The sequence below is a fragment of the Panthera uncia genome, assembly GCF_023721935.1.
Source record: "Panthera uncia isolate 11264 chromosome A3 unlocalized genomic scaffold, Puncia_PCG_1.0 HiC_scaffold_11, whole genome shotgun sequence".
Lineage (NCBI taxonomy): Eukaryota > Metazoa > Chordata > Mammalia > Carnivora > Felidae > Panthera > Panthera uncia.
Window position 1 is genome coordinate 3,429,450 of NW_026057578.1, and position 70,467 is coordinate 3,499,916.

The window sequence follows — 70,467 nt, forward strand, 5'->3', positions numbered from 1 at the left end:
GACGGGCCGTCTCGGTCTCTCCGGCTGCTCTAACAAAATACCGCAGACGGGGTGGCTTATAAACAACAGAGATTTATTTCCACAGTTTTTTTTTTTTAATGTTTATATATTTTTGAGTGAGAGAGACAGAGAGAGAGAAACAGAGCATGAGCAGGGGAGGGGCAGAGAGAGAGGGAGACACAGAATCCGAAGCAGCTCCAGGCTCTGAGCTGTCAGCACAGAGCCCGAGGCGGGGCTCGAACTCACGGACTGCGAGATCATGACCTGAGCTGAAGTTGGATGCTTAACCGACTGAGACACCCAGGCGCCCCTATTTCTACGGTTCTGGAGGCCGGGAAGTCCAGCATCAAAGCACCAGCAGAGTCAGTGTCTGATAAAAGTCCCTTCCTGGTTCGGAGTTGGCCACCCTCTCACTCGTCCTCGAATGGTGGAAGGGGCCGGGGGTTCTCTGGGGCCTCTTTTATAAGGGAAGTAATCCCATCCATGAGCCACCACTCTTGCGACCTAATTGCCTCTCAAAGGCCCCCAAGTGCAGCTACTATCACACCGGGAATTAGGATTCAACATGTGAATTTGGGAGGAACACAGACATTCAGTCTATAGCGTGGAACATCAATCACTGGCATGCGGCCAGTCGGGGTGATGTGTTCTGAGACCAAGTTCCGTTTGCTCAAGGGCAGGCAGCTGGAGAGGTTTCTCCTCATCCCCTTTTGTCCCCACTCAGAAATCAATGTCCTCCTAAAGCCATAAAGGAAAAGACTGATATATTTGGCCACATGATGTTTTAAATTTCCATGTGGAAAAAGATATCAACGAATGACACCTTGGGAAAATATTTGTCACACTTGTGACTGACAGAGATGGGAACCTCACATATAAAGAGCTCTTACAAATAAACAAAAAGGACCGCCAACTCGTTAGAACGAGGGGTAAAGAGAAAAAAGCAGGCAGTTCATAGGAAAATCAGTGGCTCATAAGCATTTTCATATGCTCAACTCACTGCATTTGTAATGAAAGACATGGAAATGAAAAGTGCAATTACAAACATTTAAAAAAAATTTACTTAGACTCGTAAAGATTAAAAATTGATGAGAAACACTATTGGTGGAGTGTTGGAGGACAATTTGCCAATAGGTATTAAAATTTAAACTGTATATTCCCCTTGGTGTAGGCATCTCACTTTGAGGATTTTACCTGAACGATACATCTGTACATGTGTGTAAGGAAACGTGAATCGGAATGCTCTCGGCGGTATTGTTTGTTGTAGCGGGAGGCTGGAAATCACCTGAATATTCTCAGCAGGAAGGCACTTATGTAAATTCCAATATAATCGCACAAAGGAGTGGTGTGAAACTTCTAAAAAGTTGGATAAAGATGCCCATGTTGATAAGACACAATCCTTGAGGTGGACGTTTAGGTGAATAAATGGAGGTGTGGTACAGTTGGCACATAATGAAAATATGAAAAAAATCTATCTACACACCTATTCACAAAGACAATGAGTCATAATCACTTCTGGGAAGAAGGACCAAGGGACTGGGATGTTGGACGGGAAGGAAGTCACCTTTTCACAGATTCTTCTTTCAAACTGTTCAAGTTTGGTCACGTCCTGATTATACCTCCTCTTAGTTGCTGGCGTTCCTCTCTGTCTTGAGTCTTTACCGTGACGCTCAGGACCCCCATCAGCCTTTCATACAACTTCCAAACCCACCAGACTTTACTCTCAGCACCCGTGACTTAGAAATACTGCTGAAAAATCTATTTCACACTAAAGTGTTAATGGCTCCTGCAAAGATGCTACACTGTGGCAAGAATAACGGCAGCATTTTAGGCACTGGGACCGTGTCAGAGAGAACTGTCGGGGGGTAGAAGGAATCGGTCTACAGTTCCCAAACCTTGCTACCTTCCTAGTTCCTCTACGAGGTAGGACAGCCAGGCAGGTGTTGAGAGCTCTAGGAGACCCATCTATCGGCACTGTTGGGGGCACCCCAGGGAATGGAGGGTGCCCTGGTCGTCTAGAATGGAGTGACTGGAGGTCAGAAGTAGCTGAGCATCTTCCTCAAGAGTCACTTCCTGGCATATGGCTTGGTCGCACACACAGGGACCTGACCCGGGGCCCCAGCCCCACCCTTCCCATGAGGAATGACTCAGCCCTCGCTGACCCCCGCTTCGACCCTGACTGTGGGAACAGCCATTCTCAGGGGCAGCGGGAAAGGACACGAGGGGGACCTGTCATCTCCCTGGGCCAGGGTTCTCAGCTTCCCGAGCATCCAGACCCTCAGGGGAGCTTCCTAAGACGGAGTGCTGGTCTCCACCCCCAGCCTCTGATTCTGCAGATCTGGGGCTGCGCCCGAGAACGTGCCCTCCCACAAGCTTCCAGGGGATGCTGAGGCTGCCGGTCCAGTGCACCCCACTTTGAGAACTGCTGCTCCAATTGGTGAGTGCGGTTTCTGCTCCAGGACAAAGGGCACCAGGAGCCCTGGATGGCACCCCACGGGGATCCAAGTGCAGCTGCTATTTCAGCCACAGGATCCTGGCCAAGTCCTACCCTCAAAAATAACCCATCCCAGGATCATGACCCGGCCTTTTTAATCATGGCCCAGAGAACCGTGGACACTCAGTCTACTGAACAAGGGCTACCTCTGTGCACAGCCCCGGGGGGTGAGCCCAGCAGGTGAGTGGAGTGGCCGAGGAATCCGGGATCAAATCCCTGCTCTCCCCTGACCCGCTGGGTTAGCCTAAGCACCCCACCTAGCCCTGCACCCCTGTGTCCTCGTGAGCAGAACAGGGGCCGTGGCGGCCCTGACGGGTGCACTTGCCGTAAAGACTACACGAGACGGTGCACGGTGCACGGTGCCTGGCGCATGCTAAGTGCTCAGTGACGGCAGCGGCCGTGAATAGCACTGTTCAAGAGATGCTTGACCCAGTCCTGGCCCCCACAACTGACAGGCCCTTGAGGACACAGGACCCTGCGGGTGGACCGGTCCACAGGACAGGCGCAACTGTCTGTGTGGTTTCTCAGAGTCAGGTGCCTTCCTTGCTCATCGCTTTGGCATGGATCAGCCCCCCCCCGCCCCCGCCAGTGCCAGGCTGCCGAGGAGGAAGTTGGGCACGACCTCCGCCCACAGTCCCCTTCCCCAAAGAAGTGATCCGTGTCCCGTCCATACCCGTCCCTCCTCGGAACCCACGCAGGAGAGCCTGATGGCACCGGCTTCTGCGGTGATTTGAAGCAGAGCGGGCCCAGAGGCGCTGCGGGAACATTTCTCAAGTGCTGGCGGGTTCGAGCCCTGCCTCCGTTCCTGCACACCCAGCCCACGCTTGCGGTTAAGGTGGTAAAGGCAGGGAGGTCTCCAGCTCTGAAGACCTCGTAAGCGAAGGAGCCAAAAGTGGTATTTCACTGGAGCCCGAGCCCTAAGAACCACCTGGCTGAGGCTCAGATCCGCAGGCCTCCGAAGGGCTGGCTGACCTTTGCGGCTGGGCGGCCTGCCTGGGGCCCGTGTTACCCTCGGCTCTTCCCCGAGGCTGCCTTTGGAAAGCAATTTTCTAAAAGTAATTTTCTAGGCCCGTAACCAAGGTATTTTTAGCCACTCTCTGTGGCGGCCACGGCTCTGAGGCTGTGAGCAGGGACTCCGAGGGCAGGGCCAGAGAACATTCCTGAACCGCGGGCCCCTGCTCTGGGCTGGACCGGTTCCCAAGGCTAATTTAGAACTTGCATGACCCTTCCCCCAGAGAGCACAGCTCTTCCCGAGCGGCCCGAGGACAGAATCTGGCCCTGTGGTTGCTAGTATCTGTAGTGCATTATCTTTCCCGGCTCAAAGCGGCAGAGGGCCACGGTTGCCCCCCTGGGAACAGCGCCGCCTTCTGGACACGCGCAGACAGACTTGAAGAGTGGGGCTCCTAGGCTGGGACAGACGGACACGCTCTGGCCCAGGGTTCCCCAATCTCCAGCTCCCCTGGGCTTGCGGTCTTCACCGTGTTTGCAATTCCTCTCGTGCTCTGTGATGTCGTTTACACGGATTCATTTTCTCGACCCGCATCCTAAGAAATACCGTGATTTTCTCCACCCGCATCCTAAGAAATACCGTGAGTGCGACCTCATGAGTTTGACATACCACTTACTGTCTCTCTAACATGCCTTAAAGGAAGTTCTATTAAAATTTGTAGAAGACGGAGAAAAACTCTTCTGTGGGACTTTGATAAGCAGTGACGAAACCGGCAGAGAGAACGTCACACTTCAGGAGTGTCAGGACACGGCAGGCCCCAGCTTGCAGAGGAGATGCTGTTTATTGCCAGGCCTCTGCACGTGTCCTTTCTTCTGCCATGCTCTCTCCCTCCCTCTCTCCTTCTCCCTCCTCCCCCCGCCCCCGTCTCTCAAGCACACACACACACACACACACACACACGCACACACACACACCTCTTGTCTTCCTAGATAACTGACTTGACCTCCAGGGAGACCTTTCCCAGCCCCTCACCACCCAGCCTCCAAGAATGGACACACGCCCGTCCACACATCCTCTATCCGCTGTGACTCCTGCCTATTGTCCTCCGTCAGCTCTGGGAAAAGACCCCTTTTTGCAAAGGGATGTGAAGAGTGTGACCTCTGGACCCGCTTCCCAGCTGTAGCCTGGGGCAGGTCACTCGTGTGCTATCCCCAAGCTCCATGGTCCTCAGGTACAGGATGGGGTGGTGACAGAATGGGAGAATCAGACACAGCGGCCAAAATACCCAACATGGTGCAGCACGCGGTTAAGTGCTCAATAAATACTTGATGCGTGCATGCACGAATGCAGTCTGTATACAAGGCTGAGCTTAAACAATAATGCGTAGCTCATTTAAGAGTCACTGAAAATCTTATTAAAAATATAGGTTTTCAGACCGCAGCCCAATGTCCCAAGCCAAGCCCAGAAACCGTACTGGGACAAGCTCTCCATGTGGTTGTTTGGAAGCCCCACAGCCGACCTCTTTCCCAGGGACAGTGCTCCGCCGCAGAATGGCCATAGAGAACCTACAGATGGCTCCACAGAGTCCCCAGGCCCGGGCACAGTATCCCGCTCCCCCCACTCCTCAAGCACCGCTGCTTAAACGTGGAGTCGGCCTCTCTCGGGAGCCCGGGCCGTGCAGGTGGCGCCTAGCAGAGACCATTCCACGGACCGTGATGCGCAGATGACGGTTAATCGGTTTAGGACACGACAGAGCCAAGTGTGTTGACATTGCTGCTGCTGACCCTGGTGGCCTTGGTGACGATGGTGACGGTGAGGGGGACCGCAGTGCTGACGACTTCTCGGAAACCCTGTAAGAGACGCGTCGATGTTTTCCTCCTTTCACAGACAAAGCCGCGGAGGCTCCAAGTGTGGACTAGACTTAATGAAGGGCACCCAGGAGGGAAATGATGGAGCGGACGCCCACGTGCATCTTCATAGCTGTGTTTTGATAATCTGTGGAACCCCGGGGCTGAGGCACGGTTCTTGGGTTAGGGCCACATTCAGTTCTCCACAATTCTACCCTCGAAATCAGAATCTCTGCTTGCACTTCTAACAGGCACAACGGCAGAAATCCATCTAGGGCTTTATTACCCACGTGCCCCTCTCCACCTGCCAGCCTCCCATGAAAGCAGATTGTGGCCGTGGGGCCAGTTCTGATCAGCAGAATTTAAGAGTCACCGTGCCCTCTTCATCTATTCCCGGCCACAGCGAACTCGGGGTCCGCTTCGCGCAGTTACCGGACTATCTCTGCACGAGGAACAAACCCTTTTAGTTAAGAGAATTAGTGGATTTCTTGGTGGAAGCTTCTCACGTTACCTTCCTTGACTAATATTAATTCAGGGCTAATTTCTCCAACTTCCGTCATCCATTGCAAAGCCCAGGCCTTCATGGTGGCATTTGAATAATTATAGGTATTGAATCATAATACGGTTATATTATTATTATTTTTTTTTTCTTACGATTCTTAGCCTGCTTGGCCCCTGGAGGAACAACTCAGTTTTGTTCCATATTAAAAACTGACTTTCGGAAGGAGGCAGGTCTCACACTCAGGGTCACCAAGGCTATTAAAGCTAAGAAAGCAGACAGCTCCTATTGGGGTCTTGATTTGCAAATCACACAATACATTAAGTCAAGAGGCTTCCAAAATAGGAGGATAAAGGCTTCAAACATCAAATCAGAAAGTGAAAATACAAAGACAGTGGTCACCACGTGGTTCCTGAGAAACAGCGGGCAAAGCCCAAAGTGAGGGCAGCCCTCTCCCGGCATCCTTTGCCCACTCTTTCCGCCTTTCCCACAAAGAACCTTCCATGCCCCATAAAGCTGCTCAAAAAAATGCAGCTGAATCATATCAACTACGGGAAATTACAAACAGAATTTCATGAATATTACACTCCTTTCATGCAAAGAACCTGAAGAAGTTTTTACAAATAATTTAATTCAATTAATCCTTGAGTATTGAATTTCAGATGCTTGAATCTATAATTGAATCTTTTTAAGGAGGAGAAATCTATTACATGCACAAATACACTGACTCAAACCTTTATGGTCATAAAGAACCTTCTGGAAAAGGGGTGCTTGGCTGGAAGCTAGGTCACTCTTGACTTCACCTTCTCCTCATCAGTATCCTGCCGCAGCCCCTGCCCTTCGCTCATCTCAGCAACCCTCCACGCTGCCCATAACTGGTGCCCCCACAGTCCCTGCAAAGCAGCTTCCACAGTCCCTGCGTTTAAGACACGGCCGGCTTCAAACTCCTGGACCTGACCCTCATTGGCTCAGACCCAGTGATGTACTCATCTCTGAGCCAATCATGGTGGGCAAGGGGAGGGGCTAGCCGAGGGGCTTAGACCATTCCGGATCCACGCCTGGAGTGCGCATGGGCTTTCCCAGAAGTCGGTGCAGTCACAGACGGACAGAGAGCTAGAGACCTGCCGTGCCAACCCGCCAACGTTCCTCTGCCGCAGTCGATTCTGGATCATCCTGATGTCCCTGGAAACTGAGGCTCTTGAATCTATGACACTTTACAACTAGACTCTGAGGCCCTGACCTGGGACGTCCCCAGCAAGGGAGAGCCCCGCAGGTTCGTGAGCTGGGCCCCCGCTTTGGGCCACGGGTCTGCTTGTGGCCTTGGGCCTGGCACTGGGCTCTGCTAACACGGAAGTTTCCAGGCCCACCTCCTGCTAAACGGAGCGCTGAGTGCTAGGAGTTGATTACGCTGGGCTGAAAGCATTCCACCTGTGAGTTCGTCTGCTCCGGGTTTGTCTGGATCAGGGGCGAGCCGCTCCCGTCTAATTATCTTTGTTCTACTCCCAGCCCGCTGGGAGCTCAAGAGTGCTTCCATAAGGGGACACTGTCAACCCAGAGGAACTGGTTGACAGGCCAGGCCAGGGGGGAGAGCGGCGGCCTGGCCCAGGGTGAGTGCCCTGGGCGCAGGGTTCAGTCTGCTGCTGGATGTTTCCTCCCCCCACCCCCGCCCCAGAGCCCTTTGTTGTTTGGATTGAACTGAGGTCATTAGCTCCTTGGCATCGGAACAGTATTTCAGAGGGGGTCCGTGTGGGTCTATGAACCGGGTGGTTCTCTGTGGGGGGTGTCCTGTGCCCTGCAGAGGTTCAGCAGCACCCCAGCATCCACCCTGCCTGTGCCCGCACACCCACCCCCTGGTTGTAACAACCAGAAGTGTCTGTAGACATTGCCTGGTGTCCCTGGAGGCACAGCCACTCCCGTTGGAACCACTGACCTGTGAACAGGCTGGTAAAAACAGCCCTGGACAGGCACCTGGGTGGCTCAGTCGGTTAAGCCTCTCTGACTTCAGCTCAGGTCATGATCTCAGTTTGTGAGTTGGAGGCCCAAGTCAGGCTCTGTGCTGACAGCTCAGAGCTTGGAGCCTGCTTTGGATTCTGTGTCTCCCTCACTCTTTGACCCTCCCCTGCTCACGCGCGCTCTCTCTCTCTCTCTCTCTCAAAAATAAACATTTAAAAGCAAAAAAAAATTTTTTTAATTTAAAAATTAAAGAACAAAAACAAAAAAAAACCCTGGAGCTCTCAGTAGATACCAACTGAAAACTTCGCCGAACTGGGTTTTTCCCCCAGAGACTGGTGCATGTGGACCGTTGGAGGTGGCTCAATGTAACGTGAATAACCCTAACAACAAAATCATTCTCCTTTCTTTCCCCTCAGTCAGGTCACCGGTTAGTTAACACGGGCACTGCAGTGTCTGGAAAGGGAACAGTGGCCCCAACGATATGGTTCTGAGAACCTAGGACCTGCTCACCGCCCTGTGCCCAGTGGGGGCCTCCTTCGTGGGTTCAGATTCATGTGTGGATTTTTATGTCTCCAACCGCATGACATAGCAGCCTTGAGAAATTTCCTCTTGGTTAAAGCAGAGACCCTGGTAACACCACCCCACCAGGTAAGCGTGCTCATTTGGGATCCAGGGGGCCCAACCGAATGTCTCAAGGCACAAACTATAGAATGAAGCTCCTGGTCTTAAAATAGGGCATATCGGGACCTCAGAGGGCCAGCTGGGCACAGTGAACCCACCCAGCACGGCTGCCCAGGGAGCCCACGGCTCAAACATCTGACAGGTCCCCTTGAGAACTTCCCCGGACCCAGCTCCTTCCCGGTCTGGCTACCTTCACCCCTACTCCCAGCTCTAAACAGAATCACTGACACCCATCACTCACTGCTTACCCAGCAAGGTCCTGAATGACTTTTGGCAGTTTCCAAAAATCTAATCCAGTGCCAGAAAGATACTATGTAACCTATGCACTATGTGTCCTTATATTTTAAAGGATCTGCCACGGGATAGTGACAGACATTTTTGTGTGTGTTTATTTATTTATTTTTGAGAGAGAGAGGGAGAGACAGAATCCCAAGCAGGCTCCACAGTGCCAGTGCAGAGCCCGACACGGGGCTCAAACCCACCAACCGTGAGATCGTGACCCGAGCCGAAATCCAGAGTCGGACGCTTAACCGACCCAGGCGCCCCTGTAGCAGACATTTTTAAAAAGGATTGTAGAAACATATTAAGGAAAAATGCAGCATGTTATAACTGCAAAACACTAATCATACAAAAATGTGTTTGAACATAATGAAAAAATATCTCTTTGGTGGATAAGACGAACTAACAAAGGTAACTTCTCTAAAGCATAACACACATTAGTACACACACAAGGGATTTTTCTATTTATAGGTTCGTTTCTCAGGTCATATAATTTAGGTGGCTTACTATTCTGCTTGGCTGTAAGTGACAGACAGCCCCCCCCCCAAGTAAACAGTGGGCTGCGTTTATTTTCCTCTCCCGTGAAAGTGCGCTGATCCGGGCCCTCGTGGCTGCCGGTGTGAGGGTCTAGGCTCCTCCCAACATGCGCTGCGTGGTAGGTAAAGCTCTACACGTACATTCCAGAACCCGGTTACCTGGTCGCATCCAGGTCAGGCAAGTCCGGGAGATGTTTGCATTTGAGGAAGCCATACTCTGGCTAAAACTCAGGGACTTTATTTCTTAGGAGAAGGAAGAAGGCACGGGGTTGTGGGCTGGGTAGCAGTCTCGGCCACCGCCCACCCTGCAGCCACCCACATATCGGCGCTCGCCCGTCTGCTGCACCCACGACCCACCCCCACCGCACCCCCGGACACAGCGGCAGAGCCCCAGCCAGTCCCCGCATCTGCCTCAAAACGCAGGGTCCCAAGGATAAGGCGGAAAACCTCCCCACCAGAAACGGTTCGAAGCTACAAACCAGGCAGTCCCCGGCTCCCAGTCCACCCAGCATAAGGTGGGTGAGTGGGAAGGAGACGCCGGCACGAAAAACGCCCCTCTGGAGCGAAGACTGAGAAGCACAACCTCCCCTGGTCCATCCACGTGCGCCAATCCGAGCAGGAGGAACAGCCAGGACGCCACGGCCCCCTGCCGGGGTCCTCGCGAGGTGCGTCTCTGCCGCCCCTGCCCCAAGTGGACATCAGAGGGCGTGTCGTCCCGGGGTCTCTGTGGTGGTGGCTCCAGGGATTGCTCTGGGACTGGGCAGTCCCGGGCTCTTGCAGACCAGGCTGTGGTTTCTTTGGCAGAGTGTTTGTTCCAAAACGTGTGGACCTCGGATCCATCAGTTGCCCATCAGCTCTAGCCGTCAAGGCAGTTTCTAACCCTGTAGTGTCGGCCGTCTTCACTCACTGGCCTGCACGCGGCACCCCCTCCCCCCCCCCCCCCCCCCGTCTCCTGGCGCGATGTCCTGGCCACCCCGAGCCTCCGGGGGCCACGGGCTTTGCTGCGAACTTCACACGTCAGTGGGACGGGGCTCGGGTTTCTTTTCTGCTAAGTGTGCTGCTTTGTGGAAAACCATCCCAGTTCCGGATGCCGTGGGAGAGCCTAGCAGTTGCTTTTTCAACCCTGCAAGGCTCCAAATTACCAAGCTCTCGGTCACTTTCAGTGGCAGGCTGCAGGCAGGGAGCATCTCCATCATCACAGGGCGTCCCCTCTTCCCATGCCTACGCCGGCCGCTCTCTTGTAAAGCTTTGCTAAGGGCAGCAAGCAGCGGCTACCACACTTCTGCGTCACGGCTCTCTCCTGTCATCCCTCCCTCGATCCGAGCTCAGAACACAGGCCGCTTTTCAAAAAACAGTAGGGGACAGCTGTTAGCAACTGCTTCATTTCTCCACGCTGTCGCCAGGCCTCTGGCCCACAGTGTTTGAGTCCCTGACACCTGCCAACATCCACGGAGTCGGTGCCACATGTCTCTGTTCTGCTACTCACAGCTCACCTCTCTTGGTCCTTTTTTTTCTATCAGTTAAGATTAGATTTGCCCGGAAAATCCAAAGGAGCAGTGGCTTCAACGGGACTTTTAAATCTCCCGCATTCTGAGTCCACAGTAAGGTGGTCCATGGACGGTCCAGCGGGACTCCATGGCGGCAGGAACTGACCCATCTTCTATCTTGCTGGCATGCCATATACCAGCACTAATGGTGATGCCCAGGATAGCTGCCTCAGCGCCAGCCATCAAATCCTTATTCCAACCCAGTAGAAGAAGAAGAGTGGGAACAGACAGACACATCTGCCCTCATCAGGGACACTTCCAGGAAGTTGCCTTCCGTTGGCCAGAACTTAGTCGCATGGTCATACCTGGCTCAAGGGAGGATGGAAGGGTCACTTCCATTCTGGATGGCAGAAAAGTCAAGTTTCTGTTGAGGAATGAGAGGTGATGGATTTGGGGGCAATTAGGCTCTGCTAATGTGGAAAAGTTCAGTATCAGTGTCTCTCCTATTCTAGCTCTAGAATTCTCTAGCCTCCTCCTTCTTCAGGACAGATTTATGTCTCTGACATGCACCTTGCAGAAGAGACAATGACCGGACAAGGTGTGCAGTCTTCTGCCCACGCATCATTCTTGAGGATGCTTTTGCTACACCTACTTCACGGGGACATAAAGTGAGGGTCTCCGGGCTACTGTTTCTGTTAGGGAGGTTTTAACAGCTAGGAGGGCTTCTGTGCTCAGTGAATCACAGAAGTGACCAAAACAAACACCTCCGATGAGAAGCACCCATAAAACCAACAAGACTATTAATGCAGATGGAAAACCAAAATTGATGAAATGCAAAATATTTAACTTCCCAGACTGCAGCTAGCCTTGGACTACTAAGTCATTTAGAGGCTAATGTTCTTAATAAAATCACATTTTCCCTGAAAATATGTACTATTTCTGTTTTTATTGCCTTCTTCATTGCTATTAATAAGATTTTGATTTAGTTCACGGATATATGTAAATTCAGCATTTTCACCAAAACCTCCTGATGCCAGTGTTTCTAATAGAAACTTCTTATTTTAAAAATTTTTTTTAAGTGTTTATTTATTTTTGAGAGAGAGAGACAGAGTTGGAGCCAGGGAGGGGCAGAGAGAGAGGGAGACGATATCCGAAGCAGGCTCCAGGCTCTAAGCTGTCAGCGCAGAGCCCGACGTGGGGCTCGAACCCACGAACCATGACATCGTGACCTGAGCCGAAGTCAGACGCTTGCCTGACTAAGCCAGCCAGGTGCCGCAGAAACTTTTTAAGTCATGTACACAGACTTGAGAAAAACCTTGTGGTGAGAACATCCACGAATCATGTCAGTCGGGAAAAGTGATCATACATAATACAGACCGGCATCCTAAAGGGAGGGGCTGTATGCCTCGTGTGTGTTACACAAACATCGTCTCTGCTGGACACCACGCCCCCAACGCTCGAGACCTATGAAAATGGTCAAGATCTGAAAAAATATTGCCTTCCAAACACACTAAGGGAGCAGCAAAATTAAAATTAATAAATGTCTAATTAAGCATCTACAAAATATAATACTTTGTTCTCATTAATTGTTAAATTCCGCATTCATGAATTTTTCATCGGTATTTTATTACTTTTGAAAACAATTAGTTGCAGAGTCTCTCATAATGCAAGAATTCACAAATATACGCAGCTGCCAAGATTTCATAACCAGTAGTAAATGAAGCAAGCTGCCTGTAGCCAAAAACAAACTTATTTAAAACCTTTCAGAATTTGTACGGCAGTGTGTCTGTTTTTAACACAGGCTGTGGATACATCTTCAAATGTGTGATACGGGTGCGTATCCGCCTTACGCGCCTGGGTGGCTCAGCCGGTTAAGCATCTGACTCTTGATTTTGGCTCAGGTCATGATCCCAGGGTCTGTGAGATCGAGCCCCTGCGTCGGGCTCTGTGCAGACAGTGTGGAGCCTGCTTGGGATTCTCTCTCTCTGCCCCCTCCCTGCTTGCACACCCTCTCTCTTTCTCTCAAAATAAGAAAATAAACTGAAAAAAAATTTTAAACATAAAATGCAAATGTTTGATACGATACGGGGTTTCCACTAAAAAATGCCTTCACCAAGGGTTGGCACACGTTAAATATGTTTGGCTTTGTGGGCATACAGCTCTACCGTGACAGCACAAAACCAGTCATAGATGATACACAGACACTGCAAGAACATAGCTGTGTGCTAATAAAACTTTATTTACAAAGGCAGATGGTGAACCATATCCGCCCCACTGCCCTGGTTTTCTGGCCGTTGCCTCAGATCCAGGAAGGTCTAATGACCACCTACTGATCCTGGCAACAATTCAGTCTCAAAAGGCGTAGTTTTCTAAAAGGTTACTTTTATCCCTAATTACCCAGAAAATGTCCTAGAGTCTCTCCTGAATCATTGAAGCATTCACACAGCTATCGTACACACTCAGGCGCCACGTCGATGTCCCAGTGTTTCCAAGATGGTTTTCTTCCTCTTCAGTTACCCAGAGCCCTAGGTGATGAGTGAAGTAACCACGTACAGACCCTTGAGATTTCTTTGAAGGAAATGCTTCTTCAGAAAGAAGGGGAAGTTGTGACCCTGAGTCAGCTGAAACTGCTTAATGTAATACTTCACTGATTCCACAGCCAACGTGTTTCTCCTGATACTTCCGGGGGCGTGAGAGGGCACGGCAAAAGATGGTGCCTATCAATTATATGCTTTTTTTTTTTTTTAATTTTGGCCCTGGGCTTTTAGATAGCCAATGTATTTATTAAAGTGTCCTGATAGCACTAGGCTTTTGCTGAGCAAAATTACTCACACAAGAAAACTATCTTGTTTGTATTCTGTTACTATCAACATCATCATACCACTGTTACTCTACTGCTTGGCAGTTCGCTTCTCTTGGTCCTTTCTTTTGTTTTGTTTTGTCTTGTTTTGCTTTTATTTTTTTTAATCTTTATTTATTTTTGAGAGAGAGAGACAGACAGAGCATGAGCGGGGCAGGGGCAGAGAGACGGAGACACAGAATCGGAAGCAGGCTCCAGGCTCCGAGCCGTCAGCACAGAGCCCGACGCGGGGCTCGAACTCACAAACCGCGAGATCATGACCTGAGCCGAAGTCGGACGCTCAACCGACTGAGCCATCCAGGCACCCTGCTTCGTCCTTTCTTTTGTATCAGTTAACATTAGATTTGCCCAGGAGTGGCAGAAAATCCGAAAGAGCTGCAGCTTAAACAAGACATATTTAAATCTCCCTCATTTTGAGTCCAGAATAAGGTGGTCCAATGATCGGTCCAGCGGGGGCTTCCTCGTGTGAGGAACATACATTCGCTTCTGTGCCACACATACATCTGTTACCCAGACAAGAGAACTCTTTATAGGGCAAATGTCCTGCTATTTAAATTTTTTTAAAAGAATTTTAAAAGAAACTACCCTCCCCACCCCCCACCCCCCCCCCCCCCCCCCCCCCACACACACTTAAACTAGCAGTAAGTAGACAAGTAAAAACTCAGTTTGGGGTTTTTTATAATATTTCTCTTTTTTTTAAGTTTATTTTATTTATTTTAAGAGAGGGAGAGATAGGGTACGAGGGGTAGGGGTAGGGGCAGGGAGAGGGAGAGAGAAGCTTAAGCAGGCTCCATGCTTAGCACAAAGCCCAACTCGGAGCTCGATCCCACGACTCTGGGATCGTGACCTGAGCCAAAATCAGAGTCAGGCACTCAACCGAATGAGGCACCCACGTGTCCCAAGTTTGAGTTTTGCTTAAAGATAAAATCTAATTGGAATGTATTCATTCCATGGCTACTAAATTCTTTTACATATGTATATAAATTCTTTCATATGTAATAAATACAAGTTAAATCATACCTATTCATGTTTTAAAGTATGTACAGCTTATAAAGTGATAACCATGATCCTTTGTCTTACGATAACATATTTCTTTACTCAACAAGTGCAAAGGAACCAGTATTTGTTTTTTGACCATCACTAAAAATACTGCTCACAAATATTCCAAAAACATTTCCCTGTTTACCTATTTTTTTACTTAAACTGAAGCAGAATCATACTTATAGAAATGAATAATCACTAAAAACTGTCTAGTTTACATTTTCCCCCAGTATTAACCTGTTGTCACGAAATTGCTGGCTAATCTATAAATTATCATTTCGTTTCCCCTCAGAGCTGGGCTGTTAACGGAAGGAGGGAGTCTCTCTTAAAAAAAAAAAAATCTGTCTGACAAGTCACATTTATAAAAAAGCATAACCTGTTGTTTTGCTTTGGCTCAAGATGCCTGGTCTGAAAATATCAGAATCCAGCCTCACAGTTTACCCTTAGTTTAGGACTAGGAGGAGGGTTGGGGAGAAGAAAAGTCCCTTGACTAGCATAGCAGGTGAACTCCCTTGAATACCCTCCACGAATTATCCCAGTTGTCCAAAATGGGCTGTTCTAGGCAGGACCACCTGACTCAGCATACATTTCTTCAAGCAGAGCAGCCTTTGAAGCCCGAGTCCGGTTCCGAGCAGGCAAGAGAACTGAGGCTTTCTGCTCCTTCGCACTCTCCCTCCTCCGCGTAGATGTGAGGCCGGTGACCGGTGTCACCTGCTAGGGCGTCAACGCCACAGAGCTTCTGGAGAAAAGCCAGGGGAAGAGAAGGTAAGTGCCAGGTTCTTCCACACGCCGTCCGTTTTCTCCAGGGTCCACAGGGGGCCGGGGGGGTTGGGGAGGGGAAGTGGGGGGGGGGGACTGCCCCAGTGCAGTGTTAATGGCGCGCTGTTCTTTGTCCCCGGCTGTCTCAGAAGTTTCTACAGACTCAGAAACGGCAGCCGAGGGGAAGGAGACCACCCTCCCGCTCCCCAGCTGCTCTCCCGGAGGGAACCGTGGCGAGCTCGCGGCCTGCGCGTCCTGGCTCCCCCTCCCACCCCCGCCTTGACCCCTTGGGTGAGCCTCGCCCCCCGCACCCCGATGCCCCCCCTCGCTCCTGCTGTCCCGCCCCCACCTGCCAGCCTCCACTGAGCAAACTCCCGCTCATCCTTCAGGGCCCAAGGCATCTCTCTGCGAAGCCTTCTCTGGCTTGTTCTGGCCCGAGAGACTCGCTAAATGTTTGCCGGACAGACTCCCAGCTGCTTGCTTTCCAGCGCCTCGGGGAGGGTGCCGTCTGGACCTGAGCCACGTCAGCCCAGGGGGGAGCGGGTTTAGCGGCAGATCCTGAGAGGGCGAGCTCACAGAGGGCACGGGGACGTTCAGAACCAGAGGGCCCAGAGCCCGAGGAGGAGGCGGGAGGCGGGAGAAGGCCGGAAAGAGGAAGTGGAGGGGTCCTGGACACCATCCCTGTCCCCAAGCTCCCCGCTGTACCCAGCTTCCTGGGGCTCACGGGAGCCCCTCCCAGGCTCTGTGTTCAGCGGGAGACGCAGCGTCTCAGCCCCGTGTCCACAGGCGCCCACAGGTAGGCCCCTGCCCGCGTCCGCTCGCTCGGGGACTGTGGTCACCGTCTGGCCCTCACCCCGGGGGGCGGGGGGGGCGGGGGAGGAAAGGAAGCGCCTCCAGCTGGCGACGTGCGCACGCTCTGGCCCTGGCCGAGGCCTCACCAGTCCCCTCACGTCCCCCCAGGGGCGCTGGAGGGATCATGAATGACAACCCGCAGCGGGGTCCGCACTGTGCAGGCTCAAAACCCCCGAGGCTGACGACGCGGCAGCGGCCCCTGGGCCCTGATGCGGCGATTTCAGAGGCCCCAGAAGATCAATAGTTCATCATCAAGCCCCACCTAAGGTAGAAGGCTCATCGGGGAAGGAACCAGGCCTTTAATCTGTTTTCCTCCACCAATTCCACCGAGCACAGCGCTCCGGGCTCGTACCCAACACAGGCCGCCTTCCTGCCTGGAGGATGGAGGACGACCCGGGCTGGACCCAGCGGGCGGGCACCTTTGGCCCTTCCCCACGGCCCCCTGGGTGCAGCTGTGTGCCACTAGGGGCTGCCAGATGCCACGTGACCATCCCCAGGTGCCGGTGACTCTATCTGCCGGGTGTGCAGTGAGCCGCTCGCTCGGGTCTCCCTGCAGGCGGGCGGATGGGGGGCCCCCTGGACGTTGCTCAAAGCTGGGGGTGGTCATTCCAGGAGAGGGGCCCTCGGCAGCCCCCGGTCCGGCCTTGGGTCTGAGCACCCGTCACCCGCTCTGTCCTCCATCCTTGGCCACCACGTGTCAGGCGTGATGCGGCCCTGTTCCCACAGGGAGAGACGGGCAGACGCTGTGGTCTGGGTGGCCCATTCCCCGTCCTCCCCGCCCGCAGCGGGGCCGATGACGCCTCGGGACGCAGCCACGACCGTGCGGGACACTCGGCCCCCTCCCAAAGGCGCCTGGACCATGTGCCTTCGCTTCCAGACTTGGAGACATAAAGTATTTGTGGTTTTGTCCATCCGCTGGGCTGGGGAGGGACCACGCTCCCTGTGGCCTCAGGGCCTCACCGAGGTGCGGAGCTCCCACCACAGGGACTGGCCGGGCCCCAGAGGGACCTGACACAGGGCAGGCCCCAGGCGGTGACTGTGGAGCACCAAGGTCTGGTTCCTCAAGCCACAGTGGCGCCGCCCTGCCTGCCACCCATCCTCACGGCCAGGGGAGCATCACCTGGCTTCACCAAACAGGGTCCGGGGACCTGGAGTCAGAGGCAGAAGCGGAAGGCACACTGACAAAAGGAAGCCTTTCCCACCTGGCTCAGGGTCTCCACCATCGTCCCCGCGCTCACTTCCGGGCATCGTCTGGGCACCACGGCATCCCGGTACACCTGCGAAGCCAACCAGCAGAACCCCAACACCAGTGAGGGGGGCCCTTCACCTTCCTGACCTCTGCTGCCCGGCAGGGACAGGGCCACCTCCCAGCCGGAGGGCCACCCAGGGACTGGCAGGCCAAGGACTAAGTGCACACATGTCCCCTATTTGAGCGTTGGGAGAGGGGGAGGCCCGGCAGGTGCCGATGCTGGACCTTTCAATGCAGCGGCTCTGGGGGGCTGGGGAAGGGAGCCCCGGCAGGACCAGCCAGCAGGCTTTAGGTAGGTTCGCAAACTCCGTTCAGTGACCAGATGATTCTGGAAGAGCTGGTCCTGGCTCTCAGTGGTGGGCAGGCACCCTTCACTCACTTGGCAAGTGTCTGCGGGTCTGGGGCTTTGGGCCTGGCAACGGCTGGGGCACCACGGTGGGGAAGCGCGCTAAGCCCGCAGCTTGCACAACTGAATCATGGGAGTCGGGGCCACTTGGGGCCAGGCAGGCAAGGCGACTGGGCACGAGAGCAAGGCGGCCTCGCTCCCGTGCTCACACAGGTGCAGGGGAGCACCTGAGGGTGAAGAGGAACAAGAGTGAGGCGCTGGGGAGCAGCGGTGAGGGGGACCCCGCCCAGCCGGGGCCAGGGAGGCCTCTCGGGAGGAGGGGGAGCGGGAGGAAGGAACACCAGGGCCACCGAGGAGGAGGGCCTTCCAGGTAGAAGGCCCAGCAGAGGCCCACAGTCCAGGGGGAGCACGGAGAGACTGGAGCCCGAGCGGCAGGTGGAGGCCAGGGGTGAGCGGAACATCCCAGAGGACCCTGGGCCACAAGGCTGCGGACTGTTTCCCAAGTGCGGCGGGAGGCCGTCGGGAAGTTTTAAACTGGACAGCAATTCCATACGATTTGTGTTTTAAGACACTGACGTGGCTCCCGGCCATCCCTGAGTGCAGGGGTACTTGTGGCGGTCCAGAGAGGCGTGTGAAAAATGGGAAAGTCTGGGACAATTTCATGTATATATAAAACCTCACATGTCCACATAAGATATAAGTTGTACAAGTTCATGTGTAACACACACACATGCATACACACACACACACCCACCTACACACATATCTGCCTACCTGCCACATCACACCCACTGACCTGAACTAAACTCACTTAGCCAGAGAGCAAGTGTGGACGGCTACAAAGAGTGCTGAGGACCCGCGGCCCCGACGAGGGCGCTGGCTGGGGATGCCGTGCCAGGTTTGGCTCCTGGAGATAGAGACCTCTCCTGCCACCCGGGCCCTTCACCAGGCGCTCACTGGTCAGACACTGGTCCTTCTCCGTCTCCAGTGAGACTCGGGGCCATTCTGCCCGAGCGCAGACAGCATGTGCCCCCGCCTTCACCAACGGGACAGCTTCCTGGCCTCGCACTGAGTCACTGGCTTCAGCCTGTGTCCCCGGGGCCACGACTCCCCCAGGACACTCCAGCGAGAGTGCTTGAATTTCATTTTAACTATGTGCACATTATTTGAACATGTTATTGGATGTTATTTTTATAACATAATGGAAAATCGTTTATGTCTTTTTAATCGAGTCCTCTCCCAACATGTTCATAAAAGCCAAAGTGTCACAATTTGCTTTCATGAACTTGGATGAAATTTTCATCTCCTGTTTGCTTAATCAAAGGAGATACTGATATTATAAACCGATCTACCTAAAAACTTAATATTTGAAACTGCCTGTTGGCGTAAATTCAGATTTTCTTGATATTTTAACAACCGATTTACAACAATGTGGGGCAATGAATCAGGTGCTGGGATAACATGATTTTGCATTCTTCATCCACAACGTCTCACTTGTATTTTTTGTTTTTCAGCAGGACCACTGTTTCCACTGATTGCTCTGGCAATGGGTCTATGTTGTGAGTGTCGGTATCCTCAAAGTGGGTATTAATAAGAAGCCTTCCTTATCTGTTTTACTTATAATGGCATTCTTCCCAGGATCTTAGATGAACAGAAGAATCTTGCTGCTAGTAAGGTCTAGGAACAAAATGAACCAGAGGGCCTCTGGGGCCCTCTTAGCTCAAAACTTCTGTAAGCCTGTGAAGAGGATGGCAAAAGAATATTCGGGCCTTGGCCAAGTTCTTAGCAACTCGGCAGCAAAAGGAATTTGCCAGGGACTGAAAAACTCTATGCTTCCAAGTCTAGATGTGTGGTTTTTTACTGATTTCGAATTCATTCTCCACACTCACGCCTCCTTTTCGTTCATTTGGGTGTTGGGCAGAATTTCTCAAATTTCCAATTTTCAGGGCTTTCCACAGCTGTTAGCAAGGTAAGGGAACCCTCTCCCTGGTGACACATCCATCTGTACTTACGGGAGTAGAATATTTGTTCCTCGCGCCTCTTGGCTCAAAAGGCATGTCACAACCCTTAATTTTAAAAAGGATGAAAAATACATAAATCAGTAAAGGAAAAGTAACACGGATGGAACGTCTATTGGTTTCATATTAATTTTCCAAGGATGCAAACGTGTAACTAGACATTCTTGCAATCACATCGCTTCTAACTTTTGTACTACAGGTATAACAATTCCAGTGATGGCAATGTTGTCCATAGCAAAAATCCACAAGCCAGCTACATGGTGCTTTGTGGAGATGGAGGATGAACACGTGAGATTTTCAAGCCCCATCTTTGGTCTAGGAAGGCCCAAGGAAGGCTCGCTTTGAGCCATGGGCGTAGGCTCAACATCTGCGTATGAGGCACATTCATCCCTGGGACCCAGAACCGGCTACACGATTTGCAGGGCCCGCTGCAAAATGAAAACGTGGGGCCCCTTGTCCAAACAGTAAGACTTTCAAGGTGGTGACAACAGGGCTTTAAACCAGGCACGGGGCCCTTGTGAGCACAGGGCCCCGTGTGACTGACCAGGTCCAGGCCCACGAAGCCAGCCCTTCCAGGGTTAGAGGGGCACGTTCACAAATACACAAGCCCACTCAAGGGTGGGTCCATGGCATCATCTTTGTGCAAAAAAGAACAGCACGTTTTTATCTCAAACACAGCCTGAGAAAAGAGAATGAAATGATAGAGGTCATGAATTCTTTTTTAGAAGTTTTCCATCATAGAAATTGTGGCTTTTTGGACCTTGAATACCTCTTTTAGTTGTCGTCAAAACTGTACATTTTTTGTTAAAGTCGTACCTAGTTATGCTGGTGAAGTCCAAGTAAGGTCTCTATTTGAGACCCGTATTAGTAGTTTTGTACCGGGGCACGTGGGTGGCTCAGTCGGTTAAGCATCTGACTCTTGATTTCAGCTCAGGTCATGATCTCATGGTTCCTGAGTTCAAGCCCCACATTGGACTCCGCACTGACAGTGTGGAGCCTGCTTGGGATTCTCTCTCTCCCTCGCTCTCTGCCCCTCCCCCAGTTGTGCCTGCTCTCTCTCTCTCTCTCTCTCTCTCAAAAATAAACATTAAATACAAATCTAAAAACAATAGTGCTGTACCAAAGTCAGTTTTCTGGTTTTGATAAAATGTTCTGGTTGTGTTATCTTTGGGGGAAGCTGAGTGAAACTGTACACAGAAACTCTCTGGCCTATTTTTACAGTTTCTTCCAAGCCACATGATTTCAGAAAAACCACTTTTTAAGGCCCCACGCCCAACATGGGGATCGAACTCACAACCCTAAGATCAAGAGTCACGTGCTCCACCGACTGAGCCAGCCGGGCTCCCCCCACCCCCGAGAAAAATCATTCCAAAAATCAAAACAATAGTTCTAGAATTTGTACATAGAGGGCATGAAGACACGATGCAGGAGGATGTCAGAGCTCAGTCGGCAGGAGGGCTGAAATGTGATTGGGGCCAAAGCCACGTGTTTGTAATCTTATGGGTTATCTCAGGTACCCTTAGGTGGACACAAGAAAATGTATTTCTTTGTGGGTGTTCTAAAAAGAAGCATCATATGGGGCGCCTGGGTGGCTCAGTTGGTTGGGCGGCCGACTTCGGCTCAGGTCATGATCTCACGATCCGTGAGTTCGAGCCCCGCGTCGGGCTCTGTGCTGATGGCTCAGAGCCTGGAGCCTGTTTCGGATTCTGTGTCTCCCTCTCTCTGACCCTCCCCCATTCATGCTCTGTCTCTCTCTGTCTCAAAAATAAATAAACATTAAAAAATTTTAAAAAAAGCATCATATTTGATCAAAACTATCAAACAACAACTCTTAACAGCCAACAATAACCATAGCTAGTTAGGTAAATGAGAAGGTTTTCATTGACTGTGTTTGTTCTACCGGCAACACAGAATCTTCTACAAGGGCTGCCTCTCAAGGGAGCCAACTGTCAAACATTAGGGGTTCTTACCGCAACAGGCGGTGAGCTTCTGTAATGCACTGAAGTCCCCAAGACGAAGTATTCCTGCTCTGCTGTTCTTGATGCAGGTGCGAGCACGTCGTGTGCATCCTGGGGGGCGGGGGAGGCGGATGTTGATTTACTCGGAAGATAATGCATTTCCCCCCAGCTGCGAGCAGAGCGCGCGTGCGCATCCTTCCGCACCTTTCCCTCGCGCTATGCTCATGTGCAGATAGAAGCTAGTGTGAGGAGAAGGGGGTGGAAGGGGAGAGAAAGGTGGAAAAATGCAAGAGCAGGGCTGGGGACAGAGCAGGTGGCCCACCATGACTGCAGGCGGGGACTGGAACATTCCATCCGTAGTGCCGCGGATGCCCGAAAACCGAGGGTGTGCGTGCACAAGACCTAGCCGGTGACACAGACCAATGAAGCTGGATTCGAGGGTGGGGCTGTCGGCAATTTCTGCTTTGGGTGTCTGTTATTCTGTTAGGCCCTTCGATGGCGAAACAAAATTTCCAAGAGAATAAAGCAGGGAGTGGATCTTAACGGTGGCTTTAACAAAGCTCATGCTTTGCAGCAGATTTTAACGTATCAGGTTACCCAATAAATCATACGTGACACCTTGACCGAGGGAAGGTGTGTGAATGGCACTGTATTTAACCCGTCACCACAGGGGAAGTTACTATTTGCAGGACTTTCACTTTCTGGGTGAAAGGAACCCAGAGGCATACAGAGAAGCAGAAGCGGCAGGCCTCGATCACCCTCCCCCGGGGGCTCTGGGAAAGAGCGTGGGGCCTGCAGGGTGCATGCCTAGGACACGCTCAGTGCTTCTGGCCTCTGGAAGCTGACAGGCCCACCGACGCAGCTCACACGGTACCGGTGTGCAAGGTGCGCAAGAGAGAAGGAGCAGTCGTCCTCCCCCAGGGGCATGGATTGGTGGGCGGGACGCCCGTGGACCGGCCCCTGCTCACCCCCAGCCAAGCACCTGCTCAATAATTTATGGCAGCCCGGATTAACTCGCTGTCTTTGAAGTGGGATCATCTATCACGTAGAGAAGGGAAGATTTGGCCGGTTTGGCAACACGGGTTTAAATGACATTGAGTTGCAGGGTGAGACGATGCTTCCCCCTCTGACTCCTCATCCACACTCCTGATGGCATCGGGGGTGGGGGGGTCTCCACCCAGTGGCAGTGTGGCTCTCCCGTCTCTGCCTTCTTCAGAGACCTGAGCCTTTGGCAGGTGGCATTTTCTACCCAGAGTTATGGGGTTCTAGTTCAATTGTATCTACTTTCCACTTCTCAGCTCTTCGTACAGGTAAAACTAGTTTTTTGTTTACCGTTGAAATATAGGATTTCCTGTTTAAAGAAACGTGCTTTATCCGGACAGAAATCCACTGAGAGAAAGAAATATTGTAAAAAGGACACTGGCACGGGTGGCATGTGCGTGTGGCAGAAGGTCGTGAAGGTGGCACCGCTGAGGCTGAAATCTGGGCGTGGGGTCACCCGATGCTGCTGACCTGTTAGGCCGAGTCACAGAGCTTTGCAGGTGAGGCAGGGGGCAGGCAGGTACGGAGCGGGCTCGCAGAGGGGCGTGAGGGATGTGGGCCGGGGGCTCCCTGCCACGGGAACCCTCCGCAGAGCCGCCCTCCGTCTAAACCCAAGCAGCCGATGGGCCGTGCTTACCTGAGCACCGAGCTCGGCCTCCGCCCCCGCTGTGTTTAGCAACCGGACTGACATCTGATCCCTGACATCTGGCCTTCCCTGTGGGCACACGGAAAGAAATATGACGGGGTTGAAATTACAGACGGCAGAAATAAAGGCAGAGAGCAAGGAGTGACATCCCAAACACGGATCAACACCCTCACGGGAAACATCCCGACTCTGGAAAATACACCGATCCCGTAAATCTAGACAACGGCTTCGGAACTGCTGGTCAGGAGGCAGAGTTTCTTGTTGTTCCGCGTCTCACAGGAAATGATGGTGAAAAAGACTCCTGTTTTGATGGGGCCTCAGAGTCCATAGCTCATTCTCTTCTAAGGCTCGCGGCAACGCTCTCGGGGTCCCCGGGGTTGGGCCGTGCTGTGCGTACTGGAGAGTTTGTACCACACCTCCTGCCTTCTCGACCCCACCCCGGGAGGGCTCAGAGCAGTCCTTTGTGGGCGCACAGGCAGGTGCACCCACACCATGGCCCAAGGCGGTCGCTTCCCTTTCCCTCACGCCCGGAAGGAAGAGAAAATGTGAGAAGAAGCCGAGGGGTCTGGCTCACCGCCAGCTTCTCCAACCACCCATCACTTCTGAGAACATCTCCCTGTTTACTCAAGCACGTGGCCAAAGTGAATTGGACTGTCTTTTCCCAAAAACGTCTCACTTGGCGCGACAAGTCTCTTGTTGTCCCAGGAGAAAGTTGTGGGTGGAGATCCGAGACGAGAGCAAGATGGGGCGTCCCGTGTCCCCCGCGCAGGAAGGGTGGTGCTCCCTCCGCACGTTTCTTGGCTTTCGGTTTTTAGATCAACCACCCTTAGTTCCAGGTGAAGTCAGGCAGGAGAGCTCGCAGCGCCTTCCTTGCGCTGCCCGGCCGACCCCAGCCCAGGGCTGCTGTGACGACACCCAGCAAGGTCAGCGGCGGTGGCAGCAGCTTTGCAAACCCAACAGTCACCTGCCGATCGCCTTGTGTCTTGGGGAGGGTGAGAAGCTTCCACGGGCAGGTCTTGCTTGATCCACAGCCGGTCTCTAAGGTGGACTTTGCCATCCCTGGTGCACAGGTGAGGATGTGAGGGTGAATGGCGCGCTCCCTGTGACGAAGGGAATGAGAAGTCCCTGCCAGGCTGGTGAGCTCGGTGCCCAGCCTCGGCCGGGAGAGGGCGGAGGGCCGGGTTGTGCCTCACCCCTGCCCCAGGCGGTTCACGGGTGAGCCTCACACACTCTCCATCTAGAGAAGCTCCACGCGGCAGACACCGTCTGCCTCTGAGCAAGGCTTCTGCACCTCAGCTCGGCTGGCACCTCGGCCAGCCCCCTCCCTGTCCTGTGCACTGGAGGACATTCGGGAGCCGCCCTGGCCTCCCTCCACCCCCTGGAAGCCAAAAACACGTCTCCCCAGCCCAACCGGTTACGACCATCAGAATCGTCTCCGGACATCACCACGCGTCCCCCGGGGGGGGCTGAATTGCCCCTAGTTGAGAATTGCCAACCTAACGCAAGAAATCGATGTAGTTGAGCCGGACAATTTTCATGGGATTTTTTTTTTTTTTTTTTTTTTTTTTTTTTTTTTTGCCCATTTCCCACTCAAACATGCGTGAGTTTGAAGAGATGAGAGAAGGCACGATGAATGGGAAGGTGTGCCTGTGAATTGCGGACATCACCAGCATGAAACACGACGCGTGAGGCCCCGTTACCTGGGTCGAGATGGCTTGGCTCTCATCGTTATACATGATCAGCGTCTGCTGGCCTTGGTCACGTGGGACAGACCGTCCGTACCCCGTGGCTTCGGAGCCACAATAGCACCGCAGCAGGAACAGCAGAGCCACTACAATGAGACCAGGCAGGACAATGAGTTGGACGGGGGTTTTGACGGGATCTGGTTCTGATAACTTGCAACTCGGGCATGAGTGGACACGGCCAAACTGGGCCGCGATCGTCTCCGTAGCTGTAGGACTAGTGCAGCGTGGGGCCCGAGCAGGTGCCAGATAACTATTGGTTGAATCGATTCATACCATGCGATCGATAATATCGTATCGTTTATTTGAAAATCTAGCATCCTCGTCAGCCCACTCCCAGCCCAGGAGCCTAGATATCTGTACACTGTGGCCCCCGGCGTTACTGCAAAGCATAGCGTTCATCTACGGGCTCCGTTGCTATCAACAGCCGCCGGCTGAATAGAAGCTGCTCTCGCCGGACAGGCAGCATGTCCGACCAGGTCGGGAAAGTCTGATCTGAGTCCGTGACTCCGATGAGCCTAGGGGTCATCCTCAAGGCATCCCACTGATCTCTGCCATCTTCTGCTCCCCGACCCGGAGGGAGGACTCTACACTGCTGGCTGACAGGCCGGGGAGAGGAGCCGCATCCCGAGGACAGTTCCACAGACCACTGACCTGCTAGAGCCACGAACGCTGCAAAGGGAGGGACCAGGGCCCCCACGAGGAGCCCAGCTCCTGTGACCGACGGCTCCGCACATGTGACTCCATCAGGGCAGGAACAGACCCTCACGTGGACGGACTGCTTCCGGGAAAGTCCCTGTTTGTCTCTGATGAAAAGTGGCACAGAGTAATTCCCAGGCGGGAGGCTTCTCAACATCCAAAGTTCAACCGACCGACCTGCAAAAGGAAACAGACCTTGCATGCAATTCACTCGTTCATTTGCTTATCTGCTCAGCAGGTATTTACTAAGTGCCTACCATGTGCCAAGGCTCTGTACAAAAGTTAGCCAACTTCGAAGTGAGAGGGAACAGTCACCAAGACCACCCCCACTTGTGACACCTGCTACAAGTCCGCGGCTTCTCAGCCAGGCTCAGGTTTGAACATTTTCTCCAAGGACCCATAGAACTCACTGAAGGCTGTGTGCTCATAGTTATGGTTTATCACAGCAAGCGGATAGAGATTAAAATCAGTCAGGGCAGGAAGCACATAGGGCAGAGTCCAGAGGAGTATCCGTGGAGTCAGGACGGTGTCACTTTCTGTATCTGTCAGGACAGCGTCACTTCCCGCATAGGTAAGTGACAACATTCTTGGAGCAAGGCCAACCAGGAAAGCTCACTGAGCCTTGTGTCCAGAATCTTTCTCAAGACTCAGTCATGTAAACCTGGCCGGCCACCCGTACGGCTGACCTCGGGCTCCAGCACTTTTGGAGATCGCCGGATGCCCACAGGACCCATAGCGTCCACCCTAAATCCCAGTGTTCCTATCCGATTGGCACAAGACCCCAGGTAAGCAGAAACGCTCCTTTCAAGCAGGACGTCCCAAGGGCCTAGAGAGCAACTCCCGGAAGCCAAGGGCAAAGGCCAGAGCTCTTGTGGGAAAAAGTTCAGTGTTTCCCTACACACTCTGGGTCTGGGAACCATAAACATGAGCTCACAGTGGCAACTAAAAGACAGGCGACATTCTGCAGATACACTGCTAGAAGCTCAAAAGGAGAATGTTGGCAATGGATGCCAGTGGTTCCTCCCGCTAACAGCACCCCCGTTTTTCCTTTGGGACAGCCGCACCTCCGGAACCCTCAGCCCAGGTGGGTCAGGAGGTGTAAAGCCCAGATCCCAGCATGGTTCCGCGTGGACTCGGAACCAGCCAGTCCACATATCTGCCCTTCCCAACTCCCAGCAGGCGACCCAGGTCACACAGTGACATACGTCTTCTTGCCAGGTGCTAGGATGGGTCCTAGGGACTCCCGGAAGCCACCCTGCCACCCCAGAGGAGAGCCTGCGTGCAAAAGAAGAAACCCGGAGGGGCGCCTGGGTGGCTCAGTCGGTTGGGCGACCGACTTCGGCTCAGGTCATGATCTCGCGGTCCATGAGTTCGAGCCCTGCGTCGGGCTCTGTGCTGACAGCTCAGAGCCTGGAGCCTGTTTCGGATTCTGTGTCTCCCTCTCTCTCTGACCTTCCCCCATTCATGCTCTGTCTCTCTCTGTCTCTAAAATGAATAAACGTTAAAAAAATAAAAAAAAAAATAAATAAATAAATAAATAAATAAATAAATAAAAAGAAGAAACCCGGAGAAAGGCAGAACCACAGTAAGGACAGACATTGTCCAGGGATGTCCCTTGAGCACCTAGACCCAGTTCTGCTGGAACAAAGGCTTACCTGGCATCTTTCTCAGTTACATAAGCCAATAAATTCCTTTTTTGCCTGTGTCTGTGAGAGTCAGGTTGCCTTCAATCCTTTATCCTTGGCCAGAACAAATACTCACCCCGATTTTCCCCCAATTTCCATGTGTCTTCTGCATTTCCCCACAACTTGTCCAATTCAAACGTGAACGGGTCTGCGAAGGGCTCCAGATCGCCATCCTCCGCCTCCAGGAGGAGCGTCTCGTTCGCCGCAGACTCACAGACCTCCATGTATCGAGAATGCGGATGGAGAGCGGGGGCGTTGTCATTGATGTCGGACAGGAAAAGCATCAGGGTCCCCGTCCCGGTCTGCGGCGGGAGGCCTTGGAACACAGGGATTCCAGACAGGGTTGCTCATTGATGAAAGAACCTTTTCCACTCGCACAAATCCCTGGAACGTGAGCCCTGCCGCCCTCCGGGGAAGAGAGCCGATCCACAGAAAGACTGACTCCATTTCCCTTTCAACGTCGTAAGCTTTACAGTAGGTGTTTGACCTGTCTTCCTGCTTTTTGGAAAATTTGGATTTGGAATCTCTGGGAAGGGTACGTGAACAAAACGCTTGCCACCCAAAATCATTTGTAGAACCAGGTGGGATAGAATCATTCGTTTTTCTGGGTGTCGATCATGCCAGGCATCAAGAAGGGGGTGGGACAGGAGTGAAACGGGTGTGAGGTGGTGACGGAAATGGTCTGTATCTTGGCTGAGTCCACATCAGAATCCTGGTTGTCACTACAGTTTTATAGGGTGTCAGCCACCAGGGGACACCAGATAATGGGTACTCTGGACCCCACTACATCATTTCTTCAGATCCCTGGAAGATGGACCCCTTTCTTTCTCCTCACTTAAGACTGATTGGGGGATGCCCGGGGGCGGGGGAGGGGCTCAGTCAGTTAAGCATCTGTCTCCCGATCTCAGCTCAGTCCATGATCTCACGGTTTGTGGGATCGAGCCCCACATGAGGCTCTGCACTGACAGTGTGGAGCCTGCTTGGGATTCTCTTTCCACACCCCCTCCCACTCAAAATGAATTAAAAAAAAAAAAAAACGATTGGGAACACAGATTTAATATCTTCCTAACCTAACCAACATTCTACTCGTTAATCGTGCAAATGGGATATACACCTACATTTCCCTTAAAACCTGGGTTTGAATTCACAGATTTCCTTCAAGGCAATTAACTAAAGTTACTTGAAAGTTGTGATTTATTCAACTTTGGTTTCTGCAGGTTTTTTAAAAAATTTTTTTAATGTTTTTATTTATTTTTGAGACAGAGAGAGAGCATGATCAGGGGAGCGGCAGAGAGGGAGGGAGACATGGAATCCTGAGCAGGCTCCAGGCTCTGAGCTGTCAGCACAGAGCCTGACACGGGGCTCGAACTCACAGAGTGTGAGATCGTGACCTGAGCTGAAGTCGGACGCTCAACCGACTGAGCCACCCGGGCGCCCTGGTTTCAGCAGGTTTAAAAGTTCAGCCATGGGAGATCAGAGACAGTAGTGTTGGAACAGGCTCACAGAACTGCCCGACCAGGTTTATGACAAATTTGTCCCATATGGTCACACTTGTCAGAGCTTATAAGCCATTCCCAGTACAGAGACCCTGTGCTAAGTATTTATCACCCACCACCGGCTTTGAGAAAGAGCTAAAAAGCTGCTTTATGTCTAGATGGAACAGACACTGGGTCCAATGGTGGCTTCCTCATCGGCTCAATCATCTTCTGAATGAATACTGCCCCTCTTCCCATGGCATTTGCCTCGAGTCTGCCATTTCAAACATTATCATCAAAAATAGTTGCCAGTATTAAAAAAAATAAAGGAGGGTGCGCCTGGGTGGCTCAGTTGGTTAAGCGTCCGACTTCAGCTCAGGTCATGATCTCACGGTTCATGAGTTGGAGCCCCGCATCAGGCTCTGTGCGGACAGCTCGGAGCCCGGAGCCTGCTTCCAATTCTGTGTCTCCCTCTCTCTCTTCCCCTCCCCTGCTTACACTCTGTCTCTCTCTCAAAAATAAATAAACATTAAAAAAAAAATAGGTTCCAGTAGCTGCATAGTGATAAAAAGATTTACAGTTTTCCAGGTTGGGCTGAAAGACTGTCACTAGAATTATTTTCCCTCAGGAAGCCACGAAACACACTTTCCCGCCTAATTTTGGGTCAACACTTACCATCGTCAATAGCGTGAGCAATGATTATGTAAAAGCTATCATTTACGTAAGGAGATTCTCGGTCAATTTGCTTCCTGGTGGTGACTGCTCCTGAGAGTTCATCTACTGTGACCCAACTTGCCGGGTCACGAACCAGTTTATACCTGGTAGAAGGAAACACACACGATTTTAAAAAGTAAAAAGTTACATCAAAAGGCAAATCAAAATATATCACGGCAGACACAGATTCTATCGCAAGTAATGTGGGAAATTGTAAGTGAGCTCAAATAGAATTTGTCCTTTTGTGTCTGGCATATTTCACAGAGCGTAAGGTCGACAAATTCATTCATCCATGTCGTAGCATATTACAGAATATCCTTCCTTTTTAAGGCTGAATAACATCCCATTATATATATATATATACCCCGTTTTGCTTCTCCACTGACCCGTCAGTGAGCACTTGGGCTTCCTTGGCATTTTAGCTATAGTGAATAATGGAGCTTTGAGTGTGGGTGTACAAATATCTTTTCGAGGTCCTGCTTTGAATTCTGGGAGCATATAGCCAGAAGTGGAATTATGGGTCCATGGTGTCTACTTTGAATTTTTTAAAGAACCACCATCCTGTTTTGTGCAGTGGCTGCACCGACTTCTATTGTCACCAACTGTGCACAAAGGTTCCAATTTCTCCACATCTTTGTCAACACTTGTTTTCTGGCTTTTTGATAGAAGTCATCCTAATGGGCGTGGGGTGGGGTCTCATTGTGGTTTTGAATCGCATTTCTCACATGATTGGCGATGTTGCGTATCTCTTCACGTGCCGACTGGCCATTTGTAGATCTTTTTTGGAGAAATGTCTATTCAAGTCCTGTCCACTTTGGGACTTGCTTGTTCTCGGTTTTCTGTTGCTGAGTTATAGGAGTTCTCTGTATATTCTGGATATTAATCCCTTATCAGATACAGGACTTGCAAGGACTTTCTCCCATCCTGTGGTCAGTTTTTTACTCCATGAATAGTGTTTTTTAATGCACAGGATGTTCTGATTTTCATGAAGTCCAATCTGACTCTTTTTTTCCTTTGTTATCTGTGTTTTTGGTGTCACATCCAAAAAATCATTCCCAAATCAAGGTCATGAAGCTTTTCTCCTATGCTTCCTCTAAGAGCGTTTATTGATTTTGGTCTTACATTTAGGTCCTGATCCACTTTGAGTTAATTTTTGTGTATGGTATCAGGTGACCTGTTTGTGTATTTGGATCTTCATGTGAGTTTCCTATAGACGGCATCTAGTGGGACCACATGTTTTTTTTTTTTAAGTGATTTATTTATTTTGAGAGAGAGAGAGAGAGAGTGCATGAGCATGATAGCATGTGCAAGTGGGGGAGGGGCAGAGAGAGAGTGAGAGAGAGCATCCCAAGGAGTCTCCATGCTGTCAGCACAGAGCCCAACTTGGGGCTTGATCCCACAACCCTGGGATCATGACCTGAGCCAAAATCAAGAGTCCGACTCTTGATTCAACCGACTGAGCCACCCAGGCGCCCCTGGACCATATGTTTTTATACATGCTGTCGATCTCTGTCTTCTGATTAAAGAGTAGAATCTGTACATGTGTAAAGTAATTCTTACAGTAAGTCCCTCATCACCTTTCTCGTTTCCTGTTATGTTTTCTGTGTCCTTGTTACACGTCTTTGGACTTCCTCCACAGCTTCCTTATCTCTTGGAGCGTTTTTAAGATAGCGGTTTTGAAGTCTTTGGCCAACCCATCTGCCATCAGGTATTTTTCGGGAACAGTTTCTGTTGATCTATTTTCTTCCCTTTGAATGGGCCTTAGTTTCCTGTTTGTTTATGTGCCTTGTGATTTTTTTTTTTCCTCGAGCACCGGACATTTGCATCTAATAATGTGATGATTCTGGAAATCAAATTCTGCCCCTTCCCAGAGTTTTCTGATTTTCCTTATTGTTTTTATTTTATTTTATTTTCGTTTGTTTGTCTGATGTCATAGGCTGTCTCTGTGCTGAGGCCCAGCCTCTCAACCTCAGGTCCTCTCACGCCTTTTCCCTGAGCCTTTCCTTGGGTGTGCGTGGTCCCTTTCTAACTTTCCTCCTATCTGTGCTTCATGTTGACTATCCTGGCCTTTAATGTCTGGCTCCTGAAACAGGAAAAGGCAAAAAATGAAGAGGGGGAAATAAAGGCATCGGACCTTCAAATCCCCTGAAGGGGGGAAGGGATTTGTAGCAATGAGGGTGGGGGACCAGAAACAATGGCCACCTGCCTCTTTGTACCTCTGGGACTGAAAGCAGCAATCAGTGAGCAAAGCACGGATCCCTGACACTTGGAGGCCAGAGGTTTTTGTGCCCACTCTGGCTCCTGCAAGCTGCACACTTGGCTGTTCCAGGAACACGTGCTAAGAGCTATAATTGACCAAAATTAACCTCGGCTTGCCACCCAAGCCTTTCCCTGGGAGTTGCAGCCCTTCAACAGAATCCAGAGTTCCAAAACAGGTACATGAGACAGATTCTTCTAGCGCCCTTGTCGGTGGGGAGGCAGATTCCTGCTACTTCTGACTCCGCCGTCTTCCTAGGGATTCTGGCAACTTTATTTGTACAAGCAAAACACTGAGCAACTCAAGTGCACACCCACAGATGAATGGATGAGCACAGTGTAGTCTATGCAGACAAGGGAATATTACTCGGCCTTGAAAAGGAAGGAAGGTCTGCAACATGCTACCGTGTGGACGCACCTGGAGGACAGTATGGTCAGCGACATAAGCTGCCAGAAGACAAACACTGGATGATTCCACTTCTGTGAGGTTCCTAGAACAGTCAAACCCGTAGAGATGGAAAGTAGCGTGCTGGTCGCCAGTGTCTGGGAGAGGGGCAGAGAGGGGGGGAGAGAGGTTCTTGTTTCATGGGGACAGAGTCTCAGTTTTATAAGATCAACACGTTCTGGGGATGGACAGCGGGGACAGTTGCACAACAGTGTGAATGTATTTAATGTCACTGAACTTAAAAATGGTTAAGATGGGGGACACCTAGGTGGCTCAGTCGGTTAAGCATCTAACTCCCCTGATTTTGGCTCAGGTCATGAGCTCACAGTTCATGAGTTTGAGCCCCAAGTCATACTTATGCTGACAGTGTGGAGCCTGCTTAGGAATCCCTCTCTCTCTCTCTCTCTCTCAAAAATAAATACATAAACTTTAAAAAGGAAAAAAGAGGCCTCCTGGGTGGCTCAGTTGGTTAAGGTTCTGACTCTTGGTTTCAGCTCAGGTCATGATCTCACAATTTGTGGGATTGAGCCCTGCATGGGGCTCCGCGCTGCTTGGAATTCTCTCTCCCTCTCTCTCTGCCCCTCCCCACCTCTCTCTCTCTCTCAATAAATAAATAATAACCAAACAAAAAAATGGTTAAAATGGTAAACTTTGTGTTAGATATATTTTACCACAATTTAAAAAAACAACCCCTTCTGTTGCCAGTTTACAACCTTTAGTAAAAAGGGAGATCGAAATGCCCAACAAATTATTTTAAATACAAGAAAACCCGTATAAAAGCGATGTATGCTAAGTGCAAAGGAAAATGAGCAGGTGAACCCCACCTGGGGAGGGGGGCGCAGAGAAAGCTATGGAAGGAAGGTGGCATTGAACCCGGGCCAGCGGGCCTCCTGGTGTCTTGAGTCCACCTCACCAGCTGCCCAACGGCAGCGCCCTCAGTGTGCCTAATTCTGTTTAAACGACCACTCTTCCCGGCCCTCTCTTCTCACCTTATCCGTCCGGCGGCTCTGTCCGGATCTGTAGCGTTAAATATTCCCAATTGAATTCCAGGCCCGGCGCCATCGACTTCACTGACGACAAAGCTCCTGGGGTGAAAGGCCGGGGGGTCGTTGACGTCGGTCACCTGCACACTCACAGTGGCGCTCGCCGCTGCCTTCCTGGGCTCCCGAAGCCGGCCCCCCTCACAGGAGAAGAGGGTCTCCTCGTTCTCCACCGTGATGACAAGGCGCCACACGGGGTGAGTTTCATAATCCAAGGGCTGCAAGTCCCAGAGAGAGGATCCCGTTAGCACCTGCTGCTGCTTCTCTGGCCGGAGAAAGCCCCGTGCCCACTGTCACGCACACGCACACCCCGAGCTCGTGGCTTTTGCGCTTCATTTATTATTCACAGTGCCTCTGGTAGTGATCAAAAGACCGTTGCCAGCTCATTTTCAAGTCATTTATGGAGTTCTTTTTTTTTTTTTTCCTCCCCCTCTCCTGGTTGAAAAGAGCCACCATCCATCAGAGGGGAATGAAAAATGCAACAAAAACCATAACCTAATGAAACATTAATGTGGCGACTCTGCTATAAAAAGGCGGGGGGGGGGGGGAGCTTAAGGAAATACAGATACTAATGATCGCTGTTACTCAGGGCACTCACTGCCTTAAAAGGATTGAAAAGCCAGGAGTATTTGAAATATTCAATCCCAGGCGTCTGAGATAGAGTCCCCCAGAGCCTTGCTATTCACAGCGTGGGAGGGTCCCAGGGGCATCACCCGGGAGCTTGTGCCTCCGATAGACAGAAGCTCAGGCCCCACCCCAGACCTACCGACTCAGGGCTGTCTGTGAACCTGACCCCCAGGCTGACTCACCTGCCCGGACCCAGAGGCACTGGTCACTCCAGGCTCTAGGTGAGAGTAAGACTAAAAGCAATAAAGTCAGACTGCCTCAGTCGGAACCCCTACTCCAGCTGTGAGACTTTGTGAAAACAACCCGACCTCTCTGGGCTTTGGTTTCCTCATCAGTCAAATGAGAAGATAATATACTTTCCTGCAGGGCCAGCTCCTCATTAGGCACAGAAGCAAAGTGCCAGGGGCCCACGATACTTTCAGGGGTCCGTGCAAATGTTCTAATGTCTTTTCAACTCAGAAAAAAAAAAAAAAAAACAGACTCCCAGGATTAGAGAAAATGTTTTAAATATTTTTAGCATATCAGAAAAAAAAAAAAAGTTTTAGGGCCTATATAGATCTATTAAATTTTGTCTCAAACAATAAGAAAATTAAATGTTGACGTACTTAACACCATCTCAAAAAACTAACTTGTAGTATTGATAATATTTTGGTGAGAGGAGCCACGAAGTCCAAAGGGCCGAGGGCCCACGGCAGCAGGGGGTCATGACACAGCCTGCCCTCCTCACTGGGCGCCACGGGGACACACGACATGCCACACCTCATGTGCTTGGCACACGACAGGCATCTCGCTATCGGGACTCCCGCGGCCACTGGTAGGTGCACATCCCCTGATGGCTTTACCTTGATAACATTTAAAATCCCTTCATTGGTCTCGGGGTCAGTCAGAATGTCAAAACGTCCTTCTTCGTCGCCTTGCGATATGTTAAACTTGACCCTCCAAGCTGAGGTAAATGGTAAGTCAGCGTCTTGGACCACGAGACGCAACACGCCCCAGCTGGCGCGGCCTTCAGAAATCTGAATCTTATACTGGGAGCGGCCATCGTCATTTCCGTGTCACGGAGACAAAAGCAAGAAAAAGAAAGCAAGGAAAGAAATGCACAACATGGATATTAAAGATTCTTAGGAAAATAGTGCGTTGAGTTTGATCTAACACGGGTATTTATTTCTCTTGCTATTGAACTTAACCTCAAGTGATTTGAAACTCTGCCTGACCCAGCACACCCAGGTCCTTCCTCTGTCCCTTTCCCCCGTGACTTGTGTCTACAGCTGAATGGCTTTTTTTTTTAATTTTTTAATTTATTTATTTTTGAGAGAGAGAGAGAGACAGAGTGCTGGTGGGGAGGGGCACAGAGAGAGGGAGACACAGAATCCGAAGCGGGCTCCAGGCTCCAAGTCAGCACAGAGCCCGACGCAGGGCTCGAACCCACCAACGGTGAGATCATGATCTGAGCCAAAGTCGGACGCCCAACCGACTGAACCACCCAGGCGCCCTGACAGCTGAATGACTTTGAAAGTACTCTTAAATCCAACTCAATGCACTATTTTTCTAAGAATATTTAAAATAGTAATACACATCCTAGTTTGTGCTGCTAAAAAAAAAAAATCCTAGCTCTTCTCCTAAGATGGAACTCTTACGGTTACTTAGATTAAGGCAATCATTTTTCTAACACATGTAGATCTCGAACTTGTTATTCAATACTCAGGTGACAAGATAATTTCTCTTTAACAAGTATATCGAAACTGGGTGTATTTTCCCCACCCTTACTTCAGAGCAGAGCTTTTTACTAAACCAGAGAAAGATTTTGAAATAAGGTTGAAACATAGTAAGTATTTTTTTTCAGTTATTCTATACTGTTTGCTGAGGTGTTTTCATCTGAAAACATTTCAGCTTTGGTCTATTCTATTTCCTTTCAAAGATTTTATTTTTAAGTAATCTCTACACCCAACATGGGGCTTGAACGTACAACCCCAAGATCAAGAGTCTTACGTTCTACTGACTGAGCAGGCCGGGCTCCTCTTCTCTAGACAATTAAAAAAAATTTTTTTAATAATACTTTCTCAAATAATTGTTTGTAGCATTTATTTATTCAACAAAGGTTATGATGTGCCAGATTCTATCTTAGGTGCTGTGAACGGGATTGGCAAAACTCCATCCCCAGGGAGCTGATGATTAAGAGAGTGTGTGTGTGTGTGTGTGTGTGTGTATGTGTGTGGGTGTGTTGGGTTGGGGGGTGGGAGGGAGGGGTGCTGGGTTGGGGATCTCTCTAGGTCTTCCAGAAAGTTCTCACTGAGAGGGGTCAGGAGAAAGAAGTAAAGTGGATATTTTTCTCAGAAAAATTCATATAGAAGAGCACAAAATACAAAATAGGGGACAGATCCTGAGTGTTTTTAGCAATCTTGCAGATCTCAAATGGCGTGGCATTTCCAAATGGTCTGGAACAGTGGGTTCCAGCGCTTTCTTCAAGCGTGGGGATGTGTAGCATGTGAAATCCCATGTCAGTCTATAAATCAGATGAGCTGAGAAAGGCAAAGCCAGAACCCACCTGCTCATCTTCCCTATTCTAGAGCTCTGGATGTTGGTTAAACGCTCAGGTCTAGATTCTCACGAACTTGCCCCCCCTGCCCGGGGAATATTGGGCAATGTCTGCAGACATGTTTGGGTGTCACAATTGGGAGGTCCATTGGCATCTAGTGGGTAGCGGTCGGAGATGCTACTAAGCATTGGGCAGTGCACTGGGCGGCCTCCCCTGACCCTACAACAACGAATTTGCCATCCCACGTCAACAGTGTGGAATTGAGAAATCTCGTGGACAGTGAGCACGGATTCTCTATCTTCTCTGTGCCTCAGTGTCCTCATCTGTCAAATGGGAATTGCGTGCTAGTCCCAGCAATTGAAAATGAAAGCATGCATGTAAAAGTTCTGAGCACAGGATCTAGCCCAAAATAGTAAAAAAAAAATAAAAAATAAAAAATAAAAGTAAGCTCCCCAGTCTATTATTGAGGGATTCTGTGTCAGCATGGCTGGCGTGTTCTTTCTGGTTTAAGTTATTTTGGAGAATGACATGTCTCTTTGGGGGTATGGCCAATCCCCTCAGCAACACTGAGCCTAGCACTTGAGGCTGTTTCTGTACGGACTGGGCATTCGGGGCAAGCCTGGGTGCCTTACGTTCTCCTGGGTAAACGTGGGCATGTGGTTGTTGCCTTCTTCCACGTTGATGTGAACCGTGGCCGTGGATGACAGTGGTGGTTCTCCAAAATCCCTCGCACTGACTAGCAGTGTAAACCGAGGAGCCGTCTGTGTGGGGAGGAAATGAACAGTCAAGCCCTTCAAATGAAGCAAAGGGAAGCATTAAAAAAACAAGCCACCATAGGGGCGTTTGGGTGGCTCAGTCGGTGAAGCATCCGACTTCGGCTCAGGTCATGATCTCACGGTTCGTGAGTTCAAGCCCCACGTCGAGCTCTGTGCTGACCGCTTGGAGCCTGGAGCCTGCTTCCAATTCTGTGTCTCCCTCTCTCTTTGCCCTTCCCCTGCTCACGCTCTGTCTCTCTCTGTCTCTCAAAAATAAATAAATGTAAAAAAAAAATTAGAAAAAAAAATAATCCATTCTAACGATCTCAATAGCAAGCCTAGACACAGAGGGTTTTCTGCTGCAAACATAAATCCTAAGTCTGGGGCTCAGAGATAGAGAACACATTTCATTTTTTTAAAATAATAAAATCCACATAACCTCATAATCTAAGCATCCTGAGAGTTGTATTTCTCCACTGATACGGTCGATATGGAAGCCACTTTCTTTCAGTATCGGCGTTTGAGAAATAAGGAAATAAAGGACTTCAGAATTTGGAGTATTTTCTTGATCCAAATCAACTGTTAACATCCGGAAAATAGGTTGACCTGGAAAGAATTGTTTTAACGGTTACTATTGACCAAAGGCAGCCTATCGACCCAGTAGAATGACGATCCTTTTGCTAAATGGCATGGAGGCATATACACCAGAATGGATTAAATATTTATAAAATCAAACTACAGACATACTATAAAAAATAAAGAGGAATATTTAAATAGTCATAAGAACTTTCTCATCACAATTGCTAGCGCAGGAGACAGGAAGGCCTGAGTTGATAGATCAGACAGATTTTTAAATGTGTGGCAAAAACAAAAAAAAACCGCAGACAAAACTTAAAGAGAAATGATAAGCCAGGAAAACGTATATAGGGCAGACATAAACATTCTTCATATAGAATAAGAAGGTTAAAATCAAGGAGAAAAACGACAGGCACGCCAACAGGAAGTAGACAAAAGGAAGGGACACGTGGACAGGAAACCTATCGACACAAGCAAGCACTTAGTAATCCAAGACGGACAGCAGCCAGGCCCCCTGGGATGTGCTGGGAGGTGACTGGAGAAGAATACTTAAATGTCGTGTGCCGTCGTTCTCTGCATTTATGCCAAGTAAACGACGCTTGAATGGGATGCAGATTTAGCTCAAAAACATTCACGGAAGCGTATTTTGTGAAAATAACATGAAGTGGGGACAAAACATACATGTCTAACAATAGGAGGTTAGTTACTGTAAAAACACATCCATGAAATAAAGTATTACACAATAGGATATGCTGTAGGAGAACAGTTAGTTTACAAACAGCAGAATTGCACTTTTAGAAGAGAAAATTCATAAATCTACCCATGTAAAAAAAATACACCCGTACATTTGTAAATATTTAATATACACCCATTTACATTTTGCACTATGATAAAGATGAAAAATGTATGTATATATACATATTTGCATTTGTGCTTATATGTAAAAATCCGGGAATATATACACATAGGCAAATATAACATACAGTGTGTTTACATGCACACATATGTAAAATGCAAAGAAAAATACTGAAAAGAATATAAACGAAAATATTAATGATACTTATCTCTAGAAGTAGTAAATATGCTTTCTATTTCAGTCTTAATTTCTTGGAATTTTCTGAGTTCTCTAAAGACTATTTTGTGCAGTAAATCATGCTTTTCTGTTATTAAAATAGATGCACACTCTAGTATAAGTGGTTTGGAGTTAAAGACTCACAGAATCTGTAGCTCAGAAACTTTGGATGGCATCTCATTGCCATTTTACAGGCGAGAAAATACAGAGACTATCCGGGAGCCTGCCGTTCAGCTCGGCATTCTCCCTCGTTGCATTTGGCTTATTTTATTTTATTTTTAATATTTTTAACGTTTATTCATTTTTGAGACAGAGAGAGAGAGCATGAGCAGGGGAGGGTCAGAGAGAGAGGGAGACACAGAATCCGAAGCAGGCTCCAGGCTCTGAGCTGTCGGCACAGAGCCCGACGCGAGGCTCGAAATCATGGACCGTGAGATCGTGACCTGAGCCGAAGTCGGCTGCTTAACTGACTGAGCCACCCAGGCGCCCCTGGCTTATTTTAGACTGGTCTTTACCTATCGGCTTTTCCGACAGACACGATTTCCATATCATTTTATTGCCAATTCAAAATGAGGCTTACAAACCTCCAAGCATTTCGCTGGAACCCAGGGCCTGCAACCTTCAGGATGTGAACAGTAAACCGTCTCCCTGAGGATCAAGCACCCCCTCAGAATCAAAGCGGGAAAAACCTTTATGGAGCAGAGCAGAGAGGACGCCCCACTGCACACACCTGCAGCGTGGTTCTCCTTCACGCTGATGTTAAATTCCTTCTGAGGGAACTGGGGTGCGTGATCGTTCACATCACTGATCCTAATGTTGAAAATCAGGGAACTGTCCATGACTCTTCCTGATAGGCGATCCAGAACATCAAAGTAAACCTAGGAAGCAGAGAACTGTATTAACCTTGCAGGATCATTTTCTGGATGCTGCTGCTCAAATCACTGTTCGCGTACTCGTATGTTTTGCCCCCGCTCCTGAACTTGCCGGGAAGTTTCTGAGGGTAGGGGTCACGTCGCTGTCCTTCGCCATGTGACCCCAGGGACTGAGCACAGGGCTGGCACAAAGATTGTGGGACAGACCCATGCACTGACTGGAAAAGTACACCATGAGTTACAATTAGGTTCTAATCTCAGTCTCTCTACCCGGGTAGACGTGGCCAGATTGCATAGAAGCCTCGGCCGTGTCAGCACGGTCATGAAAAATACATACGCTAACCAGTATTGCTGAAATGTCGCGGAGAGCAGACACTTAAAAGTTTTGGGGAAAAGGAACGTTGAAAGTAATTGGCACCGCTGTTGACCTGCAGTGGGTTCTCAAAAGGCTACTGCTGTTACTTCTGTGTTTGAATAAGGAGGGTGCATCACCCCAAACAGGCAGTGGGAAGTCTTTGCTTTCAAAAGATCTCAGATTGATACTTTAGGCTTCTCTCCCTTCGGTTTCTTAAGAACCTGGGAAATTAAACTCAAACAGAAAGAAGGAAATGATAAAGATATATCAATAAAGTTCAAAATAGCAAAACAGAGCCAAGAGAACCAAAAGCTGGTTTGCCTCCCCATGTAAATTTTGGCACAGCTTGTCGATACGTATGAAAAGTTCTGCTAGTTTTTTGATCAGTCTTGTGCAGAGTTTACAGATACATTTGGAAAGAATTATCCCCTTAATACTCCATCTTTCAATCCATAAACTCAGTCTGTCTTTTCATTCAGTTAGACCTCCCTTGATTTCCTTCATCAGTGTTTTATAGTTTTGAGGAAACATATAGTGCACAGATTTTAGATGAATACCTAAGCACTTCGTCTGTTTTGGTGATATTATAAATGATATGGTTTTTAAAATATTGATTTCCAACTATTCATCGCCAGGATACAGAAATATAATTGATTTTTATATATTAACTTTATTTCCTGGGACCTTGCTAAAATCGAATTTCAAAGGTTAAAAACAGGCAAAGTTTTGAACAGACCCGTTTTCTCCAGAGAAGACGTACAGGTGGCAAAGAATTCTTCATTCCTTTGGTGGTTTCTTACAAAACTAAACATCCTCTTACTGTGCAAACCAGCAATCATGTTCCTTGGCATTTATGCAAAAGAGTTGAAAATTTATGACCACCCCAAAACCTGCACACAGATGTCTATAGCAGCTTAATCATAGTCCTCAAACATCGAAGCAACCAAGATGGCCTTCACTAGGTGATTGGATAAACAGACTGTGGTCCATGCAGACAATGGAATATTACTCAGCACTAAAAAAGCATGGAGTATGGAGGAATCTTCAGTGGCCGTTGCTAAGTGAGAGGAGCCAATCTGAACAGGCTCTCCACTGTGTAATCCCAACTATACGATGTTCTGGAAAAGGCAGAGTATGGAGATCGCAAAAGGATCAGAGGTTGCCGAGGGCTCAGGAAGGAGGGATGGATGGATATGGGGAGCACTGGGGAATTTTAGGGCAGTGAAAATACTCCGTATGCTACTGTAACGGTGGATAAGTGTCACTACACATTTGTCCAAACCCATAGAAGGTGCAACACCGAAAGTGAGGCCTAAGGTGACTAGAGGCTTCGTTGATAATGACGTATCATATTGGCTCATCCCCTGTCATAAACTCAGCACCCATGCACGATGTTAATAAGAGAGGAAGCTGGGTGGGGTGGGGAGGGCATGAAGGGCAGACAGGCGCTCTGTACTTCCCACCCTACTTTTCTGTAAACCTGAAACCGCTCTAAAAAAAAAAAGGTCTACTCCCTCTCTCTCTGCCCCTCCCCCGTTCATGCTCTGTCTCTCTCTGTCCCAAAAATAAATAAAAAAACGTTGAAAAAAAAAATTAAAAAAAAAAAAAGTCTACTAATTTTAAAAAGCCCCTACGTATAAAATAAAAAGTGGGCAACCATATATATTATGTATTTATATGTTTCTAAATATGGAACACTTCACAAATATGTGTGCCATCCTCTGTCCTCACACAGGGGCCACGCTAACCTTCCCTGTGTCGTTCCAATTTTAGCCTGTGTGCTGCGAAAGTGAGCACCATGTATAGATAGATATAGATATAGGTATAGATACATATACAGATAGATATAAAAATATATATAACGTATACCTATCATATATATATATATTTTAAAGTAAGTCTAATGAGACTTGCTGCTGCATCTCTGTTGCTCTAGGATAAACAGTGATTTGATCTGTTGAAAGCTGATCAATTGTGGGGAAAGAATCAGCGGTGAGAGAGAAGTTCAGAGCCCCAGGAAAAGGAGTGGGAAGGGGGACATTGACCGGAGGACCTCTCAAGGTGGAAGACCGTCTGCTATGGGAACACTGGTTTCTCAAGGGTTGGCCGGTTGTAGGTGCGGAGCCTGGCTCGGGGACGCTGAGCAAGCATGGGGTTTATTCTGGAAGAAGCAGCTTCAGGGAGGCCTGGGGCTGAGCTCTTACACAGATCACCTCCTTTCTATCTCAGAGAAGCCCTAGAGGGAGGCATCCCCAGCGCTCCACTCTGCGACGCCGAGAGGTTCTGCGGCTGTCCACTCTCAGCTCGGCCCAGGTTCATTCCAAGAAGGTGTAGACTAGACTACACCGCCAGCCAGGTCTTCACCACTCCCCTCCATGGCTCCCCCAGGGCCCAGAGCAGGCAGCTTCACCAGACAGGGGTCTCAGCACCTTGATAGCATCGGGCAATGGTCTCTCCATGCCTTTCCCAGAGCCCATGAGGTCTCCGAGGCACGTACCTCCCTGGGCGTCTTTTCTGCAGACACGTTGCTTCCTCATCAGCATCCACCATGGTGGCCCCGCCAGGTGTCCTGCAAAGTGGCCTGGGCGTGGGCTCTCCTACTTAGCTGTCTCCTCTCCCCTACAAGACTACTGAACCAGTCCACCCTGGGGAATCCAACATACATTTTTAAATTTTTGAGCAAGCAAATTGGCCTTCTCACACACCATTTCCACATGCTCTTCCATAATTTATGACTATGCTGGCTGCCGCATCACGCGGACTTCTGGCTCCAAAAGGCGCCACCTGTAACCCTTCCACTTAAAACTAAGAACCGCGTGTTTGTTTTATGTTTATCATTTTATGTTCCATGTATCATCCTAAAAGCGACTTCTGAGACAGTAAGTTCTGTAAGATGCCCGAGAGGCAAAATAACTGTTTATTCTTTGACAAGATGCTAAGAGTTTCTGGCGCCTCAGAGCTGCAATGGAGAGAGGAAGCGTCATGGATATTTTCTGCACTTGGGAAGGGTTTTCAGCCTTTTGTTATGGCCTTAAGATTTAGATCTTGGATGACGCACCATACAACAGTGACGTGACGGAGGGGTACATGGCTGTTTAAATGGCACGTGCAAGATGCGTACTCTAGTCACTGGTGAGCACGCGGAAATACCTTAAACGCCGAACACACAAGACAAAATCACTTACGTGCATGGGCTCTAAGTAGGCAAAGATGGGTGCGTGGAGATCAAGACCCACAAATGACTATTTCAAGGAAATAAAAGAATGATTTTCTTGAGTGTATCTGTAGCCTATGGGATTGTGCATATTTTGATATAAACAGATGAGATTCCTATATAGAAAAAATCTGTTTTTTCCCCCCTTTCCAGCTGTGTCTTAAATCTTCCAGCAATTCTCAGCCACAGTTACCGCCCTCTTGTAGGTTTACGGAATTAACAAGAAGATAGCCCCTCAACCTCCTCTCAGCTCCCAGTCACAGGTTTTTAAATGCTCTGGCTGGTTCCAGTGACCCCTCGCTGCCCCCCAAGAACACAGCAGCGCTGCCAGGAATGGAGCTTTGCCACCTCCTCGGGTTGACTGCGTGCCTAACACGCCCCAGCTTTGGGGACAGCCAAGACCCAGAAGTAGGTGGTGGACCTGGAAGGCCTGGCTTGTGTGGTGTTTTGGTGACACTTGCTTGTCCCACTCTTTGCGGCTGGGAACCCTTCTCATTGGCCTGTCTTGTGGCTCCCTAACGAGTAGGTTGACCCCTGCATGCCAGTCTCCTACATCCGCTGCAACAACTTACCCCAAAGTTGTTTGGGCGCCTTATGACAAAATGTGTTCTCTCACCCTTCTGGAGACCAGAACCACACCCGGGGGCAGCAGGCATGGCTCCCTCCATGGGAGGCTCTTAGGGAAATTCTGTTCCGGGTCTCTCCCCCAGCTTCGGGTGGCTGCCGCCAATCCCGGTGTCCTCGGCCTGCAGGTGCATCACCCCAGGCTCTGTCTCCTGCTTCTCCCCTGTGTCCTTCTTGGTGTCCAAATTCCCCTCCCCTTATAAGGAGGCCAGTCACTGGCTCAGGATACGCCCTGATCCAGTATGACCTCGTCTTAACTTGATGACACCTGCAAAGACCCTATATCCAAATAAGGTCATATTCACAGGTACCACGGGGAGGACACGAACCCCTCTCTTTAGAAGACACAGCTCAACCCACAACACCCTCGAAGCAGAGAGTACATGCCACTGTGCTCATTCATTCATCCAACATAGTTAAATGAAAACCTACAATGTGCAGAGCCCGATTCCTGACCCGGGGGGTAGTGGCACTGGAAAGGACACTCCCTCCTCTTAGAATGGGCCTCCAGTGGGGAGAATGGCCACTCACAGAGAACCAAACACGTGTCAGGTATATGCTTCAGGCGATGAAAAGTATCAAGGAGACCGAGAACCAAGGGCGTGAGACAGGGAGCCACGGGGTGGGGGCACGCCTCCAAATCCCCACCCTGAGTCTTCCCTCATGCAAGTTCACAGTCAAATGAGGGGCCAGCTAGCAAGAGATCGCAGAACTCAGTGTGAAAGGACGGCTGTGCGCGGGCTGGGTCTCCATCTGGCCGGGCAGGTCCAAGCACAGGGCCCGGAAATCCTGATAGAGCAGGACCCAGGGGGACACCGCTCAGGTCCCCACGTCTTCCCCGTTTGCTCGAATTGTTCCCTGGGACCTCCCTGTGATGTGCCAAACTATTCCACCTGGGCCTCACGTGTCAGGAAACACTCTTACGGATTTGGCTTCGGCATCATCTGCTGCCGGCACGAGGTCCCACGTTAAACCTTGTGAAACGTAACCCTCGATAGGTCAGTAAAGACGTTAAAGGCAAACAACAGCAACCAAATCACAACAGCAAGACCAAGAACACAGCACTAAATGTTTTGTTTCCTCCCTGCACGGAGTCATGCCCACTATTTGTCGGAGCTGCCCCAGCCCCCGCCCCCACCGGGCTCAGCGGGTAGAAGCCACGGACCAAGCTTCCCTCTCCTGGGAGCTTCTTGGAGACACAGAGTCTATGCTCCACGCTGACTTGCGGAAACAAAATCTGCATTTTCCCAAGATCCCTCGGTGACCTGTTTGCTCATTCCAGATTTAACGGTGCTGCCCCACGGTCCCCCTATGACCACTCCATATTGCTTCTTTTTAACAGACACTGCACGTTCCCTAGATGGGGCAAGGATTTCTATGAATAGTGAAGACCCGGAAAGTCTTCTGTGCAGGACTTTTGGAGTTTGGGGAGAATTTCTGCCTGTTTAAAAATTAGAGACTCAGAGCCTATCAATGAGTTAAGGGCAAATATCCTATTATGTATATAAATGGTTTGAGATCATTGGAGACAAGGTATTTAAATTACGTCTTTCGTTGTTCTTTCCCACCCTGAAGGGGTTAATGTGCAGACAAGCTCAGTGTCCAGCAGAAGTCACAACATAACAAAGGCGAAAATGTCCTTCTATCCCCGTGAGGTGAGGCTGGTAAAGTGACACACCACCATGTGGTTTGGGCATTTTACTTTACAATTTCCTTTCCTGGCTTAGAGCCTGGATTTCAGATTCATAGTAGACCATGGTGTTGGGGTTATGAGATCATAAGAAACACGCGGGCTCACGATGAGAAACTGTCACCAGGTATACAACTGTTCATCCATCAGTCGTTAGATAACTGTGGACTCTGCCTGTAGCGCCTGCCCACATATTTCAACGGTGATTCATCAAAAATCAGATTAGCCCATTTTGTAAACATCCTATAGCCCTATCTCCAAGTGCTTTCGGATATCCTGATAGTGCTGGGAATCCAGTCATTGGAAGGAAGATCCGTAGCAGCTCCCATGAATCCTCTGAGTCCAGAACTTTAAAAGAACATTACAAAGTCAACCTCTCTGCCCACGCATACTTTTAAAGCTCACCATGGTGTATAATATACGGTCTCCCAGGACGTGACGTGTGGACAGCTTCACTAATGCCTAGCTAATACAATATTCCCACAGCAGCTTCACAATAAACCCAAGCTTAAAATATATCAAGTTTTAGGTACCGTGAAAGATGGCGTTGTCTCTCGATCCACAGGGCGGTGAACGTACACTTGTCCGTTCTTGTGATCTTCTATAGAGAACAGCCCAATCTCTGGATACTCATCCACACCGGGTCCACGGATCAAATACATTAATGACATGTTCTGAGACATATCATTGAACAGCTGAAAAGGCCAAAAAAAAGGGGGGGGGAGAAAAGAAAATGAGAATAAATCACAAGGCGCATTGAATATCAAGGCTAAGATGCCAGGCGCATTGGGGCCCAGAAGCCTCGGGTCCAGCCTGTCCCACGCTAGGGGCCCAAGCAGGTGCATCGAAGCCTGGGTTCTGAGGCAAGCACCTGACTGAACAACACACACGTCCCTCCCCAGGGAAAGAACCCTAGAACGGTACCCCCTTCACAGGGCACGGGCCCCCAATCTTTCAGGACTTACACGCCCTGCCCCAGGGAGGGGGCTCTGCCTTACTGTTGAACCAGAAAGGCAACTTGCAGAACAATATACGTATGGCAATCCCATTTGTCAATACAGACTCACATTAGTGAGGCTATGGAGAAGAATCTGGAAGCATACATACCGATGTGTTAACATTGATGATCCCTTCAGGGAGAGAGGAGAAATACTCATAAACCTAACATTTCGAAAGGCCATACAGTGAGCCGGGTCACTATATGCCTCACTTGCCCTGGCCTATTTAATCTTTAAAACAACCCCATAATGGAGGTGCCATCATGGCCTGTACTGGGCAGACAGGGAGCAGCGAGTGTATCTAACTCCTATACTAGGGATACGGTACCTCGGGAATAGGAGCCCACTGTGTTCCCCTGACTCTTATGAGGATACAGTTTTAACCACTGAGCCCTGAAAACTTTCTGTATGTTTTTTTTTTATATATATAGCATCTACTATCTTTATGAACACTGCAAAAAATACAAATTGTTTTCATTTGTTTCTCGAGAAACCATAGGATGTCAGAGCTGTAGGGACTTAGTGACTCAGTGCATAATGCACAGGTGCATCAGGTCAGGACTGTCATGGGAGGGAATGACACGGGCCAGGCGGAAACGTTCCGGCATTGCGACACCGTCAGGTGACCGCTTTGGCGCATGGGCCGGCGCTAGGCCTCAGAGTGCGGGAGGCAGCAGGGAGCGGTGGGGACTGGGGGTGACACGAGCCCCACCTCGTTGTTGCTCCGTGTGGTCAGATTTTCCAATTGTCAAAACACCTCTAAAATTACACAATTTCTAATACAATCTTCCTATTCTTTCCCATTTTTTTTATTATGGGAAAATACACACAACATACAATTCACAGTCTTAATCACCTCGGAGTGTGCATGCCGGCGGTACTAAGCGCTCCGGGTGGGGAGGCCGCCACCACCATCTGGGTCCACAGTGCTTTTCATGTGACCAGACTGACACCTGTCTGTCCCCATTAGACAGCCAGTCTCTATGAACCTCCTCCCGCCAGCCCTGGCGGCCACCTTTTTACTTTCTATTTATTTATTTTCGAATCTCCCTTTTGTCCCCACTTCCCACCTCCGGTAACCACAATCCCCTTATTTTTAAAGAATACTTTTTTTTTTTTTTTTTTACCAAAGACTTTGCCTGGGCCGAATACAGCAGGCCTGTGGGCTGGAATTAACCAGCCCGCTGCCAGATGTGACCGACGTGCTCGGCACCCACTCACGTGAAGGGACTCGCCCGAAGTCGCCCCGCTAGGTAGAGGCACAGTGGGTTCTAGAACCCAGTCCGGTGTTCCTCCCATCACTGACCTGGCCCCCCTAGCACACAGCCTTTCAAGACTTAACCCGCCTGCCAATCAGAGAGGATGGTGGGGGCCTCCCTTACCTCACCAACAAGTTTGGGAAAGGGTCCTGGATCTTCCTCCTCCAGTTCCAGGGTGGTAATAACCCACCTCCTCTTGGATCGCCGTAGGGGCCGGTGGCTCTCTCCCTGAAATTACAATGCCGCAATAAGCAGGTGATGGCGAGGTGGCAGGCACTACATTTGCATTATCTCTCTTGTCCTCACAACAGCCTCCGTCCGATGCTTAGGAGTTAAAAGTGACTGTTCTGCTCACAGCTGCAGAGTCGTTCCTAGACGGCGGGGCACCGGCCGCCCGATGGTTTTACATGGATCGTGAGATCGTCTTAAGGGCTATGCAGACATAACGTTGAAGACCGTTGCCTACTATGTGCCAACCCCTGTCCCACGGCAGACACGCAAACAGTCGCTGAATGAACGAGAAGGTTATTTCCCCCACTTGTCTTTCCGTCTTTTGGAAACAGTTGAAGAACAAACTGAGGGTTGATGGGGGGTGCGGTGGGGGGAAATGGGTGATGGGCATTGAGGAGGGCACTTGTTGGGATGAGCTGGGTGTTGTATATAAGCGATAAATCGTGGGAATCTACCCCCAAAACCAAGAGCACACTGAACACGCTGTATGTTAGCCACCTTGACAATAAATTATATATAACAAAAGGAAAGAGTTGATGACAACATCTCCATTCGGTGCTGATAGTGTGGATAAAGCTCTGGGCTGGCACTTCGTCTATTACTCTCCCTTTTAACAAAGACAGGAAGAGAGAGAGACTCAGACTCAGGTATCAGGCTCAGAGACTTGTCAGGCAAAACACCACAGATGGAATTTAACCATCTATTTATTATAAGCAAAGCTGCTTTCTAGCCACATTAATTTTTTTGTCCACAAACATGTAAGCTTTTTAAAAAATTACAGTTGATCTTTGAACAATGTGGGGATTAGGGTGCTGCCCCCTGGGGCAGCCAAAAATCCACATGTAACTATTGACCCCCCCAAAACTTCACTACTAACAACCCTACCATTGACCAGAGAAGCCTTACTGATTACATGAACAGTCGACGAACACATATTTTGTATGTTTTGTGTATTATATGCTGTACGTAGTAAAGACAATGTCATTAAGAAAATTATAAGAAAGAGAAACTACATTTACAGTACTGTCCTGTAAAAAAAAAATCTCCATGTAGGGGCGCCTGGGTGGCTCAGTCGGTTGAGCATCCGACTTCAGCTCAGGTCACGATCTCACGGTTCGTGAGTTCGAGTCCCGCGTCGGGCTCTGGGCCGGTGGCTCAGAGCCTGGAGCCTGCTTCCGATTCTGTGTCTCCCTCTCTCTCTGCCCCTCCCCCATTCATGCTCTGTCTCTCTCTGTCTCAAAAATAAATAAACATTAAAAAATTTAAAAAAAAAATCTCCATGTAAATAGACCCATGCACTTTAAACCCATGTTGTTCAAGGGTCAACTGTATTCAATTAGAAAATGAGTTGATCACAAGACAGGAAGGAGATATTCATAAGGTGGCACAAGGTGATTGGGGGGTGTGGCTGCATCCCTGGACTGTCCAAAGCTCACATACCAGAGAATGTTAAGTTCAATATATTTTAATTGCATAAAGAAGAAAATAGCGTGGGTAAAGCTCTGGGCTGGCACTGGATGGCTGATTTCTGATGTTCACAGATTGTTCTTATTCTAGCAGACATAAAAGCATCTTCTGCAATTCTCTGGAAATCCCTGAAGATTCCAAAAGGCCACATGTAGTTACTAATTTATTTCCTGCAAACTGAATATCGACCAGGAACTAAAAACCTTAACATTGCAACAGAGTCCCTGAGTGAAGTGTGGTCTCACGTGGCTTAGGAAGAAAGTGACCTCCAAACCCCACCTTTGTTTGCTGAGTGAGATCATCATTTTCTTGTCGGAAGCTGTTGACACTGTTGACCTTAAAAATAAAAATGGCATGAATTAGTAGGGGATACACTTATTAGGACCTGCCTGAAGTCACACTAGTCTTCTGGAATGAGAAAAGGAAGAAAAGGAACTTTATTTCATTTTGATAAGTATAATTTCTTTCTCTTATCATCTCAGTTCAGAATTACCACATTTCCTCTGCAACCATAGGGGAACCATGCAAAAGGATTTACACAGAGTATCACTGATACTGGGACGTCTAAAACTGTAACTCGGGAGATCACCCTGTCTATTCCGGACGAGCAGAGATGTCTTGGTATGTCACATGTAAATACCAAACGTTAATTGGAGAGATCAAACTGGGCCTTTTCTCCTGTTCTTTTTTTCTCCCCCGCCCCTTAATTTTAGACTCTATCTTATAATAATCAATAAAATAATAGAACTTGGTACTTTTTGTTTATATAATGATTTACAATTGAGAATTATTTATTTATAACTTACATCTCAACAAACTCTCCCCCCACACATACACACACACAAAATAAAAATAAAACCCACACACGTGCAGTGAGGTTGTTGAAAAAAGACAGACCCTGTAGAGGATGTCGGGACCAACACTGAACGAGCATGTGCGTGTTGACATGTATGGCCCTAATCCACTCACTGTCACTACCATATACCATGTCATTGCATGAACAGAGCCAATTTATTTACTCATTCTTCTGGGGATGGTCATTTAGACTTTTTCGGTTGTTTGTTATTACCAAAAACAACAACAAGAAAAAACCAAAAATGCTGTGGTAGTAAACATCCATGTGCATAGAGAAGTTTTCTCCAGAGTGGCAGTTTTGAAAGTGCGGTACACCGGGGTCCCTGACCCTGTTACAGGAGGTGGGGGAGACGCTGGTCCCTGTCTCACGGAGTCAAAGAATGAATCTCGCAGACAAGAGAGAGTGAGCAAAGCTTTAGAGCTAATTGAGGGAAGGTACAAAGCTCTCAAGAGTGAGAGGGGTTCCGACTGGGGAGCCTCCGAGGACTTTTGTCACTGACCTTCTATTGGGACCTGATCTGAGAGGTTGTGAGGCTCCATGCGTGGCACCTGGCCCAGGCAGGTCTGGCATATGTTTATCCTTTTTTTAATTTCAAACCTCGCTGCTTCTTCTGCCTCCCACTTGCAGCTCCGGTCAGCCTCCCCGAGGGCCCCTGGTCTCTCCCTGCCTAGCGTCAACCCTTCCCCTCCTCATCCCCATCAGAGTCCACAGGGCCACACACTTCCCTAGTGACTCTAGGGTATCATTTGCCTGTTTTACTGTATGACGTTTGCACCGATGGGACAAATCACTGGGGCCTCGGCACCGAGGAAGCCAAGGGCACCAGCGTCACCCGCAGTATCTTCATCGGTACGTGTGTGCAGGAAGAAAAAGGAAGAAGGGAGAAGCCTGTTGCATTTAAGAATGAATTGGTGAGGGGCGTCTGGGTGGCTCAGTCGGTTAAGTGTCCGACTACAGCTCAGGTCATGATCTCGTGGTCCGTGGATTCGAGCCCCATATCGGACTCTGTGCTGACAGCTTGGAGCCTGGAGCCTCCTTCTGATTCTGTGTCTCCCTCTCTCTCTCTCTGCCCTCCCCCCCCCGCTGTGTTCTCTCTCTCTCTTTCTCTCTCTCTTAAAAACAAATAAACATTAAAAAGAAAAATTAAGAAAGTGTGTGTGTGATCGTTGGAGGTACCAGGTGAATGGGCCACTTTTTTATAGAAGAGCATTTTACTTGAAAGAATGACTAACAAACCGTGTTGTCCAGGATCGGGCCCTCGATGGACAGCTCTTTGATAGTAAACAAGCCAGCCGATCACTTCAAGGAAAACAGTGGATGGCGTCATGTTGCCAATGATAAAACAAACATAAGCTTTCAAGCAAAAATTAGAATTTTGGAAAACTTCTGTCTGCTACAATGGGCTTGACAGCTTCCCGATACTTAGAAGAATTTTCTGATGATGCCAGTAGAGCTATTAATGAATGTGATTTTCTGATTTTGTAGAATGAAATATGTCAACATTTGGAAGATCTGCATAACTCAATGAGCCAAAAGGATTTCCTAATGATTAATGCATGACCTCCAAAATCATGCTCTTGCCAAAAGGCAAGAGAGACATGGTTTTAACGTAATGGAGCAGGGCAAGTTTATTAACATGTGTTCAGATTCCACATGAGAAGCTGTTGTTAAAAAATACCACTTTGTCAAGTTTTGGTGTAATATCAAAGAAGGATATCCACAATTATCCATTGAAGGCTATTCAAATATTCCTCCCTTTCCATGTGCGTACCTGTGCGAGGCCAGAATTTCTTCATTCTTTTAACTAAACAACATTTACAATAGACTGCAGACTCAGAGAGGAGAATCTGGCCGTCTTCTTTTAGGACAAGAGATTTGCAAAAATATAAAACGGTGGGGCGCCTGGGTGGCTCAGTCGGTTAAGCGTCTGACTTCAGCTCAGGTTATGACCTCCCAGTTTGTGAGTTTGAGCCCTGCGTCGGGCTCTGTGCAGACAGTGTGGGGCCTGCTTGGGATTCTCTCTCTCCCTCTCCCTCTCTGCCCCTCCTCTACTCACACTGTCTCTGTCTCTCTCAAAATAAATAAATAAACTTTTTTAAAAAAGCATTGAAAAAAGATTTACATAATGCTTGTAGAATGCGGCGGGGAGAAAACTTCTTAGAGGCTGCTGTCTCTGGCTGCAGTGGCCACCTAATGCTGTGTGGCAGGCAGGCATTTGGCTGCAAGGGCCACGCACAAATCATATGACAGGCAGTGCTGGGCCTGGGGACGTGGAACCAGGACTGTTCAGGCTGGCCTGCATGAGTACCTGTGGCATCACTGGTGGGAAATGATCTGGGTATACAGAGGCTTTGTGTCTGCAGAGGCTACTAAAGAACTAAGAAGCCTGCATGGAGATAATTCCTTCCTGAAAATATTTATTTTTGTTAATGTTTATTTCTTTATTTTGAGAGAGAGAGAGAGAGAGAGAGAGAGAGAATATGAGCAGGGCAGGGGCAGAGAGAAAGGGAGAGAGACTCCCAAGCAGGCTCTGCATTGTCAGCACAGAGCCGGACATGAGCTCGATCCCACAAACCGTGAGATCATGACCCGAGCCAAAATCGAGAGTCGGACATTTAACTGACTGACCCCCAAGGCGCCCTGAATATATTCCATTTATCGTTGCGAATTTGCATTCAAGGAGAATTTTTTTTAATAGAGGTATAATTGGCAAACACCACTGTATTAGCTGCAGGTGTACAACAGAATGATTTGATATTTGTACGGACTGCAAAATGATCACCACAATGAGTCTCGTTAACATCCGTCACCACACGTAGTTATGGAATTGTTTTCCTTGTTCTGAGAACTTGGAAGATTCACTCCCTTAACGACTTTCAGGTATGCGCTACGGTGTGGGGACTACCCGTGGCACCATGCTGGACCCTTCTGTGGCTTGGAGCCTTCCCGTTTGGGGCACTTTGCCACGGCAGGCCTAGGAGATTGACACGCTTCCCAAGCGCATCGTCTACACAGAAGCGCAGGTGATCTTTAAAAGTGCAGACTTCGACACGTCACTGGCTTCCCAGCGCTCTGTCCAGCCTGCTCTGTCCCTTTGAGCGCCCAGCTTCAGCCCTGCCACCCTGTCCCTCACCTTCTACAACCCCCTGACTGTTCATCTTGAATGAAGGGCTTAGCAAATTAATTGGGCAGACCAGTGATGCTGACAATTTTTGAAAGAAAACTCGGTGTAGAATTTCCCAGATTAAAAACCAGCAACCACGACATTGCTCACGTCCGATTTCATTCCCTCAGTCCCTCCCTCCTCTGTGATCTGGGGAGCTGGCCACAGTCCAGGCCTGAACACTCCCGAGTCCCTGGGACCAGAAATTCCCTAAGAGAAGGGGGCAGGACTCCCCTCCGAGGCTTGTCGCTGAGTCTGGAGCAAAGGTGAAAACCTGCCGGAGGCTCACAACGTCGTCCTCTGCTTTATGCCCCCCAGACAGCGAGGATGTGGGGGTTCACGAGAAAACCGTTGGAGACAGCAGAGCTCCAGCAGTGCGCGCACTGACTTTGCATTTGGAGATCAGAGAGGGGCAGTGGGTACCTGTTTTGGAGGTCAGGGATGGTTGTAAGCCAACCCGGGGGGCGGGGGGACGAGGGGAGGAACGGGAAGGAATTGGGTTACTAATGGCCAATGGCCGATGACTGAGCACCCGATGGGCGGAAAGCTCTTTGCCCCGTTAAGGGTCCAGAATGGAGATTGCTAATCCCCCCCCCCCCCCCCCCCCGGTTCCTACTGCAGCACATTCTTTTTGTCTGTCTCGATCCCCCCGGAATCAGCAGAAAGCTGCTTCCAACAAACACTGGATTACTACCCACAGTCCAATCGCCGCTGCCCACCCCGACTCAACACGCCCCTGGACGCGAACTAACTTGCTTGGGCTCGGTCAGAAGACGAAAACGCACCTCTGTTTTCTGATGAGACCGGTCAGGGGCAAGGGCAGGGGCAAGGGAAAGACGGAGCCAGGGTTTGATGATTAAAATCGGCTATGAACGGGATTCAACAAAGTCTCCTGGAGGTAAAAGGAGTGCTGTTGAAGAACATTCACAACTGGATGTGGCAACGAGGAACCAAGAAAACCCTCCAACTTCCGCGCCCCTGGTGCCAAACGTGGTGCTCGCGTCAGGAGCCAGCTGCACTGGCGTGGGCACCACACACGGGGTTTCCGTCCACCGCCCCACCCCCCACCTTGTTCACTAGGCCCAGAGCAAGTATCCAGTACATAGCAGCAGGGCGGGCGCTGGATGCGTGTGACCAACCATTTCCCCGTGGCTAGAAAACCAGAGGGACACAGACATGCGGGCACGCCAGCCAAGCCCATCTCCTCATTCACTCTTGTGACCGCCAGGGCAGGGGAGAGCAACCATTAGCCCCGTTTGCAGGTAAAGAAGACGAGGCTTAAGAAGATCAAGTTAAAGCCATAAGGGCCAGGCCACCCCCCAGACCAGCTCAGTCCGAACCCCTAGGAGAGGTTCCCAGGCCTCGGGAGTTCTGCAGCAACCTAAAAGAGTCCACCTCGAGCCAAGGTGAGGACCGAGGTCCTCAGGCAACCCGATCCAGACGTACAGCTGGCCCGCGGCCGGCTCCTAAGGGAAAACTCCGTGGCAGAGTCTCACGGCTGTCCCTCTCTGTGGCAGAAAGCCACGGAGCGGGGTAACGACAAGCATACCCAACGGTGAGTCTCCCAGGGTAAGTGCAAATCCAACAAGCCCCTGTGCTTTCTAACCTTGAGTCCACTGTTTGTATTTCCACTGGTGCTAGGGGGCAAGCGGTGGGGGGCAGGGGGGATTACGCCCTCCCACCCTCCTCGTCTGCTCAGATTGTCCGCAACACGCACAGCTGAGATTTTCTCAGCCTTATACGAGGCGTGAGTAGAAGTGCCCTTAGGAAGCTTGGGTCAACACAAATCTAAATAAAACTGCTGTGTACTATTGAAACCAGTTTTAAGATGAAGTCACACCTTAGCCCATCTCCACCACTGCCCCGAACAGGTTGTGACCCTAAGCCAACCCCTCCCTTGTACACATTCGGGAGCCCTGCTGCCAACGCCCCCCTACGGGTGCGCAGACCCCGGGCTCCCCCGACACCTGCCCTCCCCGCGGGGCTCGGCCAGAGAGCTCTCCTCGGCCCCTCGCCCGGCCTGTCACCGCAGCAGGGGCACTTGAGCCATGCCTTCAGTCCCACTGTGCATGGATCCCCGCCCGGGTTCCCAGCACCTGCCCAGCTCACCTGCAGCAGCAGAACCAGCAGCAGCACTGGAAGAAGTGGCAGCGAGGGGCGGGTCCCAGAGCCCATGTCCGAGTGGGGGTGCACGCAGGCGACCGCAGGTCCCCCCCGAGCCTCTGATCCCCGATCACTTCTTTCCCAGCCTGGTCCTCCGACCGCTCTGGGGGCACTTTGTCCCAGAAACCCTCATCTCCTCTCGCTCCTCCTCTATTTATCACAGCGAGCGGCTGGGCTGAGCCTTAAGCTTTAACCTCGTGATGACAATCCAGTTCCCGGGAAGGGAGTGGAGGGGAATAAAACTGCCCTGCCTCGCACACATAGTTGCCTGCTGGGTCACGGGCACAGAAGCCCGGCTGGGGCCGACCCCGGGGGATTAGATCAGCTCGAGGAACATGACACCGGCACCTGTGGTTGGTTTGTTTGACTTTAGTTCCAAGCGGAATGTCCCGTGACCTCTTTCTGAAGCAGGATATTTCAACGACCGTTTCCTACAGCGCCTGTGCTTTGAAACAGAAGCAGTGCAAAGGGACTCCAAGAAAGAAGAACCTTGTGAAGCGGGGAGAAAAACGCAGACACCGTCCACTTTCCGAAGCACCAACCATCTCTATTTACCCCAACCGTGTCTCCGGGCTCCGCGGCGTGCAGACCTTTTCTACCGAAGTCTCTGCTAGGCTTAGCTGACTCTGTGACTTTAGGATTGGAGGAGGAAGAGATAAAGAGAGGTGCCCTGCGGGCAGGGGCTCTGTGCCAACCTGGGGGGTTTTGCACTAAACTACCAGAAAAAAAGCGCAGGCAAGGATTCTACCCAATCCGCACTTCAGGTTGCAATGACTGAGTTTTAGATGAACTCGGAGCTCCGTTCACCGGATCACTAGTACTGTGGGTACTAGTAGCTTGGTACCCCAACACCTTTAAAATAGCGAACCGTTCTTTAGCGAGTGGAGAAGGTAGCCTTTCTTCCCGCCCATTCATGGTTCCATGAGATGCTGCTGAGCATTATACTGTGAGTAGTTTGTTCCCTTAATCCAAATTAGTAGCTTATTATTAAACACAGTAACAAATGCAATTTGAAGGTCTGTAAATACCTCCCGCGCATAAACAGAAACAGAATAATAATTACCGAATTTATGACTTCATGCTTATTTTCAAAGTGGGTATTTTTATTCCGTTTGTTCTACTGAAATGTTGCTAACGTTAGAATCCCTAATTCAGAATTTCTAGACCCGGTAAGCTAAACCATGTGGAACATTTGGGGGAGAAACAGAAGTTGCAAGCTGGGCACCCCTTTGCTGGAATAATGCTGAGGGAGATAAAATAGAGCCGGAAAGACAGTGTGCTGACCTCCAGGTGTCTGGGGAGGGGCTGGGGAATGCTTATGATGGATTCTACTCTCAATTTGTTTTCAGTTGAAAGAAATGGGTATTTTAATGTATTAGAAACAGCCACATTTTCAACATCCTCAAACATTGAAAAATAACTGAGCAAGATGCCAGTTTCCCATAAGGCGTCCCTTCTCTCATTTGGGTTGAGAGACGCTGGGCTTCGCCTGCCACACGTCCCCCGTGAGTCAGAACTAGAAGGTGTCAGTTCCCTTTCCTCGTGAGCATCTGATTGCAGAGAAGACTGTCCAGGGTTCCTGTGCCCTCACAAGTGCACTAATGCTTTGAAGCCACAAGGTGGCAGCTCCCGGATCCACGTACACAGTTGAATGAAATGTGGTTGAAAGATAAATAAATGGTGTGGGAGGGCGAAAAGGAAGGAGTGAGCCACAGAGAATTACCTGGACTTCACGGTCTCACCTTGGGGTGTTCAAAGGGTGCCCAACCCAGCACAAGTTCTCAGCATTTAAAAAAAATATTTTAAATATTTATTTGGGGGAGGGGGTGGGCAGAGAGAGAGAGGGACAGAGGATGTGAAGCAGGTTCTGTGAGATCATGACATGAGCCAAAGTCAGACGCTTAGCCGACTGAGCCATCCAGGAGCCCCAGAAGCAGGTTCCGAGCTATCAGCACAGAGCCTGACTCGGGGCTCGAACCCACGAACCTCGAGATCATGACCTGGGCCAAAGTGGGCCGCTTAAACGACTGAGGCACCCAGGCACCCCCTCAGCATTCATTATAGTGATAAGCACACCACGAGTGCTGCTAAGGATTAATTTCATCTTGAATTATCCATGTCAGTTAGGGTTCCCGCACCCGCCAGCCTTCATTTTCGGGGTACTTAGTGACGGCAACTCAACCGTATCCTTTCTCCGTCTTTGCAGAGAGAAGCACGTGGCACGGAAGGTGTGTACTTGCCCAGGAACTGGTGAGTAGGACCCCGAACTGAACACAAGGAAGTGTTACATTCACTACATTCTAAAAAGAGACCCCAACAACTAAGACCAGACGCTTCAGGACTCTAAAAGATGATGGCAGGACTGGTCCTGTGGACATGAGGGGTCACGGGGCAGGGGGTCAGCTGCCTTCCGCTTGCCTCAACCGGGGAGGGATGGGAAGCTTTCTTTCCATCTCTGGAAATCAGTGGGTGGGGTTTTCCCAGTGAGTGGAATCACTGGGAATGGGCGGGGGTGACGGTAAGGCCGAGGGCCTGGCGCCCCATCCCGGCTCTGCTCGGACGGGGTGTGGCCGACCAGGCCCTGTGCCCGGCTGAGGAGACCAGAAGTGTGGCCCTAGAGAGGGCACGGGAAAATGCTCTCCATCTGGCGTGCCAGGAGGCGGACTCTCCCACGCGGTCAAGTAAATATCAACAGAGGAAAACATTGGGACGGGAGCCTTCTTCCTGCCCCCTGAGGGGGCTGCTGTGCGGACAGGTAGAGACGGGTCTGGTGTGTGACGTGTGGATGCCTTCTGCCCAGAGGCGAACCAGCCTCGGTGAAAGTGTGGAGGGAGGTCTGTGAAAGAGGAAACACGGCTGCTTCTGCCTCAGTGTCCCCTGTCTGTGCTGAAGGATGCAGGGCCTAGGAGAGGGAGGGAGTGGAGGCGGCCCTCCTCTCTATGCCGGAGGGGAGGTTGGAGAAGAGCAGGCCGAGCCCCCACACCCACCCCTGACCGCTCACCTGCTAACCGGGAGGCAGATGCCCCCACGCTGGGGAGCCTGGGGAAGAGTGCCCGCAGGAGCTGAGGGAGTCAAACAGCCTGCTTTAAAGTCAGACTCAGGGGCACCTGGGGGGCTCAGTCGGTTGAGCATCTGACTCTTGATTTCGGCTCAGGTCATGATCCCAGAGTCCTGGGATCAAGCCTCGAGTCGGGCTCCTCTCTGAGTGTGGAATCTGCTTGGGATTCCCTCTCTCTCTCTCTCTCTCTCTCTCTCTCTCAAAAATAAATAAGTAAAACTCAGATTCAGAACAAATTACATGGCTCCCGGTTAGGCTTTGCCTTGGTTGGTACTTCTCCATGTATGTCCCCTCATATAAAATTTATTTTCCCGTCAAAGGATTCTCAATTCAAGGTCCTGTTTCTCCAAAGTCATGAGTCTTGGAATAGTCTCAAGTAGAGTTAAGGAACAAATAGAACAGTAACAAAAACCCAAGGGAAAGGCTGTGTCCCCAGTCATGGGAACTGGTTCCCCAGCCCAGGCCTGCCACAAAGAATGACCACCGCTCACCAAAACACAGAACAGTGATTCGGGCGCACTGGCGAGCGACCAGAGGCAGGTGGAAACTGGAGGGCGGCAGGTGCTCGGAGGAGGCAGGTGGGTGGGTGCGGGGCGGGGCGGGGTGGGGGCACAAGGCAGGGAATGAGCTGTGAGCTGTGGCATCTACACAGTGAGCATTAGGTGTTCGCTGTACGGGTCTTTTGACCTCTCTCTATGTTTGAAGAATTTTATAACACGATGTTGGGGGGAAAACATCAGAAAAGCGAATTTGAGTCCCGCATTGAAAAATGCAACTTATGACTAAGCGTATTCTGAGCCTACAGTCTAATATTGTGTATCTAACACTGTACCCCGATACCTGCCATGTGTGGGAGTGAAGGGTAGACTTCACGTGAGAATAAAATTATTCGTCATTTGTATTTCCTGATTTGCTGTAAGGGACCGAGAGATATTTGTCTGTCCTGTGTTGATGTTTCGTAGTCACGTAGGCTGGCCGAAGAGAAAGCGTGGTCCTTACGTTTTCGTATTTTGTCAGCCACCAAGAGCTGGCCAGAACATTTCCTTGGAGAAATTTCTTGCCCCTATTTGTTCAACTAGTAATTGGAGATGAAAGGGTGGGGGTGCTTAGAAACACTGCCAAATACAACAGATTGAAGTGTTTCTCGCTTTCTGCAAGTATGTTTTATACTAATTATATTGATAGCAGACGTACTGAGCTCTTTTTTTTCAGTGATTTATGTATATAAATATTTTTATGCTTTTTCGGGAAAGAAGAGAGAACTTTGGGGCTATTTAATCTCCTCCCACATCAAAACTGTCCTGCTGAGGGAAAAAGACATACTTCCTTTAATTAGAACATCTTCAACCATACTTGGGAGACCATTCAGCTCATTATTGTGTGAGACCTATAAGTAAAAAGCATTTCATTCCAGTATTTAGAAAACTGAGCAACACGGGACAAAAGCAAAGCCCTCCTTTTCTTTCTCCTTACTGTGCTGGGGCGGGAATGTTGCGAGACAGGGTTTCGGAGGAAAAGCTTGGTGACAGGTGGCAGTGAGTCTTGTAAACGTGGCCAGCATGATGAAGGCAGTGGGAAGGCGAGCTGAGGGCACGGTGAGGTTCTCGCTCCTGAGTTTACAAGCAGAAGTGTAGGGGTACCTGGGTGGCTTAGTCGGTCGAGCGTCTGCTGACTTCAGCTCAGGTCATGATCTCAGTCCGTGAGTTCGAGCCCCGCATCGGGCTCTGTGCTGACAGTGCAGAGCCTGCTTGGGATTCTCTCTCTCTCTCTGCCCTTCCTGCCCTCCCCCGCTCTCTCTCTCTCTCTCTAAATAAAAATAAAATGTTCACACTCTCTAAAATAAATAAATAAAAGTGGAAGTGCCTCAAAGTAGAAGTATGTTCAAGGTGGACATGTTCTGAGAAACCTCGGTTCCTTGGCGCTCACTTGCCCCACAGGTTATCAGAGGCCATAAATCAAGCCACTTAATGACCTATTCTTGGGCAAAGAGATAGCAGAGGGCTTGTAAGCTCCGGAGAAAATAGGATACAGATAAGCAGACACACTTGTTAGTGTGGCCAGAGTGCAGGGGGTCCAGCCAGGGCTGTGTGGTCAAAACAGTTGTTTCAGACTTTTTTCTTTTTTTAATGTTTATTTTTGAAGGAGACAGAGACAGAGAATGAGCTGGGGAGGGGAAGAGAGAGGGAGGGAGACACAGAATCCGAAGCAGGCTGCACACAGCTGGACACGAGTTCGCGGACCGTGAGATCATGACCTGAGCTGAACTCGGACGCTGAACCAACTGAGCCACCCAGGCGCCCCTCAAACTTGCAGACTTTTAAGTGCCATGAATGTGAGTTTTGTCAAACATTACCTGCCAAGGATCTTGTTCAGATGCAGACTTTGATTCTGTTGGGGAGGTAAAATGTTACCCTTACCTTCACAGGAGGCGAAAAATTATCTTACTTCTACCCATGTAGGTTCTTGACTGAGACCTCTGGACGCGGACAGATTAACAGAGGAACACAAACAGAAGTTTAATAACACGTATGCCTCCTGCATACATGGGAGAGACCCAGGAAATGGAGAGTCCTTGAAATGCCTCACGTTGTCACCTTCAATGTCACCTCCACCAAAAAACAAAAGATACGAGGGGTGGGGATGGGGGGGGGCGCTTATATGAGGTTACTAGGAAAAGTACAATAAATGGCCGTGGTTGTTTTGCAGATGTAAGTCCAGGCCTTAACGAGATAAGAGTTGATAAGTGTTTCTAGACATTTCCTCATCCTCTTCCTGGTACAAAAGGCACCCTTACAGATGGAGATCTCCCCCACGTGTCTCTTACAAAAGGGTAACTTCTCAGTTCTCAGAGCTTTTCCTATGTGTATGCTGTTTCTTAAATATAAGGAGACTAAAATCATGCTTATGTCAAAGAGGTGTATTTTGGGGCTGCAAACACGGCTCCCCTTGTACCCTCTTAGGGTTCTGTTTGGCTGGTCCTGAGAATTAAGTTGACAGAAGACAGATCAGGGGGACAAAAGCATGCAAATTCTAGAATACGAGTTTTCCATGATGCAGACTTCCTAAGGAACCAAGACCCAAAGAAATGGCCACGGTTACCTGCTTTGGTATTAGGTTGGACAGAGGGAGCCACGTGGGGAGACTAAGGAAGAGGAGGGAGCGAGAAAGACAGACAGACTGAGGGCAAGTGGGGGAGAGCCAGAGAGATACATAATCCACGAAGCAGGCTCCAGGCTCTGAGTTGTCAGCACAGAGCCCGACGTGGGGCTCAAACCCAAGAAACGTGAGATCATGACCTGAGCCGAAGTCAGATGCTCAGCCGACTGAGCCACCCAGGCGCCCCAGATAAGGGTCATTTTAACAAACAAAATGTGTGTAGAGTCCTCTTGGCCTCAGCCTCTCATCCCTGATGAGAAGCACATTACTTCCTTTCTGGCGCAGGGAGGATGTCTTTCATATAGGAATTTCATCTCCTGCTTTGAAGAAAAAGAAAGGGAAGAGTGTTTTCCTTTGAGTTGCTGTTTCTCAAGTGCCTTTGGCTCAAGGCAGTCAGTTCGCCAGAGTGTCACGTTTTGGGGTGGCGTGTGCTAAACTCCTTCACGTGCAGCAGGTCTGAGGTGGGGCTCACAAGCTCGGGTAGCACGGCATGAGACGGCTCTGGTTGAATGTAACGTACAGAGAAATGTACACTGGCTTCCTCTCAAGTATCATTCACACGAGGACAACTGTATTCATGACTATTCCATTTTTAAAATCCCACTTATATTTTCCCAGCGTTATCAGAGTTAATTCCTTACATATCAAACCGCCGAGGACAGGGCTATTTGAGGCCTATTTTTTGAAACAGGGTCTCTAGGAAGATTTTTACAAATTATTCATCCATGTTATTTCATTGAGCATTATTCTACACTTGATCTAGTTGTTTTAAGGTGTTAAAGCAATCAAACAGGGAGACGGCAGACTGAGGTTGTTTTAGGTTAGGTCTAGAGGTTAAGTTGTTACCTTGTGGATAATAACACAGCACCATCCGAAAACAATCCACTGTCTTATGTACAAATTTAGGACTTAAAACTTCCAACGTGGTTAATTTTCAAACTACCAAAAACTTACTTTTAAACCCCCGGATAACAAGACTACCGGCCCGTCACTGAACCCAGCTTTACTCACAGTCTTGCCTCTCCCAGAGCAGGATCTTAAACCAGATAGTCAGGAGTCATGTGATCAGCACTAGTGAGGCCACCTGCCTGGTAAGACCTTGGCCACCCCAGAAGTGAAAGTGACCTTGTACAATTTCCTCGTGCCCACTCCCTTCTGCCTATAAAAGTCCTTCCCTTTTGGACGTACCTTGGGGCTCCTTTCCATCTGCTGGATGGGATGCTGCCTGACTCATGCATCATTAAATAAAGCCAGTAAGATCGATAAAATTTTCTCAGTTGAATTTTTAACACCCCCAAAATTATTTCTTAAACCACCATGATTTGGGGGCGACTGGGTGGCTTAGTCGAAGCATCTGACTTCGGCTCAGGTCGTGAGTTCAAGCCCCATGTCAGGCTCTGTGCTGACAGCTTGGAGCCTGGAACTTGCTTCGGATTCTGTGTCTCCCCCTCTCTCTGCCCCTCCCCTGCTCACACTCTGTCTCTGTGTCTCAAAAATAAATGTTAAAAATTGTTTTTCTAAATACCACTATTCGGTAGACTCAAAAGAATTCACCTCCTTGCCAGACATGAATTTAGAAGAAGGAGCAAAGAGTTTAGGTGAAGGAGCAAAGGGCCTTTCGGAATGTCTGCGACACCCAGGTGCCCTCCTTGGGACAGCAGGCGCTCAGTCCTAGACGTGCAAGCTAAATGTGAGCCCCTTCCGTCACATGCCATTTTACTTTTACTGAATTTCCATCCCAGTTCCCCAAGCGTTCAGCACCTTCTGGGGGTATAAGAGGACGAGGGACTCAAAAACACACCGGCAGTGGTTCTCAGGTGCATCCAGTCATGTTGTCACATTCGTTGCTCAGTATTAAGAAAGGATTGGGGCCCAGTCCCCTCCCCTGTGGTTCTGTGAGGTGATCCGGGAGAAAAGAGACAAACAGGAAGAGAACTGCACGAAAAGCAAAACAAAACCATATCCAAAAAATGCAGACGATATCTCCTACTGTTTAATTGATCTCAAGGAAAGAAATCCAGACTCACAAAAACTTGCACGCGCTCTGTATTATTATGTACAAAACCAAGCATACAATAATTATAACAGCAAATAACAAACATGCCCCACAGAGTCAGGCCATTTGAAATGGAGCTCTGTACGTGCACGTGAATACATAATAAATACTGCTTCTCTGTTACCGTGAAATCCAGTACCACCTACCTAGAGTTTTATATTTTTAACTACTCAAGTAGGTGAGCATAAAGACGACTTAGGCAATATTTAAAGCATGAAAGGTAAAGATTCTTCCGTTTCTCTGGAAACTAACCTAATAGCTTAAGAACCACTCCAAACCTTCCTCCCTTGAGCCCGTAGCTGCCATAAGATCAACCACGTCCCCCGATCTTTGCTGACACGGGGCACCCACCCTGCCCTCGTAAGTGCCCAGTCACTTACGAACCTTTGGCCAATCAAGCCGTTGAAGATTTGAGAAGTAGTCTCAGTCTAAATAACTGTACTAATACTGATATATTTTTGCAGTTTGTTTTTGTATGTTTTTACATTTTCCACTGGTTCTGAGCCGGAAGCAATTAATTCTTACATTCTCTACATTTTTTTTTACCTTGCATCATTTTAATTGGTTGAAGCATAACATGGATGTAAACAATTCCCCAGAAATGAGAGGCACTTCTCTGAATGCTGAATGAACGACTCATGTCCCCAGACTAGCAGGACACTCGGTGGCTGCGACCGGACCAGCCAGAGGAGGTCCCGACTCCCACTTGCCAGGGCCATCTGCGTGAAAATGGCCACACTCCTGTCTGCAGCGTTTACAAAAGGAGGCTGTGCTGGGGATGTGTACCAGAAATCCCAGAATTCAAATTGTGCTTACGTTCTGCAGTGAACCTATGCGGTTCATCAGGAGCCCCGATCCCGTTGCAAGAATACTGGTTAAAATAAAGCATCAACCTGAGGCAAAAAAGTAAACAGGCAAAGTCATTTTCACAGGCTTTTAAAACGGTCTCAACAGGTGACATTATAACTATTCCCCAAATTAGGCAACTGACTTCAAGTCAAAGAGCAAGGAACAAATGGAACATGTCAGGTGCCACCTGTAAATTTCTTAATCATGTTGGCTCCGACACACGCGAGGCAAAGAAGCCCGACAGCCTCACCCTGGGGGGTGTCCAAGAGTACGCAAAGGGAGCATTACCAGAGAAGGCAGCGACGCAGCCTAAACCCCATAGTATCGGTAACAGGAGTATATATATGTGTGTATAACGTGCTTACAGAGATTTATCGACCCTGAAATGTTATCAAGAGCTGTGTAAAAATCTGAGTAGAGAAAGGATTGTGCACGAGGTGCAGTACCAGCCGTGTATAAAGGACCAGTCCGTGTGCACTCACGAGCAGCAGGTAGGGTGCAGGACACACGGGGTGCCACTCAGGAAGCACAGAAAGGTGAAGTAAGATCAGCGCTGTTTTCAAGTTACAACACAGACACCGGGTGTGGAAGTGACAGCGTCACCGAGAACTCGGGAAGGGATGCCCGCTGGATGCACGTCTTTGTTCACATCCAAAGGTACAAGATCTTCGTGTGAAGAGCATGCTTTCTCCCACAGGGTGCTGTGAAAGATAAAGACTCTAACAGGGAATCTGTAAAACTCTAGAAATAAACTCTTGGAAGAAAAAAGTGACCTTGAAAATGTGTATATGTTGTTTAACGTTATCAAAGTCAGATTTTAAAATGGCACCTTAATATTGAACTTCTGCCCATGATTATTTTATTTATAAATGCATCTTGTCCTTAGGCTATTAACTCAAAGCATCTTAGATGGCGCTTGGATGGCAGGGTCCACGGAGCCTGCAGGCCGGTATGCATTTTCAAATGAAAAGAGCCAAGTTTTTAGTTTGCCCCAAAGGTGAAAAAATCGAAACCCATGTGTATGAAAACAAAGAGAGTGATCATTTAAAGACATAAAATCAGCTACAGTCATCAAAACATACTGGATATCCAGCAGTCAACCGAAGGTTTTAAAGATATTCACAGTAGCAACAGAATTGAATCTGTATGTGACTTGTATCACAGCACAAGTGTATGGACAAGCAGGCATCACTTAAGGACAGTTAAATAAGCAGCATCTAGGATCTAGGAGAGCCAGGGAGCCAGGGACCAGCTAAGGATGTTAAGAAGACACTCAGTAATCCCTATGATTCCTATCCAATTGCCCCTCTCCATCCTGAAATGTGTCCTCACTCCTCTGCCCCGAAGCAGGGTGGTAAAATCCTGCTCTTGCAAAGTAAAACAGGTCCTTATACTGACTACAGACAGCAGGATATCCAAATCAGTAATGGAATGACTGTGACAGTCACATGTGGCTCTGTGTGTGTCTGATTGTAGGCCTTTCATGTACAAACTCCAAAAAGGTGGTTTTTCTGTGCACCTTCTTCCAGAAGCCATACACGCCGGAAACACCAGGGTGCCAAAAAGTTCATGTTTATCTCCCACCAAACAGTAGCGGTCCTGCTGAGACCCGCTGACTTACAGCCGGACAAAGTCTTGGCACCTTTGTCTGCAAATACAAAGACCCCAAAGGCAGACTTCCCCACCACCTCGACATTTAAAACACTTTAAAGAAAAAAAAACAACTGTGAAAGTGCTAGAATCCATGGTCTAGAAAGAGCAAGCAGCTTAGTGATACATAACTTGGCTCAAAAGAGATGCTCCCAAACTTAAGAGCTGAAGCTTCTCCTCGGGCTGAAGTGGACACAACTTCTGTTTGGACAGCTCATGAGGAGGACACCAAGAACTCGATCTCAGACGTTTCAGATCCCACAGGGGTCCAAAGCAGTACGTATGCGCTACTTTCTACACGCAGGCGCACTGCAAGTGGGGAGCTGAACGGCACCGCCTGCCTTATGTCGTGGGCTGGCTGCTGTTTCCGGTTCAGACCTCTCTTTCTTTCCCTGTCATTTTCTTTATATGGCACAGATCTTGGTTAAATTTTCCTCAAAAGGGCTCTCACTTGCTTAAGACAGTCAAGACAAAGAAAGGCTTATTGAAAGACACCTTTGTTTGGAAATAAGCCCAGTGTGGCTGGGGTAAGGGTGGGGATGCGCTTAAAGGGCCAGTCAACGACTTACATGTCAGTCATCATAAAATGTCCCAAAATGCACCGTATTGTGACTTGTGCAAGAGCTCTCATGTTTAGGTATCCACGGGTCTTTGCAATTTGTTATTTCACTTGTTATTTGAATCTGTATGTGCTTTGCTTTACTCCATTGGTTTTGAATTTCTTCTCACTGGATATGGTGGCCTGAGAGCAGGTGCTGGCACTGCCCTTCTTCTTCAGGTTCCCGTGAGCTTGCGCTCTGGGGGCCCCGCAGGAGTCCGGGGTGGTCACCGCCTGCGCCGAAGCACCACCACCGCCGCTGTCCGCGCGGGGGCCGCTGTCACTGCAGGGCAGGTCCCGGCGCTGCGGCCTGGGGCTCTTACTCCATTTCTTTCTCTGCTCCTCTGTCCTGCCCTCCAAGGCCGGCTTCTGCGAACTTGGTCCGCCGCTCCGCGCCACGTGGACAGCTTTGCGGGGGGTGTCAAAGGCGTAATAGGATGGACGGGCTTCCTCGAGGTGCAGGTCTCTCCTTCGGGAAGCACCTGGCTTGGGAGCCCCCTCTTGGTGAGGCCTGGCGGGAGCGCTGACCACCAGCTTGCTTCTGCCTGGGCTTTTCAGAGCCCCCGCCATGCCGGGGGCGGTGGGAGGCCTGGCCTTGGCGCCCTTCCCCTTCTCACCCTGCACGGTCTGCATCTGCAGCCACTCGAGCTGGAGCAGCCTGTCGATGTACCTGGCGAGCAGCCCCGCAGCGCCGCCCTGAGCCGCTGGCCTGGGCTCGGCGCCCGGTGGCACGGCCAGGTCGCGGAGGTCCCAGGAGCTGAACGGGGCCGGGAGGAAGTCCGCGTAGCGGTAGGTGGTCTGCGTGCCCCGCGGGTCCGGGTCCGGGTCCGGGTCGGCGGCATCGATCTCCTCCGCTCGCAGGTGCAGCTCCGGGGGCGCGAGCGCGGAAGGCGGCACCGGGACTCTCTCCGAGTCTGACAAGTCGCTGGCGCTGTCCTCGTCCTCGTCTGCGCCCTCCTTCATGATTTTCATGCACTGAAGGTCGAGAAACAGCTCGTTCCCCGAGGCGCCCCGACACCTGGGGTCCAGGGGGCTCCTTTTGGGTTTGCCTTCCGGGGAAACGCTTTCTCTGAGTCTGTCCACAGGCAGATGGGGGGACACCTGGGGTGCCTGGGATTTGCTCTGCCTTTTTCCTGAAGAGTTTTTTGAACGTTGTGCTTTATTCCAAGATGGGCCAGCATTCATATTGCTGTGAGAGATAAAACTGTAATTCTTAGTTCACTGGACAAGACCTGGCCTGCCGGTGATTAAACAGACAACAGGCACCCGCCACTGGCGTTTCGGTTGTCCCCAGGAAGGCCCGCACGGCCCCTGCCCAGCCGGTGGTGCTCACAGAGCAACTGGGCACACAGGACGCCACTCAAGAAACGTGACAGGACACAGGTGCCCAGACTGGATGCGTGGATTTTGTCTGATACCAGATACCTTTAGGAAAAACACTGACAGTTCTTAAAGTGCTTGTAATTTTAGACCAGTCGTGTATATTCCAAAACAAACAAACAAACAAACAAACAAACCCCACCAGTTTGGAGAAAATCTGTTGTAAACTCTCAACCTGTTCTGTTAATGATGAACAGTGTTTAACAACACTGACAAGTAAAAGCCACAGCTTTCTTTGACAAGCCTATTTTCAATGAAAAGTAAACAAGGTATAAAATGCAAGTTGTATAGAACTTAGTCACTGATTGGTGGTGATTCTGAGCCTGAACCACCTAAAATCTTAACATGAAAGGGGCACCTGGGTGGCTCAGGCAGTTGAGCAACCCGCTCTTGATTTCAGCTCAGGCCATGATCCCAGGGTCGTGGGACTGAGCCCTGCAGCGTGGAGTCTGCTGGAGATTCTCTCTCTCTCTCTCTCTCTCTCTCTCTCTCTCCCTTTGCTCCTCTCCCCCCTTTCACTCTCTCTCTCTCAAAATAAATAAATAATAAAATCTTTTTAAGAAATGTTTTTATTTATTTTCGAGAGCCAGAGAAAGTGAGTAGGGGAGGGTCAGCGAGGAAGAGGGACAGGATTCATAGCAGACTGTGTGCTGACAGCAGAGAGCCCGAGAGCCAGATGTAGGGCTCGAACTCACAAACTGTGAGATCTATGACCTGAGCTGAAGTCCACCGCTCGACTGACCGAGCCACCCAGGTGGGCCCAATAATAAATAAATAAAATCTTAACATGAAAGAGTGTAGCATATATAACATCGAAAGCTTATTCATGTGTTTTCAAATAGGAAGTGCACTCAGAAAAACCGTATTTAAAATGAGAGAGAAAAAATCATACGGTGCCTTAAAACACCATATGAATGAAAAACATAGGATTCATGCTCCCTTGTGAAGGGCAGGAAATGGGAATGACGGATTCTGTGTGCATTACCAGCACAGCTGCAATTCCCACGGAGGTGATTTATTCCCAGGCAGGATCTCATATCAGAGTGGAAAATACTTTCTTTTCTTTTTACCCAACACACAGCATCTCACTAGGATTCATAATGCTTCTCAGGAACATTAAGTCAAGTAGGGTAAAAGAAAATGGGCAGTAAACAGGCTTTCTGGAAAGCTCAGAGGTCACCTGTCCAGTGGTTTCTGCCACACTAAGCAATTGTTTGAAAATGTGTTACTTTTTTTTAATAAATATGGAGAGTGTTGAATCATGTGCAATAGCTAACATGTGCTTTATATTGGAAAAATGAATAAAGGAATTGTCATTACTTAGAACTCATAACCAAAACCATTATAACTTCTGTTTACTCTGTCAGTGTATATCAGTAAAAGTTATTATCAATATCCGTTTTATAAAAAAGGAAGCACGCATAGAAGGATGATTAAGGGGCTTACCTAAAATTATAGATTCTGCTAACAGTGGCAGAATTATGGCCTCTGGAATTTTTACTAACTGGTACTGTTTAAAACCACTTTGTCCACTCATTTCTGATGGGTCAAAAACATAAGTACATATTTCGTATCCACAGACATTACTTTTTTTCCAGCCACACATATTCGGTCTGGAGAACTGATATAACGTGCCATTTGCGAGAGAAAGCAATTAAAATTATTTACCTGCTTTTCTGATGACACTGATTCACCCGATTCCCTTTCTTGA

The 70,467-nt window shown here is 49.5% G+C and overlaps 2 protein-coding genes, 1 long non-coding RNA gene and 1 pseudogene across 3 annotated transcripts in view; 1 reads left to right on the forward strand and 3 right to left on the reverse strand.

The window, feature by feature from the left end:
• The first annotated feature begins 6,851 nt into the window (after positions 1 to 6,851).
• On the forward strand, positions 6,852 to 11,660 carry LOC125936438 (uncharacterized). The gene is made up of 4 exons (XR_007462017.1): positions 6,852 to 7,062; positions 8,159 to 8,390; positions 9,662 to 9,903; positions 10,043 to 11,660. It is a non-coding gene; the product is annotated as an uncharacterized LOC125936438 (long non-coding RNA).
• Positions 11,661 to 14,259: 2,599 nt separating this feature from the next.
• Positions 14,260 to 56,285, reverse strand: CDH26 (cadherin 26). Its single transcript, XM_049650519.1, has 18 exons — positions 55,956 to 56,285; positions 50,107 to 50,163; positions 48,253 to 48,357; positions 46,406 to 46,567; positions 39,848 to 39,995; positions 37,909 to 38,075; positions 37,347 to 37,475; positions 35,021 to 35,206; positions 33,501 to 33,769; positions 29,772 to 29,914; positions 27,698 to 27,937; positions 25,892 to 26,113; positions 25,196 to 25,326; positions 23,487 to 23,564; positions 21,821 to 21,919; positions 19,845 to 19,898; positions 17,440 to 17,514; positions 14,260 to 15,365 (listed from the first exon to the last, which is right to left on the reverse strand). Exons 1-18 carry the CDS (start codon positions 56,019 to 56,021, stop codon positions 15,219 to 15,221), a joined length of 2,478 nt encoding a protein of 825 aa, XP_049506476.1. The 5' UTR covers positions 56,022 to 56,285; the 3' UTR covers positions 14,260 to 15,218.
• LOC125937169 (uncharacterized) lies at positions 42,028 to 42,141 on the reverse strand (annotated as a pseudogene).
• Positions 56,286 to 64,198: 7,913 nt separating the features above from the next.
• The window catches only part of FAM217B (family with sequence similarity 217 member B), a 7,465-nt gene continuing 1,196 nt past the window's right edge, over positions 64,199 to 70,467 (reverse strand). The window contains exons 2-3 of the mRNA XM_049650518.1: positions 70,425 to 70,467; positions 64,199 to 68,565 (exon numbers count right to left, since the gene is read on the reverse strand). The exon at positions 70,425 to 70,467 is cut by the window's right edge and continues 43 nt beyond it. Coding sequence (XP_049506475.1) covers positions 67,452 to 68,565; positions 70,425 to 70,467 — 1,157 coding nt within the window. The 3' untranslated portion in view covers positions 64,199 to 67,451. The remainder of the gene's footprint in view (positions 68,566 to 70,424) is intronic.

What these genes read in the sequence shown, in the direction of transcription:
- CDH26 (XM_049650519.1), bottom strand. Translation starts at nt 56,021, where the DNA reads ATGGGCTCTGGGACCCGCCCCTCGCTGCCACTTCTTCCAGTGCTGCTG. An exon ending in TGCTGGTTCTGCTGCTGCAG is followed by an intron (nt 50,164 to 55,955) that starts GTGAGCTGGGCA and finishes TTTATTTTTAAG; the next exon opens with GTCAACAGTGTCAACAGCTT. An exon ending in AGAGCCGCCGGACGGATAAG is followed by an intron (nt 29,915 to 33,500) that starts GTGAGAAGAGAG and finishes TCCTTCTACCAG; the next exon opens with GTATAAACTGGTTCGTGACC.